Below are 72,089 nucleotides of genomic sequence, written 5' to 3' on the forward strand. Positions count from 1 at the left end.
GCCGGATCCCTCAGGTTTTGAGCGAGTATTTAAATCCCCTTAAAAAGGAAGATCTTAAATATAAAAATGAGTTTTGGGATCCGCTCTAACTTTTAAAAATCATTTTGAAGACTCGAAAACACTTTAAAGAGCGTTTGGAGTAAAGCTGATTTAATGTAGTAAATCAGTCCCCAGAATATTTAGAAAATGTCTGAATATTATTATTTAAATAATATTCCCATAAAGAATAATCTTTATAAAAATAATTGAAGTAGAAGTATTAAAACTTATACTTGAAACGAGTATTAAATAACCAAAGATATACTTATATGAAAGTACTATCTTTATTTGAATAATCGAAAATAAGTTTGATTATTGACACCTTATTCTTTAATAAAATAAAGAATATATTGCAGTAATAAGCGGAGTCATAATACCTCGAATGAATATTATAAATAATATTCATAAAATAAAGGAGTCATACATCCTCAAATGAATATCCAAGTAATATCCAATAATAATATAAAACAGTCATAAGCCCTCGAATAATATTCGAAATAATATTCAATAAATAATATAAAGAGTCATAAGCCCTCGAATGAATATTCAAATAATATTCATTTAATAAAATAAAGAAGTCATAAGCCCTCGAATAAATATTCATAATAATATTCATTAAATAAAATAAAGTTATCGAATAAACCTTATTCGATTAATAGGTTTGAAAACTATAACCATATATATATATATAAATATATATATACATATATACAAAATCTACTCGGGATCCTCGACTCCCGGTTTTAGAAAATATTTTCACCTTTTGGGTCCTTATACTAAGGGTATATGCAAGTTACCGTTATCCTCTAGCATAGGTATTATCAACTGAACCAATCAGATATATATGGCAAGAATACGAAACAGGCATGCATATGTACCATATAACATGCTACAATATATCGCAAGAATTTGCTATAACAAATATGCATTTCACGCAAGATCATGCATATACCCCAATACATCACAACAACAGTTATAACGGGTAGAAAACTTGCCTGAGCGACTTGGGGTGATAAAAGGCTCGGGACGAGTTTGGTAACCTATAAACAACAAGTAAGTTGGAATTAAACCAAAGTCACTTGTAAATCTATACTTTAACTACTTAGACTCTAACGCTTATTTTGCGCTTACTGATTCGCTTAAGTCACTCGGGTACCCTCGGCTCCACCATTTTTAATAATTTAACCTTTACGAGTTTTAAGGCGATTCCTTCGCGAGTGTCTTACCAACTGCCTAACACACTTACCATAAATGTTTCATACTTCAATTAGTCCTTTTTGGTCTTTAACCTATGTTTCAAAGTAAGGCGAGGGGAAAAGTTTCGTTCGCGAAACACCGTTACTTGAAACGGTCGTTTCTCCTAAACCGTGCATCGGAATCGAACGAACTACATATCAAAACAAAGCTCGTAACATGAGCTATCTAGACATGGCAATGGTCATAATCTAGCAGGGGGTTCTCGGGTCCTAATGTTATGCACAAAAACAGTCTAAAGAAAATCGGACGTTACGACGGCTATGTTTACGCGATTTCCCAATTTAAAACCATTCAAAACCAACCCAATTCAACCTCAACTCCAACATACAAGCAACATCCATCCTTATCACATCATAACAACCCCAACCAATTCAATTTTAACCTTCATACTTATGCCTAAGCTTAACTTTAACCATACTTAAGTTCTTTTAATCAAAACAACAACATTTACCATTCCATTTCAATACCATTTCACTCCCAAACTCTAAATCACAAACATCAAGCTACAATATCACCCTACCAATCAAAATCATCTTATAATACATAGGAATCTAGGGTTTGGAGATGATATACTTTCCTTGGAGAGTGGAGAATCAAGAGAATGGCTTGGAATCACCCTTAAAGTCCTTATCCAAGCTTAATCTAAACAAAACTTCAAGAACACAAATTTTAGTTCTTGAAAAACACTATTCACCATCTTCTTTCATAATTTATAGAAAAAGATTGGCTTGGAATTAGAAGCTTAAACTTATAAGAAGTATGTAACTATCCATGGGGAAGCTTAGATAATTACCTTGCTAAATAATAAGTGGTGGAGCTTGGATCTTCAATTTTTAAGAAAAGAAGCCGAGAGCATGAAGAAGAAGAAGAGAGATTTTTGTGTTTTGTTTGGTGAAATGAAATGTTTTGGCTTGGTTGGTTGATTTTTGTGTTATTTTTGGTTAATTACTTAATTAACCTTGATTTTGTGTGGTTATAATTCAACCACACTTCCTTCCCTTCTATATCATGCTTGTCATGTTGTGATGTCATCCTTCCCTCTTTGTCCTCCTCTAATTGGTTGGGTGACATCACTCACTCTAATCCCTTTGATTAACTTCCTAATTGTTTGCCTAATGACCGCTGATCTGTTATACGGTTCGCTTAACTTTCGTTCTCATTTATCGTTTGAGGGATCATACCCGGGATCTTATTACTTAGGTTCCCTTAACCTTTCTCAATACATTATATTCCTTTTTATGATCCTCTATTATAATCCTTTAATTTAAATCCTTTTTATCCTGTTACCTTATACTCAATTCTTTCCGCATCTAGTGGATTTCCGGGAAAAATCCAAGTGTTCGGAAATTGGATTCTGACGATCTTTACATACACTTATATACCACATAGAGTACTAATAATATCCCAGAAGATCAATAACAGAACCCCTACATAGTGTGGCATGAAAAGTTTTCTCATTCAGCAAAAACACTATTCATAAGGGTTTCAAAAATTTTCCAAAAATTGGGGTTATTACATCATAATAGTGAGACCTAAAAGATGATAACTCTAAACTTAAATAGTTACTGGTCGTAGGATTACTAACTGGTAATTAATAATCCGCAGAGATCGGTACATACTATGCTTGCTTCATTATGAAGGATGTCTGTTCTCATAGACATTTATGTGGTGACACTATAGCTAGTATGTAGGTGCTTATTATAGAATAAGTTCACTGAACATGACTCACACAGCTGAACAACTGATGGAGTTCACTCACGTGTCAGCAGTTGTTCACATAGTGATAGTTGTACAAGTATCCTTAGATTTGAGGTCATCATAGTCATTTTGTGTACACTGAACTATGCTTTGGTTTAGTTCTTAGTCTCCAGGGACAATTATTAGGGCTCTACTGGGTATAGAAATTTGTACACGAAGATAGTGTATGATCAATAAAGGATCTACCCCTTCCAGTGAAGGAGGCGAATGTTCAAGGCTGATCCACTTATGCTAGTTCAGGAATCTCTGGCCAGAGTGAATGAAATTAGAAAGGAGTTTCTAATTTGCATAGAACTACACATAGTGAATGGTAAGCAAGTGATTAAATTAGATAGGCTTGACACGAGATCCATGCCTTGTATTTAATCGGGACATTGTAGGGTAGAAGGAGTTTATTATACGGTAACTATTCACTGAATAGGTTCTTGGTATTCTAAGCAGTGAATTCGTATTATCCGGATAGTCGCGATATGCTGAGAAGTATCACTCACGATGTACAATAAATGTGATTAATTAATTAATCATATTTAATAAATTAGAGAATTTATATAAATAATGATAAAATAGTTTTATTATTATTTATTTCTACTACCGACTTTATATTGAACCTACAGGGTCACACCATAAAAAGAGAATGATTTAATGGTGGAGGAATTAATTAATAATGGCTGATAATTATTTATTTATGAAATAAATAATTAATTGGCAAATTTAATAATTAATTAAATGAGATTTAATTGATTATAAATAAATTAAGAAAAGTTCTTAATATTATTAATTAAAGGATTTAATTTTCGAAATTAAATCAAGAGAGAGAATTATTTCTAAAGTGTTTAGAAAAGGATTAATAATTAAAAAGTATTTTAATTATTAATGAGAATAATAAATGGGATAATAATAATAATATTTATGGGAAAATTTCAGCTGAAAATTTTGCCTATAAATATACTATTATAGACCCTATTTTTTATGAAGAACCCAAAAACCCAAAAGTTTTAGAAAAAGAAATTCTCTCCACCTCCTTATCCTCCTTAACGTCGTTTTCTTGGTGGATACCAGTGGAGTGCTTCACGTTTGAGGAGCAGCTGCTAAGGATCTCTGATCGTTGCTCTTGGATCGCATATTAAAGGTTAGTAATCGATCCCTCATTTTTTACCACGATTTATATACTTTTATTTGGATTTTATATGTGTAAAAGTGTTTTACCATGCCCCCGCTGCGATTAAAATCCATCATTGGTATCAGAGCATAGGTTGTATGCATATAGATCTGTGGTAAAAATTTCAGAATTTTATGTGCTTGTATGAATTAATTATGATTTTTACAAGTTATATTATGGATTAATTTTGTCTGATGAGAAATCGTTTCTCAGAATAATTTTGAATGTTGATCTGGGTTCTATAATTGTTGTAGATCGTCTGGGTATTTTTTTCATAATTTTATGATGTATAGATTTTTTATTATGAATTTTTGAAGTTCTTATAATTAAATTCGTAATTAAATAATTATATATATATGAATTGTATGTATGTATATATCTGTATCTGATGTTACTGCTGTGGTGTGATGGTAGCACAGACAAAGAAACAGAGAAGGTACGGCGGCACGGAAATCCGTGCGAGGAAAAAGCCGGCGGCTGCTGCAGGAAAGAAAAAAAAAAGGGTGTCGCGCATTCCGGGAATGCGTATGGCGCATTCACGGAATGCGTTACACCTTTTAATTGGTTAAAAGGGTTGTAACGCATAACCGGAATGCGTTACAGGGCTTGTAACGCGTTCCTGTAATGCGTTACAGCCCGACTGTTCACATTAAATTTGATTTTCTGGGAGTTTCTTAACTCCGTTTTGGGCGTGCAATATATCGTTGGATTCGTTTTTCCGAGACGGATCTAATGGTGTGATCAAATTTTAGTTTATATAAAAGTTTTGAACTTTTTATATTTCCATGAAGTGTTTTAAAGCTGTTTTTGACTGTTTTAATTGCTTTTAAATGCTTCATGTGATACATAGAGATGTATAATGCTTTGACTAATATGATAGATGATGTAACATGCCTACCTTGATGTTTATTCATGTTTATATATTTGATATATGCTTATTTTATCATGCGATGATAGATTTAGGTGAACTTAAATGAACATAAGGCGTTTGTTAGACAACCTAGGATAGTGAAATTGTTTCATAACCTTAATAACAATATTATGAATACAATCATGAGATTCTTGTGTTTATGAAACACGTAATTGAATATGAATTTTTGATATGAGAGAAAGGATGATTCTGTCAACAATAGATTTCTATCTGTAAGAAAGGGTTATTAAGTGACGCCTCTTGATAATGCTCCACCCGATCTGGGAATCATCTGATTATTGATTATTGATTTGAAATATTGAATTTAAAAGGAAGAATCTCTTTATTATATGATTATGATTGTAACGTAATATAATCCCTCTAAAATTAAATAATATCAAGTAGTAATTGGCCAATGATACAACGGGCTTGTGTCGGTCATAGCCTTCCAACATGATAGAAAGTAGTTCATATTTTTGAATCATTGTCGGTTCGTGCTACAGCCGAGGGCTTTGATTTCGAAATAAGAAATACTTGTCTATTACATAGAGATGTGTACATTGAATAAGAATCTAAAGGTCGGTACGTGCCACAGCCGTGGGCCTTTGGGGACTGATTCAACTGTACAGAATGTTGGGTTAGACTTGACTTAGAATATTGAGTTTGTCGTGCCACAGCCGTGACTCAATTATTCAAGAGGCTAAAGTTTGATTAGGGAATAACATAAGATATAATTGACAAGAGTTATCTGCCTATTGAACATTACATGGTGGTTCGTGCTACAGCCGGGGTTGTGTAATGGAATGTAGGATCCCTATTCCCACTAGCATTATGAATGCTTAATTTTTCACGTAGGGGTTGAATAAATTAGATAAACTAGTGGGAGCCACTTATGAATAAAGACCCGATTCATATAGTGTTTTAAAATGAAATCGAATATTTGCTAAGTGTTGTTATGTGTTTATCATTTACAGATTTACAATATACATTATGTCTTCTGCACTATCACTCAGGAGCATACTGGATGTTCACAAATTGACTGGTCCTAATTATGCTGACTGGCTTCGAAACTTGAGAATTGTTCTCAGGATTGAGAAGCTGGAATACGTGATTGACTCACCTAAGCCTACTGAACCTGATAGTGATACACATAATGATGAACATGTTGTGTATCGTAAGTGGATAGATGATGCAAATGTTACTCAATGCATCATGCTAGCTTCCATGAACATTGAGCTACAGAAGCAACATGAGCATATGGATGCTCACACTATCCTAATGCATCTACAAGAGTTGTATGATGTGGCGGGGAGGACAGCTCGATATGAGATATCGAAGGAGTTGTTCGGTTGTAGGATGTCTGAGGGATCATCTGTGAATGACCATGTACTTAAGATGATCAATTTGATTGAACGTCTTGGACAACTTGGTTTTGCCATGGATGGGGAGCTGAGCCAAGACTTGGTCTTGCAATCGCTTCCGAGTTCGTTCTCGCAGTTTGTTGTGAACTTTCACATGAATAAGTTGGATGTCAGCCTGCCTGAACTCCACAACATGTTGAAGACTGCGGAATCGAATTTTCCCCCTAAGAAGAGTTTTGTTCTTCTAATTGGTGAAGGTTCCAATCCTAAGAAAAGGAAGAGGAACTCTTCCAAGAAGAAGAAAGTAGGTGAAGAAAAGCCGGTTCCACCAAAAGCTGAAGACCCCAAGAGCAAAGTTGTTTGCTTTCACTGTAACAAGGTGGGGCACTGGAAGAGGAACTGCAAGGTTTACCTTGCAGAATTGAAGAAGAAGAAGGGTAGTGAGACTACCGCTTCTGATTCAGGTATGTTCATGATAGAAGTGAATATGTCATTAAATTAAATTTCTACTTGGGTATTAGATACCGCCTGTGGTTCTCATATCTGCAATTTGTTGCAGGGACTAAGGAGAAGTAGGACTCTTAAAGAAGAGGAGGTGATTCTACTGATGGGAAATGGAGCAAGAGTTGCTGCTGAAGATGCAGGATTATTTCATTTACATATGCCTACGGGCAAGACTATTGTTTTAAATAATTGTTATTTTGTTCCCTCAATTGTGAGGAATATTATTCCCATGTTAGACTTGGCTGGATTTTCATTTATTATTGAGAATAATGAATGTTCTATTCTTAGAGATAATATTCTTTATGGACGTGGTACTTTAAATAATGGTCTGTATAAGTGTGACATAATTTACTTCAGATTGAACAAACTAATAAAAGAAAAGGGATGATGAAAATCTCACTTTATAGTGGCACTGCAGTCTCCATTTAGTAGACATAGAGAGAGGACTGCAAATTTGCTAGGAATGGTACACACAGATGTATGTGGACCAATGTCTAAACAAGCCATGGGTGGATTTTCATACTTCATTACTTTCATAGATGATAGATCTAGATTCGGATATGTGTTTGATGAAACACAAGTCTGAGGCCTTTAAAAAGTTCAAAGAGTATAAGTATGAAGTGGAGAAACAACCAAACATAGTATTATAACTCTTCGATCAGATCGAGGTGGTGAATACTTTAATGGAGTGTTTCTAGATTATCTCAAAGTAAATGGTATAGTCTCCCAGTGGACTCCTCCAGATTGGTATCTGAAAGGAGAAATCGAACTTTATTAGACATAGTTTGGTCCATGATGAGCTATGAGAATCTTCCAGTATTCCTATGGGGTTATGCATTGGAAACCTCAGCATATTTACAGAATAAGGTGCCTTCCAAATCTGTTCCTCAAACTCTGCATGAGATATGGAAAGAAAGGAAACCGAGTCTTAAACACGTTAAGATTTGGGGATGTCCAGCTTATGTCAAGTAAGTTGACCCAGATAAGCTGGAATATCGATCCGTAAAATGTAGTTTTGTGGGATATCCTAAAGAGACTTTAGGGTATTACTTTTACACCGATCATCGGGTGTTTGTCTCCAGACATGCTACCTTCTTGGAAAAGGAGTTTATCCTTGAAGGAAACAGTGGGAGCAAAATTGAACTTGATGAAGTTCAAGAAGCACAAACTACTAAGGATCAAGTGGAAACACCTGTTCTGACTGAACAACCTTTTGTGGAACAGCCCATTCATAGGTCAGGGAGAGTGTTTCGCCAACCTGAGAGGTAATATGGCCTTGTCATTGAGAATGACAATGAGTTGTCAATCATTGATGATGACGACCCTGTGACCTATAATGAGGCTATGACTAGTGTTGACTCAGAGAAATGGCGTAGTGCCATGAAATCCAGAATGGAATCTATGTATACGGTATACAAAAGATAGATTATAGCAGATGGCCAGGTGGAGACCTATAAGGCCAGGCATGTGGCAAAAGGATTCAAACAAAGGCAATGGATTGACTTTGATGAAACCTTTTACCTGTAGCCCTGTTAAAATCAGTTCGGATTTTGCTTGCGATTGCTGCTTACTACGACTATGAGATCTGGCATATAGCCAGATGGTTTTCTTTCTGAGGGAAATGAAAACCTAGTATGTAAGCTACTGCGAACCATATGTGGTTTAAAGCAAGCTTCTCGTAGATGGAATATCCGTTTTGATGAGACAATCAAAGAGTTTGATTTTATCAAAAACGTAGATGAACCATGCATCTACAAAAGGGTTAGTGGGAGCGCGGTAACATTTCTTGTATTATATTGAAATAGAGTTGACACACATAACAACATAGCAGACCCACTCACAAAGCTACTTTCTGAAAGTGACTTTGATCGTCATAAAGACTAGATGGGTATTAGATACCAGAGTGATTGGCTTTAGTACAAGTGGGAGACTGAAAGGAATATGTCCTAAGTCCAATCATGTATTAGGATTTAGGAATAACTTTTTATGTAATCTATTTTGATTTCATTGATATTAATAAAAGACTTATTTTGTTTTTATTACGGGCTATATCTATTTAAGTGTTTAAATAAGATATACCATAGTTTAGAGTAAAGCTTTTTATGGATTATGATGAGATCATAATAGTGAGACCTAAAAGATGATAACTCTAAACTTAAATAGTTCCTGGTCGTAGGATTACTAACTGGTAATTAATAATCCGCAGAGATCGGTACATACTATGCTTGCTTCATTATGAAGGATGTCTGTTCTCATAGACATTTGTGTGGTGACACTATAGCTAGTATGTAGGTGCTTATTATAGAATAAGTTCACTGAACATGACTCGCACAGCTGAACAACTGATGGAGTTCACTCATGTGTCAGCAGTTGTTCACATAGTGATAGTTGTACAAGTATCCTTAGACTTGAGGTCATCATAGTCATCTTGTGTACACTGAACTATGCTTTGGTTTAGTTCTTAGTCTCCAGGGACAATTATTAGGGCTCTACTGGGTATAGGAATTTGTACACGAAGATAGTGTATGATCAATAAAGGATCTACCCCTTCCAGTGAAGGAAGCGAATGTTCAAGGCTGATCCACTTATGCTAGTTTAGGAATCTCTGGCCAGAGTGAATGAAATTAGAAAGGAGTTTCTAATTTGCATAGAACTACGCATAGTGAATGGTAAGCAAGTGATTAAATTAGATAGGCTTGACACGAGATCCATGCCTTGTATTTAATCGGGACATTGTAGGGTAGAAGGAGTTTATTGTACGGTAACTATTCACTGAATAGGTTCTTGGTATTCTAAGCAGTGAATTCGTATTATCCGGATAGTCGCGATATGCTGAGAAATATCCCTCACGATGTAGAATAAATGTGATTAATTAATTAATCATATTTAATAAATTAGAGAATTTATATAAATAATGATAAAATAGTTTTATTATTATTTATTTCTACTACCGGCTTTATATTGAACCTACAGGGCCACACCATAAAAAGAGAATGATTTAATGGTGGAGGAATTAATTAATAATGGCTGATAATTATTTATTTATGAAATAAATAATTAATTGGCAAATTTAATAATTAATTAAATGAGATTTAATTGATTATAAATAAATTAAGAAAAGTTCTTAATATTATTAATTAAAGGATTTAATTTTGGAAATTAAATCAAGAGAGAGAATTATTTATAAAGTGTTTAGAAAAAGGATTAATAATTAAAAGGTGTTTTAATTATTAATGAGAATAATAAATGGGATAATAATAATAATATTTATGGGAAAATTTCAGCTGAAAATTTTGCCTATAAATATACTATTATAGACCCTATTTTTTATGAAGAACCCAAAAACCCAAAAGTTTTAGAAAAACAAATTCTCTCCACCTCCTCCTCCTCCTTAACGTCATTTTCTTGGTGGATACCGGTGGAGTGCTTCACGTTTGAGAAGCAGCTGCTAAGGATCTCCGATTGTTGCTCTTGGATCGCATATTAAAGGTTAGTAATCGATCCCTCATTTTTTACCACGATTTATATGCTTTTATTTGGATTTTATATGTGTAAAAGTGTTTTACCATACCACCGCTGCGATTAAAATCCATCACTTAGGATATTAAAGTTCGATTTGATTGTATTATACACTGTATTCACCCCCTCTACAGTGTGTGTTACCTCACAAGTGGTATCAGAGCTTATCTGTTAACACACATACAGTTAAAGATCCAAACACAATCATGTCTGACACAGAAACTCCAACTAAGCCTACCAAAACTGAAGAACCTCCAAAGACACAAATTCAAAGTCGGTATGAAACCATCAGAGTTCCCATACTGAGACCATCTGAATATGCCATATGGAAGGTGAGGATGACCATGTCTCTGGAAGCTACATATCCAGAATATCTTGATAGAATCAAGGAAGGGCGTCACAAACCAACCAAGCTCGCTGTTGCAGTTGCAGGTGAAGCAGCAAAAACCGTACCAAAGGAAAAGAGTGATTATACTGCTGAAGATATCGCATCAATGGCTAAGGATGCTAAGGTACGACACTTACTGCATAGTGCCATTGATAATGTAATGTCAAACAGGGTAATTAACTACAAGACTGCTAAAGAGATATGGGATGCTCTGGAAACAAGGTGTCAGGGAACTGATACGATTAAAAAGAACAGGAAGACAATACTCACTCAAGAGTATGAACACTTTGATTCAAAAGATAATGAATCATTGACTATATTATATGATAGATTTGTCAAACTCTTGAATGATCTGTCACTGGTTAATAAGGAGTATGATCTTGAAGATTCAAACCTTAAATTCTTGTTAGCTCTTCCTGAATGTTGGGATTTGAAGGCAACAACAATAAGAGACAATTACAATCTTGATGAAACAACTCTTGATGAAATTTATGGAATGCTCAAGACTCATGAACTTGAGATGGAACAAAGAAGCAAGAGAAAAGGAGGAAAGTCAAGAACAGTTGCTCTTAAGGCTGAAGAAGAATCCCCCAAGGCAGCTACCTCAAGGAAAGATAAGGGTAAAGCTCTTTTCACAAAGTCTGATACTGAGTCATCAAGTTCTGAAAGTGATGATGACTCAGATTCTGAAAGCTTGCCCAAGACTGATGCTGATGAGGAGATGATGAAGCTGTGTGCTCTTATGGTGAAAGGGATCACAAACATTGCATACATGAAGTTCAGGAAGGGAAAGAAGTTTTCCAGGAAAGGCATAAGTTCTGATAAGAAGAATTTCAGAAGATCTGAAGGAAGAGGAGGAAAGTCTGATAGAGGAGATTATACCAATGTCAAATGCTATAACTGTGGTGAGAAAGGCCACATATCTCCTGATTGTAAGAAGGTAAAGGGTGACAAAGGCAAGGCTCTTGTCACAAAGCAGAAAAGCTGAACAGACACCTCAGACTCTGAAAGTGAGGAGAACTATGCATTGATAGCAAATGCTGATAAAGAAAGTGTTGAGAGCAGTTCTGAAACTGCTGAAACAAAGGTACCTCAGACTACTTATGCTTTTCATACTGATGATATTAATGAGTTGAGAAGATATCTTAAAACCATATTTGTTAGTTATAGAGATCAAACTTTAACATGTGAAAGATTAACTTCTGAAAATCTTGCTTTTAAGAAAAGAAATGATTTCTTAGAAAAAGAGTTAGTTATGTTCCATCAAACTCAGAAGGATAGAGATGATGCTCTTTATGTTAGGGATGAAGTGCTAAAAATGAATGAATCTCTAAAAACTGAGTTAGAAAAGGAAAGAGAGATAATCAGGACTTGGACTAACTCTGGCAGAACAACTCAAAATTTGCTAAGTAGTGAAAATTGGAAAGAGGGCTTAGGTTATGGAGAGGATAAGAATGATAAAGGAACTGTAGAAATTAAGCTTGTTGTTAAGCAAAAGCCAAAGTTAAAACCTGTTAAGTTTGTAACTGAAAAGTCTGCTAATGATAAATCAGAAGTTAGAGAAGGATTAACTTCTGACAAACTAAAACAGGAAAAGACAGCTGAAGTAAACATAGGCTTAATGACTAAGAAGCAGCTTAAGCATAAGCTGAAAGATGTTAAGAATGCAAACAAAGTAAAATCACCTAGGAAAAATAGGAATGGAAAGGAAGTTGTGAATAAAAGCAATGATTATAAACCTGTTCCTGATGCTCCTAGGAAAACATGTCATAACTGTGGAAGTTCTAACCATCTGGCTTCTTTTTGCAGGAAGAATAAGAACATTAACTCCTTACCTTCAAAATCAGGAGTTAAGAGTCAGTCTGTTAGATATAAACCACAAAATCCTTGTTTTTATTGTGGTAGTTTATGGCATTCCATTTATACTTGTAAGGAATATCATAGTTTGTACTATGATTATTATCAATTAAAACCTTCTTTGAAGAAAGTTTCCATTATTCCTTCTAGTGTAAATTCTGATTCAAAGTCTGATAGTGTAAGTTCTGATAAGAAAAATATTAACATAAACTCTGATGCTAAATCCGCTGCAAATGTTAACAAACTTAATAAGGCCAAAGGATCCAAGCAAGTCTGGGTCCTTAAAACTAATAATTAGTGGTCTTTGTGATTGCAGGGCAACAGGAAAAATATTCTAGTTCTGGACAGTGGATGTTCAGGACATATGACTGGAAATAAGGCCCTGCTATCAGACTTTGTGGAGAAAGCTGGCCCAAGTGTTTCTTATGGAGATGGCAACATTGGAAAAACATTGGGATATGGCAATATCAATCTTGGGAATGTCATCATTAAAGAAGTAGCTCTGGTCTCAGGACTTAAACACAATCTGCTGAGTATAAGTCAAATCCGTGATAGAGGTTATCATGTTGATTTCTTTGAAGAACACTGTGAAGTTGTGAGTAAATCTAAAGGCAAAGTTGTTCTGAAAGGATACAGGCGTGGTAACATTTATGAAGCTAAGCTTTCAACAAATACTGATGGTTCTGCAATCTGTTTGATGAGTAGAGCATCAATTGAAGAAAGCTGGAATTGGCACAAGAAACTCTCTCATTTAAATTTCAACAATATAAATGAACTGGTCAAGAAAGATCTTGTGAGAGGACTGCCAAAGTCAGTATTTGCTCCTGATGGCCTTTATGATTCTTGTCAGAAGGCCAAATAAAGAAAATCTTCATTCAAGAGCAAGACTGAATCATCAATTCTTGAGCCTTATCATCTACTACATGTTGATCTATTTGGTCCAGTAAATGTCATGTCTATTGCAAAGAAGAAATATGCATTGGTCATAGTGGATGAGTTCACTAGATACACATGGGTGTATTTCTTGCACACAAAAAGTGAAACTGCATCTATCTTGATTGATCATGTCAAACATCTGGATAAATTGGTCAAAGATTCTGTGAAAACCTTAAGGAGTGATAATGGCACTGAGTTCAAGAATTTGATAATGGAAGAGTTCTGCAAAAACCATGGAATAAAGCAGGAATTTTCTGCTCCCGGAACTCCACAGCAAAATGGAGTTGTTGAAAGGAAGAATAGAACTCTCATTGAAGCTGCACGTACAATGCTTGAAGAAGCAAAGCTTCCAACCTATTTCTGGGCTGAAGCTGTGCAGACTGCTTGTTTTACTCAAAATGCAACACTCATTAACAAGCAAGGAAAAACACCATATGAGATGGTGAAGAAAAAGAAGCCAAATCTGAAGTACTTTCATGTATTTGGATGCAAGTGTTTTGTTCTCAAGACTCATCCAGAACAGCTATCAAAGTTTGATCTAAAAGCTGATGAAGGAATCTTTGTTGGATATCCACTTTCCACAAAAGCCTTCAGAGTCTATAATTTGAGAACAAAAGTGGTCATGGAATCTATCAATGTCTCCTTTGATGACAAGAAGATTACTGGTCTTGAAGATTTTATTGACCATGATCAGCTGAGATTTGAAAATGAAGACTCAAATTCTGATACTGAAAATCCTGACAGTCTAAGTCCTGATACTGTAAATTCTGATGGATTAAACTCTGATGTTATTGAAACTGTGGTGACTACGCCAAAGAAAGATGCACCTGTGCAGGGGGAGCATACTCAAGATCTTACCACATCTCAAGAAATATCAGAACATACGTCTGGATCTTCAAGTTCTGATTCGTCAAGTTCTGATAAGCCAAGTTCTGACAGTGCTGAAAATTTAAATTCTGAAGAATCCAACTCAGAGAGCATAGTTTCAGGGGGAGCATCAGAAAATAAAAATGAAGACAGCATGGATCATGAGGGAGCATCCAGTTCTAGAGAAAACCTTCCATCTGCAAGGAAGTGGACAAAATCACATACACCTGATTTGATAATTGGAAATCCTGATGCAGGTGTCAGAACTAGAACAGGTACTTCAAACGAATGTTTTTACAATTCTTTTCTCTCTCAGACTGAGCCAAAGAAAGTGGAAGAAGCTCTTCAAGATGCTGATTGGGTGCAAGCAATGCAGGAAGAGTTACATGAATTTGAAAGAAACAAAGTCTGGACCCTAGTGCCAAGACCAAAGAATAGATCTGTTGTTGGTACAAAGTGGGTATTCAGAAACAAAACTGACAGTGATGGCATAATTACAAGGAATAAGGCAAGGCTGGTTACAAAAAGGATATTCTCAACAGGAGGGAATTGATTATGATGAAACATTTGCACCAGTTGCTAGGTTAGAAGCCATAAGGATATTTTTGGCTTATGCTGCTCACAAAAAGTTTACTTTCTTTCAAATGGATGTGAAAAGTGCTTTTCTCAATGGAGAATTGGAGGAGGAAGTATATGTTGAACAACCTCCAGGCTTTGTAGACTCCAAACATCCAGATTATGTCTACAGGCTTGATAAAGCACTTTATGGACTTAAGCAAGCTCCTAGAGCATGGTATGAGACTTTAGCTCAGTTTCTTCTGGAAAGTGGATTCAACAGAGGAACAATAGACAAAACACTGTTCTATCTCAACCATGGAAAGGACTTACTTCTGGTCCAGATTTATGTTGATGATATCATTTTTGGGTCTACAAATGACAGACTTTGCAAGAAGTTTGTCAAACTGATGCAGTCAAGGTATCAGATGAGTATGATGGGGGAATTTAGCTATTTTCCGGGCCTTCAAGTCAAGCAGAATGAAGAAGGCACTTTTATTTGTCAAACTAAGTACACCAGAAACTTGCTGAAGAAATTTGGAATGCAAGATTGTTCAAGTGCATCCACTCCCATGGCCACAGCAACAAAACTGGATAAGGATACTGGTAAATCAGTAAATATTACTGATTACAGAGGTATGATTGGCTCTCTACTCTATCTAACTGCTAGTAGACCTGATATCATGTATGCTACCTGTCTTTGCGCAAGATTTCAAGCAGATCCAAGAGAACCTCACTTAACAGCTGTGAAAAGAATTTTTAAGCATCTTAAAGGAACAGCTGATCTGGGATTGTGGTATCCTAGAGAATCATATTTTAAACTAATAGGTTACTCAGATGCAGATTTTGCAGGTTGCAAAATTGACAGGAAAAGCACAAGTGGAAGCTGCCAATTTCTTGGAGGCAGATTGCTTTCTTGGTTCAGCAAGAAACAAAAGTCAATTTCCACATCAACTGCAGAAGCAGAGTATATTGCTGCAGTAAGCTGTTGTGCACAGATTCTTTGGATGAAGAATCAGTTACTGGATTATGGGTTAATATATTTCAAAATCCCTATTTACTGTGATAATCAAAGTGCTATTGCTATGACAGGTAATCCAGTTCAACACTCTATGACAAAGCACATCAGCATCAGGTACCACTTCATAAGGGAACATGTGGATGAAGGTACAGTGGAATTGCACTTTGTTCCAACAGATCAACAACTAGCAGATATCTTCACAAAACCATTGTGTGAAGCCACTTTTACAAGATTGGTAAATGAACTTGGAATGGTTTCAGGTTCTTTCTTTAAATCTGCTTAGTCTTGTTCTGTTATATCAGACTTTATGATCAGTATTTACAGAATTTAATCTCTTTGTGTATTTTGTGCTTAATTGACAAATGTGTTTAAGTACTGACTGTTGTCTGATATATGTTTCTAAACTCTGATAAGTGATATGTCTGTTTAAGTAACTATTAAATCCTATGAGGATACCTGTGCTAGATGCTGACCTAGTAGTCTTCAATAAACAAATGATCCTATGTAAGAAGTAATTATTTATGTGGAAATCTATTGACACAAGCAAATTCTGATAATTGAGCTTAGTTGAGTTTACTTTGTTTATCTTATTACTAAGTCACAAATTAGAATAATGCTACTCATCTGTTAAGTTCTGATACTAGTAAATCTGCTGAATGCACTAAGTGCTGATAAACCTCACTTTTCAAAAAGCAAAAGGATCAAAGAATAAAATCAGGTACTCATTTGAGATCTAGAGTAAAAATGTGGAAGGGACGACCCAAGTGCATTGCTGGTATTAAGTAAATATGCATTAGAAAAGCAAAATATTTTCTTGGTGACTTTTCACACTCTATGATTACTGGAGAAATACTCTGATAATAGCATAAATTCTGATAAGCAGTCGTGACTCACTTACACTGAGAAGCCACTGTGAAATGGAATTTAAAATGATGCATAAAATTAGCACAAAATAGTTGAGGTGGACTCAAGCATGAACTTATTCAACAGTAGGTTTCAGAATAATGACAGCTCTTTAGCAAAGTTTTCGTTATGCCTTATTTCTAAGATGTACTGAAGTGACTTAGACTTTACTCTTTGTCTGACATTTAGCTTAATGCACACACTAATCACTCCATATGAATGATGTAAATTATTGTGGTGGTCTATGTTATTTTAGATAAACAGTCATTGTGTCACTTTGCATAAATTCTGAGGACAAGTTCTGATTGCATGTTCTGATGATTAAGTTCTGAAGAATATAACTCAGAACTTGTATGAGGACTTACTAAGATAGGCATTCCTTTTTCGAGTTAAGAAATTATGTTCTGATGACTGTTAAGTTCTGATATAAGTCTAAGTTCTAATATTACAGTCTAATTCTTTACTTGACTTATCTGTGGATAAAATTTGATAACAGTCTCGGTTCAAACTAGAATATGTTGAAGTGGAAGATTAATAGTCACTATGGTTAGGATTAATGGTATTCGTACTTGAACAGTCAACTTTTACTTGCTTCTTGTGCGCATTAAACCATGTTTTCTCTTTCCAATGAATGTTTTTCTTTTTCCAAGTCTGGGGAGACGAGGTAGAATTAATTCTACCTGTCAGCATTAAATTCCTTTGCGTCTCCTGGCATTCTCTTGCCTATATAAGCAACCACTTCACATCAGCCTTCCCATCAAATTTTTTTTTACAAACTCACCTTACCTTCATACTTTTTCTTTCAAAAACACCATGGTCAGATACAACATGTTTTTGAACTACGAAACCTTCAATATGGAGCTAAGCTGTGCCGATTGGCAGCATGAATGGCACGTCACTGCCATTCCTGATGAGATATGGGACTCTGTCCCACAGGAGTACTCACCCACCTCCTATTCTTCTATATGGACTACCATCGCCATCTGGAGCGATTGGAGGAGGAAAGGCTGGAAGCTCTCCGCCAGCAAGAGCGAATCATTCGACTCGCCATTCGGTTTGTCGAGAGTAGGAAGAAGAAATGATTTATTTTCTTCTTCCTGTTTTTCTTCATCATCAGCCTTGCCCTACTTCTTGAGCTAGGACTAAGGCTGTTGATGTTAGGTTTAGCAGCTTAGGGAAATCTTGTACTAGTACTGATGTAATTTCCATTTCATGAATGTATTCACTTGATATATTAATGAAATTTGTTTTTGTTTCAAGATTTTGTCTCTAAGTTATTTTGTAATGCATTGATAAATCCTGATAAATATTCATATTCTGATGACCATATAAATTTTGTTTTAATTTAAGTTCTGTTTTTACTTTATCAGTACTTACTCATCTGATTTATCTTGGTCATTTTCACTTGATTTATTTTCAGAATATTAATGTTGCAGTGAAAAATAGTTAAATAAGTGGGAACGGTTTCAATTTTGAATTAAAACTGTTTCACCTTGATTAATGGAATATCTCAGTAAGTGGAACGGTTTTTTCTTGAAAAACGGCAAGTGGGTAAGCAATGATTACTGTTTTCTCGAGCCCAGTAACTATCCGTTATTACTGCATGCCTGACAGGTGTCCAACGGTAACATTTTTTTCAGAATATAAGTAAGAAAGAGAGAGGATTTTTTTTTAATCTTTTATTTCCCTTCATATTTTTTCTCTCTACTTGTTTTTACTCTCCTTCTTCTTCTAACGTTGGTTTTTCATACAGACATTTTATCAAACACCTAACAGGCACTTTTAAATCTAAATTTTTCACATGGCACCTAAGGATTTAATCATTGATGGAGCTAAATTTGTTCCAAACAACTATGCTGCAATTCTTGATCATGCTGAAGCTCCATCTGAATTGCATTTTGTGCAAGATCTTCTTGCACACAGTGAGATTGGGTATGCATTGACCCAACCTTCAGTCTTTTCGAGCCAACAAGTTCTGACGTTTTGGCGGACTGGGCACTTTGATAATGGTGGTACACATGGCACTCCTAGTATTGTTTTCGAAGTGGGTGATTCTTCATATGCAGTTACTCCTGGTACAATACGCAGGGCTCTACATCTCCCAGAAGGATGTACCTTTTCAATTCCAGAGGAATCAGCTCTTCAGGAGTTAATGGCCACTTTGGGTTATGAACAGAGTTTGGCAAAACTTGGGCAGTTGAAACGGGCTCATATCAGAAGAGAATGGAGCTTCTTCTTCGACTGCATCACTAAAGCTTTTGGAAACAAGTGTTCGAATTTTGATGTTATCCCAATTATGAGTCAGCAAATCGGGTATGCTGTTATAAACCAAACTCATTTTGATTTTGCAACTGCTATAATTGGTTTTATTGGGGATAGGATTACAGAGGATAGGAATGTTGTTTACTTTGCTAGATTCTGTCAACTTATATATACTTTTTGTACTGATGAACCTCAATTAGTCAGTTCCTCAACTCCACCTTTTAAGGTTGCAAAACGCTACATTAATGACCTGATAAATGCTGACACTAAGAAATCAGTGGTTAGACCTTTACAGATTCCTCAGTCTGTAAAACAGATCTTAGTAAATGCTGATCCTGATACTTATAGATCTGTTTATTCTGATGTCCAACCAACAACACACACCCAAACACCACAACAACTATCAGCACCTACCACTCATTCTACTCAACCAACCCTCAGGCAATATATCAAATCCTATCTCTCCACTTCACAGACTGTTCAACCCTCATCCTCAGCACCTACTATGAAGCCTTCCTCTTCCAAACCTAAGAGGACAAAGACTGTTCCTCAAACACCTCGAAAGAGAAGGAGGATTGCTTTGAGAGATGAATCTGATACTGAGGAACAGGTTCCTTCTTCAGAACCTGTTGTTAATGCAGCTGAGAAAGAGACTTCTCAGAAGGATTTTGGAATTGGGGGATCTAGGCTTCTCAAGAGGCTTAGAAGAATGACAGTTCCTGCAACTCCCAAGGAATCCAAATCTACAAAGAGATACAAGAAACAGAGGGCAAATAGGCCAGTTTCAGATGATGAAGAGGAAGCAGCTAAGGAAGGGGATCAGGAATCTCTGATCTCACAAGAAAAGGAATTTGCTAAAGTTACTTCTTCTCCATCAACTCCATCCAAGGAAGCTGTTTCTGAAAAGGTCAACACACCATCTGTATCTCCTGTTGATCCAGGCACAAGTGCTGATATTGATGTTCAAAACTTGGTTGTGCCTGAAGTAATTCTCTTAGAAGCTCCAACAACAACTAATCCTTCAACAACACCTGTTACTGATGTTGTTCAAACTCCAGAGTTATCTACAACACCTTCTCTGCATCTAGATGCTGATGATCAGACTTTAGGTGAGCATCAGGATATGGCTGTTGATCAGAACTTAGAACCGGATCAGCAATTAGAGGATGCTGAAGCCTCCATTGCTACTCACACTGTTGTTTTATCAGAGGATACTGATTCTGTAAGTTCTGATGCTGCAAATGCTGGAGATACTGGTGATGCTGCTCCAACTACAAATGCTGATGAAGTAGGTCCTTCAGGACATGCTCCTCAACAAACTATTCTTAAGTCTGAACTTGTTAAGAAGTTTGTTACCGGAGAAGCACCAGTGCCTTGGAGTGAAACTCCTGCAGGACAGGAGTGGACTAAGGAATGGAATTCAGTTTCCTGTGTTCCAACTGAAAAACATCTTGCTGAGCACTTGACTAAAGCTGATGAAATGTTAAATTCTGATAATTTCAAAACCCAGCTTAGAGTCACTACATTGAGTACTAAACATCTACAAGGTTTTCATTCAACTACTCACGCAGAGCTACACAAGATTCGGGAAGAATTTATCAAACAAGATCAAGTTCATAAGATTGATAAGAAACAATTCTTCAAGCCTACCTTTGACAGGATTGCTTTTATTGAGAAGACTCAAGAGAAACAACAAGCTCGGATTGATGATATTCTGAAAAATCAAACTTCTCAGCAATCTCAACTTACTGAAATCCAAGCCTCAGTGGAATTGCTTGTCTCTCTTCTACTACCTGCTGATGTCAAAAAGGGGGAGAAAGTAATTAAGTCCAAATGCAAGACTGACAAGACACTGAAAGGGAAGGATGATGAAAAGGATGATCAAGGAAACTCTGGAATGGGTAGAGGTCATAGTCAAGGTAGAGGTTTCACATCAAGAAAAGCTGAAATCACAAGTCACAGGACAAGTTCTGATACTGGGAAAAGAATAAGTTCTGCAACTGGTAAAAGGATAAGTTCTGATGAACTTTTAGATCTTGATGAGGAAATGTCAAGACAGTTATTTCTTCAGGAAAATCCAGGAATGGACTTGGAGAGTTTAATGGAAGAAGAAGCCAGACTTAAATCAGAGAAAGTCACATCTAAATCTGAAGCTTCTGGTAAAAAACCACTTCCAAAACTCAAAGGCATTGTGATCAAAGAAAGGACACATACTGAAGCAACATTGGCTAAATCACAACCGCAGATAGATCCAAGATCCAAGGGTAAAGAAAAGGTTGGTGAACCTATCAAGGTTTATGTGCCTCCTGAGGATGAAGAAATTACTAATGAAAAGGATGATCTTGCTCTGACTTCAAGAAAAGTTCTTAAAACAACCTCTGACATGGCTCAAGTTGTTCAGAGTCAAGAAACTGTAAGTTCTGATATTCAGAAGAAGCAAGTAACCTCTGACATAGCTCAAGTTAACTTGATATCAGAAGATAGACCAAAGACACTCCTACCAGGATTCACTAAAGCAAAACAGACTCAACCTTTGAAGACTACTACAAGTGGTTTTGAAGCTAGAGTAGTTACTGGAAAGGAAGCAAGAGATAAAACTGGATTGGGAAGTGCTGATGAAAGGAGAATACAGAACACTACCAATGATCCAACTTCCTCGAGTGAACCAGGTATTGGAGCAACTCCTGAGAGATTGAATCAACTGGAATCTGTACAAATGGTTTATCATACCTACTTGAGAGAATACATCTTGTTGTATTTCATGACAGATGGTAGGGTTTATCATATAAGGCAAAATTCCATTCCATTGAAGTATTTTGAAGAATTGGAGCATGTACTATTCTTACTTCAAGTGGATGACTTTTAGGGCGAAAACACGCGCTAATATTCACGCAAGTATACGCGTTCGCAAGTAGTATAAGATATAAATCAGATTCGTTCCCACAGAGACTGGTTTAGGTTAAGTTCAATTTATGCACCTATGCAACAATGTATGGTTATCGCTCAATGCTAAGACAAATAACAAATTGGGTTTTTATTAAACTAAGAGATTATACTAAATAACATTAACTAAGAGAATTGAAGTTAAATTACTATATATGACAAATATGGGATCCTAACTTCATTAAATACTTCGTTCAATAGCCTTCTCGTTCTTAACCTTAACATGTGATGGTGAGGACACTAATCAGATAACACGAAACTGATAAACGCCAACTTTCGTTGCACGAGTACCATTCTACCAGACATCGACAAAAGAGATAGAAGCTGAATAGGCACCAATTATATTGAGACCCTATATGTCTATAGAATTTGATAACATAACGGTTTAAACACAAGTTATCTATCTTGATTACATAGGGCAAGTAAAACGGTTAGAGTTACCTACGAATCATGCATACACATACATGAACCTATGCTAGCATGGCAAGTTCTAAACCTCTATATTCATTGTCGCTTCAATAGAGATTAACACGCTATCTTATATGTTAGCTACGCACATAAGACGAATAAGCACAACCAATACTAGGATATCAATCAATCACCACACACCAAGATATCGAAACAATTAACTATTGAAATCCATAAGTAAATCCGCTAGAACCCCATGACAACGATTAGCCCATAATCGAACTCATCGTCACCATGGGTTCCAATGAAAGCATGGTATAAACAAGGTCTTAATAAACTAAATAATAATCAAAGTACGAATAAACGAGATCTAGGTTCAATAAGAACGAAAACGATCATCCAAAGTTACAACTAATTCAAAAAATCACAAGTTGAAAACAAGATCTTCTTTTTTGGAGTTGTTCTGTGCTTCTAGGTCTTCTCCTTGGTATCCCAATCTTCCCGGATGATGAAAACCCTTTTTTTTAAGTATATATACGCCCCTAGTGGACCTGGACCCCTAAAATCGTCAAATTCTACTCAAAAAAGACTTTTTCAGCGAAATCAGCGACCAGCCGGGCCCTAAGCGGCCGCTCAGCTCTCCTGAGCGGGCGCTCAGCTCTCTGAGCGGGCGTTCAGCTACTGACTGGAAAAATATTCTGATGAATCTTGTTTTGGCCATAACTTGAGTTCTACTCGTCAGAATTAGGTGATTCAACTGCCCACGCGAAGCTATTGAGATTCTCTACAACTTGACAATGGCCTTGGCTTCCAATTCTGATCACATTTTATCATATTTCCTTTAAAAGCTCTTTTCTTCATTTAACTGATACCTGAAATGCATTAACACAAAAACACATCAAAATACCAACAACTTGAGTCCAAAACACCAATTTAAACTTGTAATAAAGCATTCCAAGTGGATATAAAATCCACTTATCATACCCCCAAACTTGAATCGATGCTTGTCCTCAAGCATAAACAGACTCAAAACTACAAAACAAACCTAATGCATGAATGCAACTATGTGAATGCAACTAAATGATAATGCAATCGATCCCCTCAGAATAACCATAACCAAATGAATAAACCAATGCCTCTAAGAATGCAATAACTTGAAATAGAGTTCAAATAAATCCCACAAACCAACTCACAAACCAGAAACGTGCGTGTGTGGATGCTTAACAGATATACTCTCGATACTAGATCAATAACCATAACTTATCTATCATCGAAACAATCAAAAGTTTATAAACAGAATAGACAATAAATGCATTATGACTCACAACACCTCCTTTCTACTAGAGTTATACAAGGATTCACACTATTATTGAACACATAACAAAGATGCTTATTTGATCGTGCAATGAATGAGGTCCCAAAAGACTTATACAATAATACCCATGTAGCGAGTGTTAGGTTAGCGGATCCCAGACTATAAAAGCCTTAGGTCACTAGGCACAAAGTCCCCTAGAACTTAATAACTCGAGTATTAAAGAGCTCACTCTTGATCAATTGTGCATAAACACATACTTTTTTTCTTTCTTTTTTTTCTTTTTTTTCTCTTTTTTTCTTTTTTTTCAACAATTTCTGAAGGAGTGCGTTTCGCTCCATCTCATTCAACCCTAGACTACTCATAAAAATATGAGCCGGCTACTAGCCATTTGACACCTAGCCTTACAACAACTAGCAATGAAATCCAAGTTTTTCTCCAGATAAAAAAAAATCAGTGTTTTTACGTCATTACGAGAATATCACAAATTCTAAATATAACCAAGTGATTAAATCTCAACAACAAACAAGTATGATCATGATCTAGATCAAAAGCAACCCTATAAGACTTTGTGAAAATATTTATTTCTGGCATGCAAATCAATTCATTAAGACTTAAACATCCCTCTATTCCTTATCACCACACTCAAATCAACATCAACTTATTCAATATCATAGTTCATCTTAAGGGATCATGCTAAATATGCATGCAAATGCAACTATATGAAATTACATAAAAACAAACAAATATGTCCTAAATGAACAATCATGCAAAAATATGAATGAACTACAACTAAACATGCAACATAAATCTATATGAATCTATATGGATACACACTACTAATCCTTACATTATCACCCCCAAACTTAAAATTTTCAATGTCCTCATTGAAGGTAATAATAAGGATTTCAGGCATACCTAGTCGTCGGAAAGATCACCCTCTTCGGGTGGAGGATCAAGTGGCCAATCAACCTCGCCACTAGTGTCTCAGAAAATGATACCGAAAGCGTGTGTCAAATCTTCAGCAAAATGACGGTGAATGTCGTGCATGGCCTCCATACGCCTAATTACTCGCCTGTACTGCTCGTCACCAACACCAGTCCTATCAACTACCTGCTGCACATGAGAAGAACCCTCTATAGGCACTGGAGGATCCGTTCGGCTACCCTCTACATCATCAAAGATATATCACAACCCCTTGTCAGGGGGTGCACCTAAGAATGAATAACTCAAGTGATTTGGTAGTGGGTTGAGCTCAAGTGTAGGAGCATCTTCAATAGACGACTCGAGACGATCCTGAGAAATGTTCAGCTCTGCTAACCCAAGAGAATTGAATGGCACATCCAACTTCCTCTTCCACAGAGGTGCATTCAAAACCTGAATTTGCTCTACTTTAAAGCACTCCTCTTTAGCTGTGGGTAATTTTATTTCCTTGAACACATTGAAAGTGACCTTCTGATCATGAACCTTCATCGTAAGCTCTCCTTTTTGCACATCGATCATAGTTCGGCCTGTAGCCAAGAATGGTCTTCCCAAGATAATGGGAATCTTCTTATCTTCCTCGAAATCAAGAATTACAAAGTCAGCAGGGAAGAAGAGTTTATCCACCTTGACCAAAACATCCTCCACTATACCTCGTGGATAAGCGATGGAACGGTCAGCTAGTTGCAATGACATGTATGTTGGTTTCGGCTCAGGCAGACCAAGCTTCTTGAAGATAGATAAGGGCATCAGATTGATGCTAGCTCCTAAATCACATAAACACTTGTCGAACGATAAGTTTCCGATAGTGCAAGGAATAGTGAAGCTTCCAGGATCTTTAAGCTTCGGAGGCAACTTCTGTTACAGCACAACACTGCATTCCTCCGTTAGAGCAACGGTCTCTAAGTCATCAAGCTTCACTTTCCGAGAGAGAATACCTTTCATAAACCTCGCATAGCTAGGCATCTGTTCAAGAGCTTCAGCGAAAGGTATGTTGATATGAAGTTTCTTGAACACCTCCAGAAACTTCTCAAACTGCTTATCCAGCTTTTTCTTCTGCAGCCTTTTAGGAAAAGGAGGTGGAGGATAAATCTGTTTATCCCCTGTATTACCCTCAGGAGGAGTGTGTTCCACAGTAGTCTTCCTTGGTTCCACCTCTACTTCCTTCTGCACATCTTCTTCAGCCACAACTGCATTTTCTGAATCTTGAGATTTTTCTGGCTCTTCGTCTTGCTAAACTTGGGGGCTTGCGACCATTCCAGACCTTAAGGTGATGGCGTTCACCTGTTCTTCAACTTCCCTCTTGCCTGGATTTGTTTCTATATCACTAGGAAGCGTTCCTGGTGGTCGACTCAATAAGGCATTAGCAATTTGCCCTATTTGGTTCTCCAGATTCTGGATAGAAACAGCCTGGCTTTGGCATATAAGAGCCTGGTTTTTGTACATAAGCCTCAACTCCTCCAATTCATATTTTTCATTCGAAGGTAGACCTGCATCATTAGTTTGTTGTTGAATTTGGAGTTGTTGTCTTGGTGTAAATTGTTGCTGAAAACCAGGAGGGTTAAATAGCTTATTTGCAAACTGCTGGAATGGCTGTTGCATCGCATTCTGATTGTTGCTCCAGCTGAAGTTAGGATGATTCCAGTTGTCAGGATGATAAGTGTCTGGAACTGGTTGCTGCGATCTCTGAAAGTTGCTCACAAACTGAGCTGAGTCGCTAGATATAGCGCATTGTTTAGTCACATGCGGACCTGCACACAGCTCACAAACACTAATTATCTGCTTAACACCATAGTTAGCCAGAGAATCGATCTTCATAGACAACGCCTATTTGAGCAGTGATAGCTGTAGCTGTATCCACTTCAAGAACTCCTGCTACCTTGCCCTGTGGATATCTCTGGGTTGGATACTGATATTCATTAGCAGCCATCAGTTCAATTAGATCATAAGCTCTTTGCCCATAATGCTCCGCCTGATGCTGCATCGAGCATGGGTCTGGACTGTGCTCCCAACCCATTGTAAAAACAAGTGATGATCATCCAATCAGGAATTCCATGATGAGGACACTTCCTAAGCATCTCCTTGTAGCGCTCCCAAGCTTCATTTAGCGATTCTCCCGTTTGCTGCGCAAATTGAGTAATAGCATTCCTGAGTGCAGCTGTCTTCGCCATAGGGAAGAATTTAGTAAGAAACTTCTGAGCAAGATCTTCCCAAGTAGTAATCGAACCAGCTGGTAGAGAGTGTAACCAGCTCTTAGCCTTGTCCTTCAGAGAGAATGGGAACAGTCTCAGCTTCACAGCATCTTCAGAAACACCGTTGAACTTGAAGGTGTCGCATATTTCAATGAAATCCCTAATGTGTGTATTGGGATCTTCCGTTGCAGAACCCCCAAACTGGACTGAAGTCTGTACCCATTGAATTATGCCAGGCTTGATCTCAAAGGTATTAGCTGTGATAGCTGGCCGGACAATGCTAGATTGAATGTCATTGATCTTGGGTTGAGAAAAATCCATCAAGGCTTTCATTCGTGCTGCTGGATCTCCCATTGTAATGAGTACCTGAAACACAAACAAATAAACCGTGAAAGTAAAAGAATCCGAGTCAGTGAACTTTAACGACCACTGATGACAAGCACATAAACTAAAAATTAACAACGAGTCCCCGGCAGCGGCGCCAAAAACTTGTTAGGGCGAAAACACGCGCTAATATTCACGTAAGTATACGCGTTCGCAAGTAGTATAAGATATAAATCAGATTCGTTCCCACAGAGACTGGTTTAGGTTAAGTTCAATTTATGCACCTATGCAACAATGTATGGTTATCGCTCAATGCTAAGACAAATAACAAATTGGGTTTTTATTAAACTAAGAGATTATACTAAATAACATTAACTAAGAGAATTGAAGTTGAATTACTATATATGACAAACATGGGATCCTAACTTCATTAAATACTTCGTTCAATAGCCTTCTCATTCTTAACCTTAACATGTGATGGTGAGGACACTAATCAGATAACACGAAACTGATAAACGCCAACTTTCGTTGCACGAGTACCATTCTACCAGACATCCACAAAAGAGATAGAAGCTGAATAGGCACCAATTATATTGAGACCCTATATGTCTATAGAATTTGACAATATAACGGTTTAAACACAAGTTATCTATCTTGATTACATAGGGCAAGTAAAACGGTTAGAGTTACCTACGAATCATGCATACACATACATGAACCTATGCTAGCATGGCAAGTTCTAAACCTCTATATTCACTGTCGATTCAATAGAGATTAACACGCTATCTTATATGTTAGCTACGCACATAAGACGAATAAGCACAACCCATACTAGGATATCAATCAATCACCACACACCAAGATATCGAAACAATTAACTATTGAAATCCATAAGTAAATCCGCTAGAACCCCATGACAACGATTAGCCCATAATCGAACTCATCGTCACCATGGGTTCCAATGAAAGCATGGTATAAACAAGGTCTTAATAAACTAAATAATAATCAAAGTACGAATAAACGAGATCTAGGTTCAATAAGAACGAAAACGAGCATCCAAAGTTATAACTAATTCAAAGAATCACAAGTTGAAAACAAGATCTTCTTTTTTCGGAGTTGTTCTGTGCTTCTAGGTCTTCTCCTTGGTATCCCAATCTTCCCGGATGATGAAAACCCTTTTTTTTAAGTATATATACGCCCCTAGTGGACCTGGACCCTTAAAATCGTCAAATTCTACTCAAAAAAGGCTTTTTCAGCGAAATCAGCGACCAGCCGCGCCCTGAGCGGCCGCTCAGCTCTCCTGAGCGGGCGCTCAGCTCTCTGAGCGGGCGCTCAGCTCTCTGAGCGGGCGCTCAGCTCTCTGAGCGGGCGCTCAGCTACTGACTGGAAAAATATTCTGATGAATCTTGTTTTGGCCATAACTTGAGTTCTACTCGTCAGAATTAGGCGATTCAACTGCCCACGCGAAGCTATTGAGATTCTCTACAACTTGACAATGGCCTTGGCTTCCAATTCTGATCACTTTTCATCATATTTCCTTTAAAAGCTCTTTTCTTCATTTAACTGATACCTGAAGTGCATTAACACAAAAACACATCAAAATACCAACAACTTGAGTCCAAAACACCAATTTAAGCTTGTAATAAAGCATTCCAAGTGGATATAAAATCCACTTATCAATGACAGATTGACAGGAACTGCTGCAAACTATTTGAAGGATCAGATTCAGAGACAGAAAAGACTTTATTCTGGTAAGTTTGACAGCACATATGTTCCAAAGTACAGAGATCACAAGGGTGATATAGTTGAAATGAAGCCCAATTCTGCTCAAATTATAACTACCTTTCTAGGGTACATGGCTGTGGAATTCAATCTTGAGTCTGATAAAGCTTATTTGATCAGACTGGATCAGGATATAAGAAAAGAAAAGATTAATGATCTCAGGGCTGCAATCTTTCAAATTGGTGAAGATACTGCAGAGCTTAAAGATGCCAAAAGGAGAATGATTGATGAACTTAGATATGCTGAGAGATGTTTGTTGAAGAACTATCTCAGAACAACTCCTGACATCAGAGAGATCAGAAGATGAAGCCAAGTCAAAGATCTACAACTGCTTAAATTCTGATATTTGTACAGACTGAAGTTGTTATCAGAAGTTAAATATTGGTAAAGCTTTAAGGACTGTAAGTTATAGTTATCTGATCTAATTCTCATGCATTTGTACTTAATGTTTTTGACATCATCAAATATCTGTTAAACTTGTATATTATGCTAATTTACAAGTTGGGGGAGATTGTTAGATATATTTGATAATGTCATGGCTAATATGATTTATGTTTAGTTTTCAGATCTTACTTAATAGGACAAATCAGTACTTAACTGGGAATCAATACTTATACTGGAAGTCAGGACTTAAGGATATCAGTACTTATATTATCAGGAGATAATCATCAGAAGTTGGATATCAGAACTTAAGTGCTGAAGGACGATTAGATAAGGAAAGTAGCTGATTAAAGGAAAGAAGATCAAGATAAACATGAGAAGAGATATGTATGAAGAAGGAGTTCCGTGAAGAATGGAATACTTGGAAGAAAAGATATCTGATTGATATATTTTAGGAAGCAGAATTATATTCCATATCAATTAGTGATTATCTTGTAACTGTGTAGTATATAAACACAGACGTAGGGTTTACACTATAAGTGTTATCATATTTGAGAAGATTATTCATTATAACCCTAGCAGCTCTCGTGATATTTGTTCATCACTGAGAGGTAACAGTTCCATACTGTAACAGAGTTTATTGTTTCAATAAAGTTTGTTTTCTGTTACTTAAGATATTAAAGTTTGATTTGATTGTATTATACACTGTATCCACCCCCTCTACAGTGTGTGTGACCTAACATACCCCTTCACACAATACCCAAAGTTCACTCCAAGCTGAACAAGGAAAAAACAACCTCCAAGACCTTGGCTGATTTAGACAAGAGGATGAGAATCATGGAATTGAGAATGACAGATATTGACAATCGGATGGGTATTCAGACATAACTTCTTCAACAACTTCTTCATTCTACAACTGCCACTCCAACCCTTGATGATAAAAAATGGGGAGAAGTTAGTAGCTCAAAAAGTTGAAATTGTTTATTCACCACCAGTAAATGTCATAAGCCTTGCTTCTTCAGAGAAACTGCAAATCCAAGCTCTTATCAGCAAAGAAGATCAACTCAAGGCTTATGATAGCATATCTGGAAGATTGGAGCATCTATCTACTGCCTTCAAGAAAAAGCCAGCAAGCATCCCAACCTCAACCAATATCATGAAGATCATCACTCCTGATGTTACAATAAGCAGTATAAAGCAAAAGGGATCTCCTTCATCTAAGAATGAATTCATATCAGAACTCAAGTCTTTTGAAGTTATATAACCTGTCAGGAGTAATGATCTCAAAGGAAAGAAGCCATCAGGTTCCGTGCATTTTGAAGTCCCAGACCTGATAAGGATGAATGGAAGATTTTGAATGAGCAAATCAAAGAAATGCAAAACTGCCTCGAACCCAGTGTTAAAATAAATGAGAGCATGCATATATAGAGGGGGAGAAGCCATTTATGTCTTTCCTGGTCATGAAGGCTATGAAGATGCTAAAGCTGAGGAACTAGAAAGAACTACACTTGGGCAAGTGTTGAGTGGCATTTATGACATTTTATTACGCTCCGTAAAGCTTTGAATTGGTGCATTTGTACTCAAGTTATTGGTGTTTTAATGTGTTTTCTAGTATTTTTGCATTTTCAGGCATGCTCCAGGTGATCAGGTGAATTAGCATTATTTTGGTGCTAATTTGGTGTTAGGAAGGTGTTGGAATAAAAGCTCTTGGAAAACCGGTTCAAATCAACAAAGAAATTGAAGAAGTCAGATTTTTATACAGGAGGTCAGCGCGCCCGCGCTGTGATAGCGTGCGGCCACGCTCGAAGTCCAGAAACTCGGCGTGCCCGCGCTGGTCAAGCACGCGTCCGTGCCAGGTCGAGAACAGAAATCCTGATTCTATTGGGCTTTTGATCCAGAAGACTTCTACTCTGCATGGGGCTGCTATATATACATAAATAAGCTCATTTTTATGGAGAGATATACGAGAGCACAAGGAGAAGGAGAAAAGAAGACCGTTTTAGCATAATTCAACCAAGGCGAAGAAGACCTAGTTTTAACTTGTGATTCTTTGTTTGCGTTGTAACGTTGGATGCTAGTTTTCTTATTCTTGAACCTATACTCTTATTTTGTACTTTATTTATTATTCGTTTATAAAGACTACGTTTATTGTACTATGCTTTTATTGGAACCCACGTTGATGATGAGTCCGATTATGGGCTAATCATTATCGTGGGGTTCTAACGGAGTTATTTATGGATTTCTTTAGTTGATTTATTTTAATGCATTAGTGTGTGGTGATTGTATGATAGCCTAGTATTGGTTGTGCGTATTCATCTTATGAGCGTCACGAACTTATAAGATAGTGTGTTAATTCTTAATGAAGCGAAAGTGAATTTAAGAAGTTAGAACTTGCCATGCTAGCATAGGTTCATGTGTTATTGTTATGCATGATTCGTAGGTAATTTTAACCATCTTACTTGCCCTATGTAATCATAATAGATAACTTGTGCATTAAACTGTTACGTTGTCAAATTCTATAGACATATAGGGTCTCAATATAATTGGTGTCTATTCAGCTTCTATCTCTTTTGTGGATGTCTGGTAGTATGATATTCGTGCAACGAAAGTTGGCGTTTATCAGTTTCGTGTTATCTGATTAGTGTCATCGCCATTACATGCTAAGGTTAAGAACGAAAAGGCTATTGAACGAAGTATCTGATGAAGTTAGAATCCCATGTTTGTCATATATATTAATTTAACCATTCTTATTCTCTTAGTTATAATTGTTACCTTAATTTTAGTTAAAAACAATCTCAATTTGTGGATCGTCTTAGCATTAGATAATAACCATATCATTGTTGCATATGTGCATATTCTTAAATTAACCAAGAGTCTCTGTGGGAACGAATCTAATTTATATTGTATACTACTTGCGAACGCGTATACTTGCTTGTAATCTAGCGCGTGTTTAGCGACTAACAGCAAGCAGAGGGAGGGAAGCAAAGTGAAACAGATGATGCCCCATAGAACATCAGAAGAAGCTAACTAGTGAGTTGGAGAAAGAACTAGATGAAGAAATAGAGGCTGAAGGAGAAGGAGCCAAGAAGCCTAAAAAGATGATAACAAAGCAAGGTGCAAGAAAAAAGTCTAGATCCGAAAGGCAGATGTCACCAGATGAACCAGTTGTCACCACTCAACAACTTATGATCTTTATTCCTAAACATCTGGTAGTGACACCTAGAACCAATTTTCATGGTGAACCACTTGTGCCCAAAGAAGAGATGACTGAGCTTGACAATATCCAGTTGCCCACATTTCTTGTGGAAAAGGAAGTTCAAAAAAAGAAAGAACCGAAGAAATAATTTCCAAAATCACAGCTCCCAAACAAGTGAAGAAACCTGAAGACAAAATCTCACACATGTACACTGCAGATATTGAGGAAAAAGGAAATCTCAATCTCTATCTGGATGAAATTTATGAAGTCGGGGGATTGGATGCTACTCCTAAGATGTCTGAAAGACTGGTGTTTGACTATAAAAGAAGAAACAATAAATGGTGGCCTTTTTAACACATTCTAAAGGAAGGCTACAAGACTTTATCTAAGGTATACACTCACATGAAGAGGACGGGTGGATTTACTCCAACTGCCAAGAAAGATGTGCTCAATAAATCAATGAAATAAGAAATAACTGGAATGCTAAGGATGCATTACCCAGAAAGCTGGTTATTCCTTACAATGGTAGAAGAATTCATCATCAACCAGATCATATAATGGAGGTCGAGAATAAGGATGGCTGTAGAATAATTTTCAAACTCAAAGACCAACTGAAAATAGCTAGCAGTGCTTATCTGGAATATCTCATGGGAATGCTGAATCCTAAGCTTGAAAAAGGAGTATTTAATGGCATTATTCAAAGGCAAATTAATTACAACAAGGAAATACAGAGATAAACAGAATAATTAGCTCATTCTAGAAGAGTAATAGTTTAAAGTAGTTTCTTTTTAATTCTGTTTGCATAATCTATTTGTTTTGAAACTCAATAGCTTAATGATCAATTGTTTATGTTATCTTTAAAATATTTTTCCTATCATACGTTTTGTTATCATCAAGATTCTAATTTATGGTTGTTATTCCATCACTCGTAAATTGGGGGAGATTGTTAGGAATCACATATATTTTTTATGATAAACAAAATATAGAGCGTAATTTCATTAAGTAGATAGAGCTGTCAACGGCTCACTATCATTGGTTGATAGCTATTGACAGAATAGCTTATCAACTGATAAGCTTAGCAACATTTTCTTGTAGATCTCAATATTAGTCATTGATGTAATTATTCAAAGGGTAGTCATTATTGACTCAATGAATAAATAAAATATGATGATTTATTTGTAAATATGAGATGTCATGTAATTCTGTATAAGTGAAGTCAGTCATCAAAGGTTAATGAGAATATACCATCAACGACTATAAGTCATCAACTGCTAGAGTCTTTCAACTGTTAGAGTTCATCAACGGCTAAAGGAATCAACTCATCAACTGCTAGAGGAATACATTATCAATCTAGAGTAGCAAATAATAATTGATGGTGACTTAACAAAGCACGAATATCCAATCTGACAATGCACATGGATTGATGGAGATCTCAGTTTGAAAATGGAAGTCAAAGATAAAAGTACTGTCTTGGAATCTAAAGAAAAAAGAAACATTCCATTTTCATTCATGACAAATTGAAAAGACATTCAAGGTCCAAGAATCAAGATCAAGATAACCAGTTCACTCAAGGGTCACGAGATTGAATGCAAAAGAAATCTAGTTGGACATAGAGTCATGTAATATTTTATTGTCTAGTAGATTTGTAACTTGGTGATATATAAATCAAGTGGAAGCAGTATTTTAAGAAAAAATAACTTTATAAAATTTTTCATAGAGGTTAGCTGAGAGCATTATTTCTAAAAAAAATACTGTAAAAAAAAGCGGTGAAACTACTTTATAATTTACAAAAATTATTTCTTCAATATATATAGCTCAAGTGGTAAGTTTCTTAACAATCCACCTAGAATTTTTTATATCTTGTGTTTTTTTATTCTGTTTAATAGTTGTTTAAGTTTGAGTTTATGAAAATTTTAATTCGTATTCAACCCCCCTTTTACAAATTATACTCTTATTGATATATAGTAAATAACACGAGGTGTATGAATAATAAAATCTTTTAACATTTGATAGGTGCGTGTAGAACAGAATGGTTGTAATTGTACAAAATAATGGACGACTATTTAGAAGAATTTGGGGGTTAAGACGGTATGAACTATGAATTCTAATTACTGTAGAATGTTACCGAGTGAGTATTATATGGTCTTTTAAAATAATAGATGAGCATGATTAGATAGACGAAGGGGTTTTTAGACTTATACTATATCGTCTTAGATTATGGGTTTGACTCTACGTCGTCTCAGATTATCGATTTGACCCTACGTCACTTCAGATATTTTTTAAAAGATACTAAATTGTACGTTTATAATACATAATAGTCAAAAAAAGAGTAGTAACTAAAAAATAACTTAGCCCTCACTTATTATAGATTTTAAGCAAAAAAAAGTAATCTAAATTCAAATCTATAAGTAAATTTTAATTTGCAACTTGGAACCAATAATCTGAAATCTAAGATTTAATTGCCCTTTGATGATATCAAGTATAATTATTTTGCACAAAAATAATTATTGTATTATTGTTGTCAATTTAAGAACTAAACTATTATTTTTAGGTAATTGATTAATAAACTTCAATAATTACTATTTAAACTCCAATTATATTGTAAATGACTTAACTAACATAACAAAGACAAATTCAATTAATTTTATTATTAAAAATCATGAACAAATGTGTAATAAATATGTTTAAAATTTAAAAGTGGAGGTTAAACAGTAAAATGCGGAACTTATTTAACAATTCCTTATTTATTAATGAAATTATCCCTTGTATGTATGAAACCTAGGGTGGGGGTATCATTTTCAATTAGAAAATCGAATTAGGCGGATACAGAAATGAAGGCGATGGCAGTAGATTACTTTCAAGAACTAGAGGAGCAAGGCTCAACTATGGCTATGGACGTCGACGACGAAGCTCTTGAGATGTTCGGCGAGGCTCCCATCACTTTCGATCATCACCGGCTCGCCGACGCCGACTTTTTCAACTCCTTTGACGACGATTTCGATGATTCTGACATCAATTAATCCCCCCACCCACCCACCTAGTACTGTCTAGGGTTTGTTTTTCCTTTTCATTTCAACATTATATGCTGCTGTTGTAATGTTGTGATTCTGTGTACTCTGTTTCTTTTCCAGATTATTGATTTCCTAATTGTTTCGTGTTTTTATTTTCGGTGTCGTTGAATTATATGAATTAGGAGGGACTTTGGTTTTTAATTTAGTGTGAATGTGTATGCATGTACATGTTTAAATACTAACTAGTTTTAAATTGTCGTGAGAGCTGATTCTAGGAAACTTACAGTTGTGTGTAGCTGGGTTTTATAGAGCTAAACTCATTTTGTTACAAATCATCCTATAGTTTTTTTTATGTGATTAATTATAGATTTAGTTGGATAGATGGAGTTTTACGGAACATGGCTTGGAGACGTGTTTTGTGATAGATTTGTTTTTTTATAATGAATGTGACGGATTGAAATGTGGTGAATTAAAGGTGGTGATGTGGTGTATTATTAAGATTTTTTTTAATACTTGGGAAGAATATTTATGGGGTTTTGGTCAGGGTGAATGTACCGGAATTGAACGAGTGAAACATAAGGAGACAATCGGAGGTAGGAGGAAGACCTTGAAAAAAAATGAGCTGGTAAAATAAGATTTTGGTAGAAAACTGAGTATATGGAGATGGGATCATCTCAAATTGAGAGGTTTGAGATCTAGTTGCGGTTGTTAGGAATGGAAGAAGGAATGATAATTTTCAGCGATTAACCATATCATAGTTTAAAGTTTTTCCATTATGTCATATTCATCCCAACAAAACACCGCATTAGTTGGGGCCCGGGGGGGTTGTTAGAGCTAAATGATGCTCGGTTTTAGTCTGAGTCACAGTACTGCAGTTAGGTTCTAATCTAAACAACTATCCCTCATAAGAATATATATGATTTTTCCATACCAGGAGTATAGTTATTACCAACTTTTTCAATATGTGATGGTTTAAATAAATTAGAGTTGATATTTGAGCGGGATTTAGCTTTAAGTAAAAACTATAGATCAGGGTAAGATCATTGGTCAACAATGCTTTGTGCCTTGGTGTTCCTTGCTACTAATAGAACTAGTGTCATAGGGTTGCACAGCCACAGATGTTAACCTGTTCGATGCTTTGAATATATAATGTAGTTGGATTATGCGAACCGATTATCCAGAGCTGTATCGTAAATGCTTCTCATTATTGTTTTATCCAAACTTTTCTGCGAAAGTCGGGTTGTATATGCTCCATGTGTGAATTCTCAATTTCGACAGTATCAATTTTTTCCGTATGGACCAGAGATTGGACATTGCAAGCAAGTGTCACATAGAATTGATATAGTCTGTGTTTTAGAAATAGTGCCTACTTCTATTGTACTTGTACATGAGTATTTCTAATGCTAAATCAAAGGATAATTAAGATAACTTATCCAAATGTCTTTCCCACAGAAAATAAGCTGACCGGAGGTTCGAGTAGTCTTGGATGTAGTGGACTGTGAAGTATCCAATTATAGTAAATTAAACCCCCCCCCTTCCCCCGACCCGGTAACAAAGGGAGTCTGTTTTTTTCCAATTTGTCTAGTTTTGTACTTCGATAGTCAGTTTTCAGTTGTCAGTTTCATAAATATATTGCTAGAGGTAACACTGCTTTATGAATATGTGTAATAATAATAAGCATTAGGAAAAAGTGGGGATGGAAGTGTACATGTAGTAACTATATTGTCATTAGTAAGACGAGGATCTAGAGTAAGGGAGTATGGGACAATAATATGCGTGATAGATTGTGTGAAGCATTTGTAAACATTCGTGTCATAAGATTGGATTTTTGGAATTGTTGGGAGGCAATAAAATCTGATGCATATTACTGTTGATGTATTTGCCAAATTAGGCACCACCATATAGTGGTGAAGTACCGGTCATCTTGAAGCTGTAGGCATAGAATGATGAAGTAAATATACTAATAGGATTGTTGCTACCTTAATGGGTAAGGGATAGTGGTTTTTAAACTTGCAGATAGGGCAAGTAAATATACTAATTGGGATTGTTGCTAGTTGCTACCATATCATAGTTGAAATTTTATTCCATTCTTTCCATGTTCATTCATTAATCCCAACCAAACACAACATTAGTGTTTGGGTTGAGGGGAGATTGCTTTAACAGTATGATGTTTGGTTTTAGTCCTGGCCACATTAATGGAGGTATGTTTTAATGTAAACAACTATCCAACTGCTGAATACATCTGATTTTTCCATACCAGGAGTATAGTTATTGCCAACTATTTCAAGATTTGATGGTTGAAATGAATTACAGTTGATATTTGGGCGGGATTTTGTTTAAGGTAAAAACTGAGTCTCCTAACATCCTATAAATGGTTTGTGCCTCTGTTTCTGAAGCACTATTGATTAGTGATAGTGTAAGAAAACTGGTGTATAATTCTCTGTGTTCCTTGGTGTTTCTTGCTACTAGTAAAACCAGTGTCATAGGGTTACAAAGGTGTTAAACATGTTAGCTGCTTTGAAGACACAAAGCAGTTGGATTATGCAAACTGATTATGCAGAGTCGAATTGTAAATGCTTCTCATTTGTGTTTTACCCAAACTTCTGTGGAAGTCGGAGATGGACATGCTCCATGTGTTCCAATTCTCAATTTCGACAATGTTAAATCTTTCAATATGGAGCCAAGATTGGACAATGCAAGCGTGTCACGTAGAAAGATATAGGCTGTATTTTAGAAACAGTGTCCACTTCGGTCACACTTGATTGTACATGAGTATTTATAATGCTAAATCAAAGGATAACTAAGAAAACTCCTCCAAATCCCCTCCCCCCTGAAAGAACATTAGCTGGTCAGAGGTCCGAGTAGTCTGGGACGTAATGGACTGTGAAGTATCCAGTTTTAGCATCAAAAATTGATATTAAACACCCCCCCCCCCCCTAATCTGTTTTTAGTACGGTTTTTTCCAATTGTCTGGTTTTGTACTAGGAACATAGTCAGTTTCACAAATTTATTGCTAGTGCCAAAGATATCGCTGCTTTGTGAAAATGTGTGATTTTTAAACATTAGGAAAAAGAGGGGATGTAATTGTACATGTAGTGACTATATTGTCATTAGTAAGACGAGGACTACAGTATGTGAGTTGTGTGACAATAATTTGCTTGATAAATTGCGTGAAGCATTTGTAAACAGTCGTGTCATAAAATTGGAGTTGTTTTATGAGACAATAAAATCTGTCATAAGATTAGGTACCGCCGTGTAGTGGGGGAAGTACGGGTCATCTTGAAGCTGTAGGCATAAGAATGAAGTAAATATTCGAATAAGGATTTTTGCTACCTTACTGGGCAAAAGTATAGGGGTTTATAAACATGCAGGCTGTACTTGGTTCCTAGTATATGACAACTGCGTATCGTTGCTCCTATATTTATTCCCTAGTCTAGAGTCAAATTACCCCATCTCTTATTTGGTGTTAGTTCTCAACTATTTATAGAGTCCCTGATGGGCCTAATTTCTTTTATTGTGCATGGGCCTTCTTACGGGGCTTTGTCCCAACAATAATCCTTTAAAAGTGCTAAATCTTTAGATTTTGAATTTTGTTTTTAAATTGATCTACTTTTTGCTGCTTTCTTGTACTCGTTTTTTTGTTTCTCTTTTATAGCAAAAAATATTTTTGAATTTGTAATCATTCCAGTATTTATCACAAAACCGCCTTGAATCTTGGTGTTTTGTCGGGTTACTGTTCTTTTCCTGATGGGTATCTTGTGTATCCTCCGGGATCTGATGACCGAATGTGGGACCTTCCCCGTACCGGTTTACAGGCCGTTCCGGATTTGTGGTTCGTGTATGGTTTTAGGCTACCGATGCATCCTTTCTTTCTACATATACTGAGGACGTTGAATTGTGGGGTGGGGCAGATATCCCCGAACTTGGTGTTGCAGATAAATGGGGTTATAGCACGTTGTAGCGAGTTGAATATGGAGCCAAGTCTTGATTTGTTCTTTTCTCTCTATAGGCTGAAGTCTACTAGGGCACAGATTTATTTTGATGCGAAGCCGGGATGTCCTAAGTTTGTGAGTACTCCTACATCAAACTCGGGTTGGCACTCGAGGTGGGCCTGGTATGCGGGTCACGAGCTTGCCGAAGTGGCCCCATGGCACCGGTTTTCATCTGAGCTTTTAAAGACTTTGAGTGAAACGGGGTCTTTGACTGTTGTGGAGTTGTCAAACATCTGTGGGAATGCTTCCCAATATAAAGCTTTTAGTTTCTATGACGTTCGGTTTTTGTGTAACCATAGTCCTAAAATCTTTCAGATAAAACTTTTGCGTTTTATAAGAATCTTCTCTTTATATATTTTGGTTTTTTATAAGTTTGTTGTTTGTTGGACTGTTGATGATGCGAGTTTGTTATTTTTGTAGTTTTTGGGCCGAAGTTTTGTTTTTATTAAACTCTCAATCGAGAATGCCTTCTGAAAGTATTAAGAGATTGCTTGCCAAGAAAAGGGCTGGTGGCGAGGCTTCTGCACCTGTGAGCACTGTTGGAGCCGGTGAAAAGGATCCAGTTGATATTTCCGCTGGTGGGGATGCTATTGGAGCTGTCGCTGTTTCGAGCGAGTTGGGTAAGGAGATGAAGGACGAGCTAAACGTTAAGGAGAGGAAGAGACATCGTAAGCATGGTTCCTCCCGTACGCATCACCATAAGAAGCACAGGGGCTCTGGTAAATGTGTTATTATTGATGACAGTGACAAGGTATCGGTAGAATTGAGTTTGAATAAGTCAAGTTGCGCTGGTGGAGGTTTTGAGGCTCCAGAGCGTGTGAATATAGACAAAGGGAAGTCGCCTATGGAGGAGATTGGAGAAGAGAGAGTTATTGCGGCCTCCGAGGTTTCGCGGTATGGGGCCCTCGATGTTTGTAGAGCCTATGCCAAAAAGGTTTTTCCCCCCCTTTTTTATATTTTTGTCATTATTTTTTATTGTTTCTTTTTCTTTTTCTGGCGCATTTATCCTCTTTGCTGATTGTACTAGCATTGTGTGTCCTCTGATTTTATTATTATTTGTTTTATTGGTCTTTGTTGCAGCTCTTAGTTGAACTTAACAAGGTGAAAGATTCAGAGTTTTTTGCTGAAATGTCCGAGGTGGAGAGGCTTCGAGGCGAGGTTAATGCTTTAAAGAATGCTAAAAAGTCGTTGGGTATACAGTTGTCAGAAATTACCCGTGTTCAGGAGACTGCATCTTCGAAGATTTCGAGCTTGCTGACGGAGAATGCTAGTCTTAGTGGAGAATGTAGCGCTTTGTCGCTCATGGTGAAGAATAAAGTTTTGAGCATTTCTGAGGCCAGAGGTTAGGTAGCCACTCTGAAAGTTGAACATGGTGAAGAATTGCAGAAGGTTGTATATGATCGTGATGAGATGAAGAAAGAGCTTGAAGATTGTAAGGCGTCGCTGACGATGCTTGAAGAGGAATCGTTGCAGCTTTTTGAAGAAGGCTACAATGAGTGCTGGAAGCGTTTGGAGGCTCGCGGGGTTGATGCTGCTGCGGACCGCTGGGAGGACTACCTAAAGGAGGAGCAGGATCGAATCCGTGTTGAGGCCTCGGCAAGCATTTCAGAGGTTACTCATAAGGAGTAATCATTAATCTATTTTTCCCGAGTTTCGTATTTAACTGGGTATGCCCAGAGGAAGTTGTTATTTTAAGACTTTAAGGTTTCTTGTCTTTGATACTTGGTTTTTATGTGGCTGAGGCTGGATGTTTTGTTGTTGCTTTGTTAAGACGTTGGTTCATCTTGGACAATTTTAATTCAGGTCTTTATTTTACGATTTGTGGTGTTGCCTGTTTTAAATTTTTCGTTTCTATGAATTTTTGCTTGTTTTATTTTTGCATTAAAGCTCCTTGTAGTGTAGCCATGCTTTTGTTTAGGCAACTCGGGAGTTTCGCTTGTCTTGTTTTTGTTTTTCTTGTTAAAGCTCCCTGTCTTTGTCTTGTTTCTTTTTTGTAAGTTGAAATTTTTCTTGTGGTCGATGTGATTTTGTCGAATTTATATTGATTTTGTTTTCGTCTTTTTCCCTCTGTCGAATTGATTGTAGATTGATTTTGGTCCTCTTGTAGAGAGGCGTAGTGTAAGGCGAATTGTGGTAACGAAAGGTGTCTTAGTTTGAAGTCGTGAAGTTGTAATCTGTGAAGGCTACGAGGCCTGGGTGTTTTCTTGGCCGCGAGGCCTTCGGAGTGATGGTGGAAAAATTTTGTGGCTTACCCATTAGGTCCGAAGTGTTTGTTATTTGCAATTCAAAGTTGTAGTTATAGTATTTCAGCGTGTTCTTATGAGCTTCGGTTAGATTATAGCCATGTAATTTCGCATTGTACTATTTATTTTGACCTTGCTTGGAGGAATAAATTAGTTGTTCGGTTCGTGGCTCTTATCGTGTTTTATTTCTCTCTTCTTTTTTATATTGTGGCAAGATTGCCAGGATTTTTGAGCTATTAGGGTCTTCTCTTGATGTTGCATTCATTTTTGTTTTTTTTGTAGAAAGTTGTAGTCTTGTTTTTTTTTGTTTAAATGAGAGGTAGTTTTTTAATTGATTGTCATTATCTTGCATTGTTAGGTTTATAGAGTGTTTGTCGTTGACAACTGATCTTGTGTTTGTTCCTTCATAGCACGTGTAGTTAAAATGGACTATAGTAGCAAAAGATCTTTAATGTAAGAAAATGGCATAACATAGCCTTCTGAAGACATGAGTTCTCGGATGCTCACATAGCGACGAGCTCTCGAGAAAGGAGTAGATATTTAAAATAACTTAATGTTGAGCTAGAGATTTTTGGAGACAAGGCTTTTTGTGGACTGTTGAGCTTCACAGGTAGTATTTCTTCAGATGAGTTGCATTCCAAGTATTTGGGATTGGGGTGCCGTTGAGGTTAGCGAAGAGATAAGTGTCTGGCCTGATTACCCTAATGATTTTGTAGGGCCCCTCCCAAGGTGAGGATAGTTTGGAGACCCTTGCTGGCATGGACACTGCATCTTCTCATAGGACGAGGTTATTCACCTCGAGGACTTTGGGTTTGACTTTGGAGTCGTACTTAGCCATTTTTTCCTGGTACTTGGCGATCTTGAGGTGAACGGAGTCTCGGAGCTCTCCTACGAGATCGGTGTTGAATCGTAGTCTGATTGCTGAGCATTCTAGGTTGAAGTTTTGTAGTCTTGGAGAATTTAGGCTCACCTCAATTGGGAGTACTGCTTCTGAACCATACCCTATTCTGAATGGAGTTTGACCACTAGATGCTCGTGGGGTTGTCCTGTAACTCCACCGGACGTTTGGTAGCTCGTTAACCCAAACCCTGTCAGCCTCTGCTAGCCTTTTCTTTAATCCTTAGAGAATGACTTTATTTGCGATTTCCACCTGACTATTGCACTATGGGTATGCCACCAAGGATTTGACGTGTTGGATCGTGAGTTGGCTGAAAGTAGCTTTGATATCTTTTCCAACAAACTGGGTGCCATTGTCTGTTACCATGACACGCGGGACTCTGAATCTGAAGACAATATTTTCCATGAAGAAATTTATCACATCGACTTCTCTGATACGAGTTAATGGTTTGTCCTCGACCCATTTTGTGTGGTAATTGATAGCAACGATGATAAATTTTTTCTGGCATGTGCTTTCGGGAAGTGGACCCACGAGGTCAATTCCCCACATGAAAAAGGGGCATGGCGAGGTTATCGAGGAGATAACAGTTGGAGGTCTATGACTCACGGAGCTGTATAACTGGCATGGTTTGCATTTTTTGGTAAAGTCTTCACAATCTTTCCTCGTGGTTGGCCAATAGAAACCATACCTCATGATTTCAGAGCGAGGTTTTTTCCTGCCAAGTGCTTTCCACAGATGCATGTGTGGATTTTTTTCATAGCTATCTCTGCTTCATCCTTTGTGACACACGTGAGTAGAGGTTGTGTTAGCGACCTTCGATATAGTTGATCATTTTTTAGGCAGTAATTTCTTGCTTTGTAAGCTATCTTTTGCTTGTCATTTTCATTCATTTCTGGTAGCTCACCTCGAATGTATTGGATTATTGGAGTTTGCCAGTCTTGCGAAGATGAGACGCAATTGACGTGTTGAGGTATTCTGATATCGAAGACACTGTGAGGCTTCGTGTGTAGATGGGCTCCGGAGACGAATTTGATTCTGGTGTTACGAGCTTTGACAGGGCGTCTGCCCATTGGTTTTCTGATCTGTCGATATAGTTTAAGGTCCATGAGGAGAAATATTTTAGCAATTTTTTGGCGATCTTTGCATATGCAATCATTCGGTCGTTGATTGTTTTGTACTATTAAGAGTTGTTTGAAAATAAGCTGAGAGTCGCTGAAGATTTGAATGACTTGAACCTTGAGGTGTCGGGCCATCTATAGGCCGGCTATGAGGCCTTCATACTCTGCTTCGTTGTTTGTGACGTTGAAGCAGAACTTGATTGCCTGTTGGATCTTAAATTGCTCGGGGCTAATGAGAATGACACTTGCTTCCCCTGTGTTGGACAATGATGAGCCATCTGTGAACAGGCACCATGGATTTTTTCCAAGCTCCAAGTGGACTTCACCTTGTTCTAGCTCTGCGAAGTTGCATTCAACGACAAAGTCTGACAGGGCTTGTGACATCATCATAGTTCTCGGGGTAAACTCGAGGTTAAATTTGCTCAACTCAATTGTCCATGCTGCGAGGCGTCCTAACATTTCTGGTCTATGCAATATCTTTCGAAGGGGCTGGTTAGTCATAACACTAATCAGTCTTTCTTAAAAATAATGCCGAAGCTTTCTACTTGAGATGACAAGAGCAAAGATTAGTTTCTCTATCTTAGAATAACGAGTTTCAACATCTTTCAACATGTGACTGATGTAATACACCGGTCGTTGTTTCGAGGCTCTTTCTTGTACTAAGACTGGGGCTACCGTGGAGTCCGAGGCTGACAGGTAAATCTTGAGAGGTTCACACGGTAAGGCCTTTGTCAAGATGGGAGGCGAGGCTAGGAAGTCTTTGATACTCTGGAGGCTATTTTCGCATTCTGCATCCCAGGTGAATTTTTTGGGCTTCGAGGCTTTTTTGATAACTTCGAACATTGGTAAGCAACGCTTAGAAGAATGTGGGATGAAGCGATGCAATGCAGCAATGGAGCCCGTGAGGCTTTGGAGATCTTTTAATGATCTGGGTGATGGTATTTCCTAGATTTCCTTAATCTGGGTTGGGTCGGCTTCGATTCCACGTCTTGTTAGGAGATATTCGAGAAATTTGCCTCCTTGAAGGCCAAAGGAGCATTTGGACGGATTTAGCCGCATTCGGTGTTCTCTGACCCTATTGAATGTCTCGACGAGGTCGCTGATATGGTCTGTGGTCTTGGTAGACTTCACAATCATATTATTAACGTATATCTGTATATTGCGGCCAATTTGAGGTGCAAAAATTGTGTCCATTATTCTATGGAATGTAGCACCTGCATTGAGGAGACCAAAGGGTAGGACCTTATAACCAAAGACATCTCTGTGGGTGATGAAGGCTGTGTTATCTTGGTCTTCTGTAGCCAACTTGATTTGGTTATATCATGTAAATGCATCCATAAAAGAAAGCATTTCATGCTCTGCAGTCGAGTCAATTAGCTGATCAATATTTGGAAAGGGGTAAAAATCTTTTGGACATGCCCTATTAATATCTGAATAATCTATGCACATTCTCCATTTCCCGTTGCTTTTCATGACGAGCACTACGTTAGATATCCACTTGGGGAATTGAACCTCTTTGATGAAGTTTGCTGCGAGAAGTCTATCAATTTATGCATCGATTACCTCTTGCTTTTCTGACGAAAAGACCTTTTTTCTGATTTACGGGACGAGCCTATGGAGATATATTCATCCTGTGTAAACCCATTTCCTCGGGGATCCCGGGCATGTCCTTGGTATCCCAGGCGAAGATATCTGCGAAGCTTCGTAGTGTCGCTATTATGTTTGCTTTGATATCTTCGGGGAGTCCTGCTCCAATTTGGACTGTTTTTCCCTTTGAGTGCTCATAGAGTTCGACGGCTTCGAACTCTTCGTTGGGCTCACAATTATTTGACTTGGAGGTCTCGATGAAGTCCCGTGGGTCAACTTTGATCACCTGGTTGACTTCAGCATGTTGAACGTTGCGCTTCTTAGGAATGGAGTTGCTAATGTAGCATTGTCTCGAAGCTCATTGATCACCACAGACTTCTCCGACTCCAAACTCGGTTGGAAATTTCATTTTTAGATGAGCTATAGTGGTGATGGCTCTGAAGGGACAGATCGTGGTTCGACCAATAATGGCATTGAAGCTTGAGAGCGCGTTAACAACATGGAACTTTACCATATGCCATACTTGATATGAAGGGGACCCAAAGAGGACTGGAAAGTCTATCACTCCTACAAGTTTGACTTCATTCCCCATGAAGCCATATAGGGGGGTTCCTTTGGCTGTGTCAAGCTTCCTATCACCCAAATCCATCCTGGAGTAAGCACTGTAATACAATATATCCACCGAGCTGCCATTATCCACCAAAATTTTCTTTACTGTGTTTTTCCCTATTTTTGTCGTTATGACGAGAGTATCATGATGGTCCTAGATGATGTCATCTGTATAGTCACTATTAGAGAATGATATAACCGAAGTCGGATTTTTTCTTGGCCTTTTTATCTCGACCTTACAGATGTCTCGAGCATATTACTTTTTTGCGTTATTCGAAAATCCCCCAGCTGAGTAACCCCTTGAGATAACATCGATGACCCTATCTGAATCTCGGTGGTGGGACATATGATCACGCGGATTGTCTACATAATGGGCTAAATGTCCATCACGGATTTTTTCTTCGATGAGATTTGCCAGTTAAAAACAACGCTCTGTCTGATGACCCGTGTCTTCATGATAGTCACAATACTTACTGCTAGGAGGCCTGTTCGGGTTCATTGGCCTCAGAGGCTTATATGAAGGGTCAGTTTTAAGAACTGCTAGGATCGTTGCCTTGTCTGTATTCAGCTTGGTGGGTTCACGAGCATCTTTGGGCCCGAAGGTCCATGACTTATTATCTTTATACTGAGAATTTTCGGACCCGAAATCTCGATCTCTTTGATACGTTCAAGGAGTTGAAGATGATTGAGATGGTCTCGAGTCTCGAGACCTTTCAATTTGACTGCGATTCCTATAGTCTTTCTAATCATAATCCCGCGGTTGTCGAGGACTTCGACTGTATTAGGCTTTCGGGGATCGAGAGTGTTGAATGCTACCCACAGCCTCTTGGAGGGTTAATCTATGCTCGATGATCTTTATTGATGACTGCAGTGTCTTAGGTTCTTTCTCAAAAAGCTCTTCAAGAAGTTGACGATGTCGAGACCTGTCAATGCCAGCTATGAGGTAGTTTACCGCTAGAGAGTCGGCGAGGTCTGCTATTTCAGCGATGTGGGCTCGGAATCGCGTTAGATATGCTCTTAGAGTCTCATTGAAGCATTGATACACTGAGATGAGAGACACTGTAATTATTCATCCGCGTTTGTTACTGGAGAAACGAGTTCAGAACTTACTTTTCAGAACTGCCCATGAGTCAATTGATCGAGGCTGAAGATTGTTGAACCAATTAAGAGTTGTCCCTTTGAGGCAGGTGGAGAAAAATCTACAACATGCTACTTCTGAATGGACGAAGAAATCCATTCATCTATCGAACAGATTGATGAAATCCGATGGGTCTAAAGATCCATCGAAAGATTTTATTGGAGGTACTTTTAAGTCCCTGTTGATTTTAGCATTCTCAATCTTTGATGACAAAGGGCTTTCAGATGTAACCTCAACTCCACCACTTTGAGTTCAGATATAATTTTTGATAAGAGTTAAATTATTCTCCAACTTTGAAAGCTTGAGGTTTGTTGGCGCTTCGAACTTATATCTTGGCTCTCATCCTCATCGGAGGTGTTATTGTCTTTTTGCCTTCGTTGTCTCCCTTTTTGACTGAAAGGATGTTGCTGACGCCTCAAACTCAGAGAATGTGGATTGCTTTGAAGGAAGCCATGTGGGATTATACTCCTCCGTCTGGTATTCGAATGACTCGCAATCCTCAGACACCGCAGTAAACTCCTTATGTAGACGTAAAATCTCTTTTTTGTGTCTGATTTTTTCCGATATCAACCTATGCTCCCTTTCAAGCGTCAAGAGCTCTTCATCACCTTGTTCGAGAGGCATATCAATTTTTTCGTCAATAATGACGCTTTTTTCTCGCTGCTTTTTCTCTAGATATAGCCTCATGTCGCTGGAGAGAACCTTTTGGCCTTTAGAATCCTCTATAAGCATTTTCGCACGGCCCTTAGGTCATTTTTTCCGGTTTACCGGATCTTATTGGGTCGGTCTCTCAGCCGAGATAGTGTCTGTTTGATCAAACAACAAGGCTTGAGGTTGAATGACCATCTTCTGCTTCAAATCTGGTTTTTTCGGCACGTTCTTAACATCCTTGGTGGTTGGAGTTGTACCTTCGATCACCTTGGCTGCTTCTTCTTTCTCAAAATCATTGGGAGGACTTTGTGTTTTCATTTTGTTTTATGAGACTCGACCCCTCCTTCTAGCGCCACTGTTGCTACTGTATCTATTCCCTAGTCTAGAGTCTAATTAGTCCACCCCTTATTTGGTGTTAGTCATCTTCTAATTATAGAGTCCCTGATGGGCCTAATTCCTCTTATGGGCCTGAGTCTCTTTATAGGCCTTTGTCCCAACACATATAATGAAGTATAATATCAAAATTAACATTCAAGTCTACTTTCATTAACTTTAAGATCGATTGAAACATTTTTTTTATTTACAGTAGAATAAAACGTTGAATATGGTTGACCTGTAGAAAATTTAGTCATTTTGGGACCGTTTGGTTCATGAGATTTTAATCATGTTAATAGAAATTGGATTCTAATATATTTGTATTTAAATCTCATTTTTATTCCCTTTAATTGGGTTGAAATTCCATGATTCAAATAACACCTGGATTCTTCACATTTTTTCATTTTCATTTTCATTTTAACTTACTTGAAGTCTAATTAATCAAATTTTGACAGACAAATATATAGATGTTCTATAGTTTTAAAGGTTTGGTTATATGGGATCTTCATCAGGAACAATTATTCTGCCCGAGAGGGCACGAGCATCTTACTCGAAGGAGGTTCTTTAAAATATGTTAAAATATTAGAATAAATATAAAGTGATTGTCAAAGCGTATCGAGGAAGTCTCTCAAATCTTACTGAGGTAGACTTGCACAGCTTCTTAAGAAAGAAACTTAATCAGGAAGACTTGTAAAACTTATCGAGGAAGATTTACAAAACTTACCAACGAAGTTTTGTAATACTTAATGAAGAAGATTTGAATAGCTTACTTAGTAAGACTTATAAACTAACTACTATAAATAGCTCATTTAGCTAATGAAATGATATACAACTTTCTCTCTATATCTTCTATTCTCCTATACTTCCTCTATATTAAACATAACTAATATTTTCAGTCAAGGTTTATAACATGTTATCAACACGAGTCTCTGCCAACTGAAGCTTGATTCTCGAAAGAGGTACGACTTATTCTAACCCACGATTCTCTATCAACCAAAACTATTTCATAAAAGAGAGATGGAAGATATATGCATTGTTGACTGCGCAACCACACACACTATTTTACAGAGTCAGAAATACTTCTCACAGTTGACTAAAACCAACTCACCTGTCTGGATGATATCGGGTACATCAAATATAATAGAAGGTTTTGGTAAAGCTAGTTTTCTTCTACCAAATAAGACACACATACACATACAAGAGGCTCTATACTCTAACAAGTCAACTAGAAACCTACTGAGTTTTAAAGATATCTGTCTTAATGGATTTCACATTGAAACTACTAATAAGGATGAAAAATAATACCTTCTCATCAAACACCAGGGTCTTAGAAAAATTTCACTCGGTTTCTTCAGGATTATATGTTACGAGTATACGAGTTCTTGAATCTCATAGTGTCAACATCCCTAAAGTCATAGACCCAAAATTACTTTCCCTTTGGCACGAAAGACTCGGTCATCCAAGAGTATCTATGATGTTTCGTATCGTTGAAAATTCTGTGGGATATCCTCTTAAAACTCAAAAGATAATATCCCAAGATGAACTTCATTGTTCAGCATTTTCCTTAGGAAAACTGATTATCCGACCATCCCCAGTTAAACTTCAAACTGAGTCCCCGAAATTCTTAAAAAGAATTCAAGGTGACATTTGTGGTCCTATTCATCCATCTTCTGGCCCATTTAGGTACTTTATGGTTTTAATTGATGCATCAACTCGATGGTCTCATGTATGTCTACTTACAACCCGAAATACAGCCTTTGCCAAATTACTTGCCCAAATAATTAAACTCCGAGCTCAATTTCCTGACTATCCCATTAAATCAATCCGACTAGATATTGCTGCTGAATTTACATCTGCAACTTTTAATGATTATTGTATGTCAGTAGGAATCTCAGTCGAACACCTGGTAGCTCACATACATACACAAAATGGTTTAGCAGAATCCTTAATTAAAAGACTTCAACTTATTGCATGTCCCTTACTCCTAAGAGCAAAGTTACTTATATCTGTTTGGGGTCATGCAATACTTCATGCTGCAAATATAATTATAAGAAGGCCTTTTGCTTACCACAAACAATCCCCTCAAGAATTGGTTCTTGGTCAAGTACCTAATATATCTCATTTAAAAGTATTTGGTTGTGCTGTGTATGTTCCTATATCACCACCACAAAGAACTAAAATGGGACCTCAAAGAAGAATTGGTATATATGTTGGTTTTGATTCTCCATCTATTATAAAATATCTGGAATCATTAACTGGTGATGTTTTTACTGATCGGTATGATGATTGTCGTTTTGATGAATCTATGTTCCCTACGTTAGGGGGAGATAAAATTTTGCATAAATTAAATTCAGAAATATCATGGAATGCCTCAGGATTAAATGTTATTGATCCGCGTACTAAACAGTGTAAATATGTGGTTCAAAGAATTATATATATGCAAAATATTGCTAATCAAATGCCAGATGCATTTAACGATTCTAGAAATATTGTGAAATCATATATACCTGATGTTAATGCTCCAACCAGGATTGAAATCCCTGGCAATAAATCAATTTCAGTAGAATTGATTGGTGATTCAAAACAACGCCAAAAGCGTGGTAGACATATTGGTGCAAAAGATATTGTACCACGAAAATGGAAATTGATTGGAATTGCCCTAGAAGTGGCAAAAGTTTCAGAAAATACCCCAGAAGTGGTATTGCCTCCTGAAGAGGTTCAAGCCCCTGAAGTGGTTGTAACAAAACCTTCTGAAGAGGAAATTGCCCCAAAAGTGGCAAATGCTTCCATAGAAGCAAAGGTACCTGCAAATTATGAGATCTCAATGAATTATGTCCATAACGCGAAATTATTGGATCGTGGAAGTATTGAGGTTGATGATGTATATGCTTTTTTCGTGGCATCTGATATTATTATGAACTCCGATCCTGAACCATAAAGTGTGGAAGAGTGGCGACACCAAGATGATTGGCCAAAATGGAAAATTATGATTCAAGAAGAATTACAATCCTTACACAAGAGAAATGTATTTGGACTTGCAGTCCAAACACCAACTGGTGTAGTCCCCGTCGGGAATAAATGGGTGTTTGTACGAAAATGAAATGAGAGAAATGAAATTGTGAGATATAAGGCCCGGCTAGTAGCCCAGGGATTCTCTCAAAGGCCTGGATTTGATTACCAGGAAACTTACTCTCCTGTAATGGATGGAGTCACTTTTCATTTTCTAATGGGTATGGATTGTATGGAAAGATTAAAAACATGTCTCATGGATATTGTGACAGCCTACCTTTATGGATCACTTGATAGTGATATTTATATGAAAATCACTGAAGGATTAAAGTTAGATGAAACTAAGCTCCGTCATTTATATTCAGTTAAATTGCAATGATCATTATATGGTTTAAAATAATATGGTCGTATGTGGTACAACAGGCTTAGTGAATATTTATTGAATGGTGGATATGTAAATTGTGGCGCCCTCCAAACCCGGGTCAGAAGTTTGGGGTCCACAACACAAACACAATATATCAACCTGTATAAGAAATATTATTTATAATGACCCTGCTTCACAAAACCACGGATCGCAACAGGTTAAAGTATGAAAACAAGCCACAATCTTAATTATTACATCGTACCAAATCCCAACTAATTTAACTTACAATTGATAATAAAATCATTCTTACAACCTTGCTATCTCACTACTGCCATAAGCTCCTGCTAGCTCGATCAATCATAATCTGGAATCCTAGCTCGAACATTGAACTGGGAAACCTTGCTATCAACCGTATCCTTCTTAACTGTAGAATATATAAAAAGATTCGCAAGAGTGAGCTAACTAGCTCAGCAAGTCATATTATCAATAACTGAGGTTAGACAATAATAAATGAGATGATTCAAAGGAATCAAGTTTCTTGTTAAACAACCAATAAAATTGGATATTCATTTTAAGTTTTTAAAACCAAGGTTAGGCTGCTGATCAGTCACGCACTAACCCCGAGCAAAGCACACAACACTGCTCTAACTACTGGATCCAAGGCACACATTGGCCTAACTTGACCATTGATATGGTCTGACCATGAATCTGGTCCATACAAAGAAAACTATCCAATTCTAAAGCATTTCAATATGATAAACAATAGAGTTCAATAAAACCAGATCATAATCAATAACCATAAAACATTTGTAAAAGAGCATGGTAAAAGTTCATAGTTACCAAAAAGGGTATGTCAAAATACATAAAAGAAGTGGCCTCCAGCCGGTAGGATAATCGGGTATTAGATGAATAGTGTTTTTCCAGAGTTTTAGTGCTTTGATATCACAAGGTATGGTTAAGTATAAAAGTTTTTGTATATATAAACAATTTTGTTCCAGTGTTTGGTATATGATGGATATATATTTGTGGAGTAGTATCGTATTTGTGTGGTTTAATATTTGGTAAATCCACAAGAAATGGTTCACAAAGAATAAGGCTTACGGCTCAAAGATCAAATGATGTGGCTCAGGTTCAAGGCTGGAGGATTCAAAGTATTTCCAATATAAAAGAGAGCTATTTTGAATATTAACAATAGGTCACAAGAGAATTTAGAAATATTTGCAATAAATCTCGAGAAAGGTTTAGAAGTACTTGCCTTATCATAATTGATTCCAACCTCACTTGTACTTGTCTACGACTCTATTCAACCACCATTCATCTGTTTCTCCTATGCCTCGCTTCTAATCTCTGCTCACTTGCTGTATTTTCTACATGTCAATTCTATTTTCTGATCACCTGCTTCTCTTTCTTACGCCTTGCTTACTCTGCTAGGCATCATAAGTATCTATCAATATTCCACTCATACGATTCTGTTCAACACATACTTCTATCTACCCTTCGTTTCACCCAAATCCGATTAACGGATTGAAAGTTACGCCATAAACAGTAATCATCGAATATATAAACCGACAGTCAATCAACAAGTCACACATAATACATCACGTAATCAATGACATATCATTTATAAAGATATTTCGGGTCATAAATAGGCTTTCTGGTATTTAAAATGATTTTTAAAACATTTTTCGGAATTAAAACGGGTCGTTGGATCAATTTCGGAATAATAAACAGGGTTCGGTTGGCCAATTCTGGCTCCGAAACAATTTTAGAATAATTATCGAGCCTTAAAAATAATTTAGAATAATATTTTAAAGCTCGAAACTATTTTTCGAAATTTTTAAATAATTTTTAAATAATTAAATCTAATTAAATAATTAATTAAAAATCAATTAATAATTAATTAAATCAATTAATCAATTAATTTTTGAATTAATTGACTAATTAATCAATTAAAAATTAACTGAAATTAATTAACTAATTAATTCAGATTTATTTGTGAATTAAAAATAATTTTCGGAATTAAAATAATAATTTTTAGAATTTTCAGAAATTAAAAACGGATTTTTATAATAAAAATAAATAGGAAATATGATTTTTAAACATTTTTAAAACATGAATCCAATTTTTGCAAAGTCTGGAAACTTCAGGGACTAAACTTCATCATCTACAAAACTACAGGGACTAAACTGCAATTTTGCAGTCCAGTCGCCGGAAAACACAGGGGTGGCCGGAGAACACGATTCCGGCCTCCTCACCTTGCCACAGGCTCCAGATCACATCTACGGATTACCAGGAACATAACCATGCAATCAAATCGATCTAACAATCCCTGAGTTGGCCGGAATTTGGCCGGTCTTGGTCTCAGCGCCTGGTTACACGTACTACGAGGTGATAATTGGGATAGTTAATAAAAAACTCCCGTTTATCGAAAATACGGGTTTTATTGATTTACCGAAACCAATATTGTATCGAAAATGTTGCGCCGGGACCCGCGCAGGACAAACCGTACGCCGGATCGAAAAAGTCGAAACACGGAAAATGCTCGGAATATTGCAATTAGGTTAGGAAGGAGTTCTCGGAAGAGTTTCGGGTTCTAAAAACGTAAAAACGGTTAACGGTGGTTGGTTCCCGTTTTCATAAAATAGGTTTTAAATACCCGGAACAAGAGTTTAAAAAAATCCATATGATTCCTATAAATTCATAAATTAACATAAAAATAATTAGGAAGATGTGACAATTATCTATATTTTATTTTGGGACATAAAAAAAAATTGAAATACTCAATTAATAATATTTTTAATTATCCAAACATATTTAACACTTAACAAATAATTCACAAAATAGATACTGAACATACATACTAATTATTTATTAGCAAAAATAATTACACGATATATCCCGGATATTACATCCTTCCCCCCTTAAAAGAATTCTGTCCTCGGAATCTCCTAAGAAAACAAATAAGGGTATTTTTCTCTCATATCACTTTCTAACTCCCAGGTTGACTCTTCAACCTTTGGGTTTCTCTACAATACTCTTACTAACTTTACCACTTTATTTCTCAATACTTTCTCTCTTTCCTCTAGAATTTCTATCGGACTCTCTACATATGATAAATCTGCTTGAAGCTCTATTGGCTCATATTCTATTACATGCCTGGAGTCTGGATTATATTTCTTGAGCATCGATACGTGAAAAACATTGTGAATGTGCTCCATGTGCGGGGGTAACGCCAACTCGTCAGCTACTTTACCAATGCGCTTTAGGATTTCAAAAGGTCTGACATATCCTGGGCTTAGCTTCCCTTTCTTCCCAAACCTCGTTAGTCCTTTCCACGGTGATACTTTCAATAATACCAAGCTTCCTTCTTCAAATTCCATGTCTTTTCTTGACTGGTCTGCATATTTCCTCTGACGATCTTGTGTGGCTATTAATCTCTTCTGGATAATTTCAACAACTTCCTTTGTCTGCTGCACCAATTCAGGTCCGAGTATTTTGCGTTCTCCTACTTCTTCCCAATATACTGGAGATCTACATTTGCGTCCATAAAGGGCTTCATAAGGTGGCATCCCAATGCTGGCGTGATAACTGTTGTTATAAGCAAACTCTACCAGGGATAAATGCTCGTCCCAACTTCCTTTGAAATCAATAACACAAACACGTAGCATGTCCTCGATTGTTTGGATCGTTCCTTCACTCTAGCTGTCCGTCTGCGGGTGGTAAGTCGTACTCATATTCAATCTTGTTCCTAAACATTCTTGAAAACTCTTCCAAAATCTCGAATTACATCTTGGATCTCGATCAGATAAGATAGACACAAGAATTTCATGACGAACTACAATTTCCTTCAGGCACCTATGGATCAACTTATCGAGCGAAAATCTTTCGTTTATAGGCAGAAAATGAGCTGACTTGGTAAATCTATCCACTATAAGCCAAATGGCATTATGATTAGTTTTTTGTGCTTGGTAACCCCAACTATGAAATCCATGGTGATATGCTCCCACTTCCAAACTTCCAATGACTGTAGCAATCCACTTGATCTCTGATACTCTACTTTAACTCTGTTGACATATATAACATCTGCTAATTCATTCCACAATTCCCCACTTCATATCTAACCACCTATAATTTCCTTTAAATCTCTATACATCTTGGTACTCCCTGAATGGATTGAATACCTCAAATTATGAGCTGCCTGTAAAATTTCATTCTTCAGTTCCATCACTGGTGGAATCCAAATTTTAGAAGAAATCCTAAGAATACCTTGATCGTCCTTTTTGCGTGCACTATTCTTCCCATACTAAATGATTTATATCCTGATCTACTACCTCTTCCTGACACTTCTTTATCTTTTCTAACAATCCCGACTGAAAAGTTATACTTATATATTCTCACTCCTTTTTGGATCATGCACTCTGACTTCCAATTCCAACTTCTAGAATTCCATAGATAATTCTTCTGGTACAGTCTCTATGTTCATTCTCTCTCCTTCTTGCTCATCTCTTGCCACTACATTTGCTTTTCCTAGAGAGTTCATACTTCAACTCTTGTGGTCCGTATATATCTCACATCTTTCTCTATACTTATAATATTTCCCAATCTTTCAAAATGAATATTATTGTTACTTTTAATTCCCAGTTATGAGTAGGGTACTTCTGCTCATAAGGTTTCGGTTGTCTGGATGCATATGCAATAACTTTATTGTTTTGCGTCAACACACATCCTATTCCCTTACGAGAAGTATCACTATAAACTACCAAATCCCCCTGATGCTTTTAAAGTGATAAAATAGGTGTTGTAACCATTCTTTCATTTAACTCCGCAAAGCTTTCTTCACCCTTCTCCATTTCATATAACCTTCTTGCTTTTCCTGGTTAACTTCATCTCTAATATTACAACTTTCAAGAAATCTTGCACAAATTTCCAATAATAACTGGCCCATGATAAAACTTCTTACTTTTGTTGGTGCTTCTGGTCTTTCTTCATTCATACTATCTTTAATTTTTTTTTTCTGCTCAATCCCATTTTGTCTCCTCCTTACTGACTGTCTATACTAAGAATTATACCTCCTGCCATTAAAGTTTTCATCTGGTAAACTCTTTTTATACCGCTTCTTTCTTCTTTGACTCCTCAGCTATCATTGTATAGTTGCATGGTTCTTCTTAATTAACGCAAGTATATCTTATCCAAATTCTTCCTTCAAAATTCTACTCATCAAATTTAAATATCACTGGTATATCAGTTCATCCCACTAACATTTCTAGAATTTTATAACAACAGTACTGAGTTCTGAAAATCATCTTTGATATGTCCATAAGTTCAATCTTCACTTGGTAATATACCCAGTCTTAAATCAATCTTATAAAAATACCTTGCTTCGTTCATTTAGTTAAACAAATCATTGGTTTCGAGGTAACAGATATCTTCTCTTGAGAGTAAACTTGTTGAGCTTTCGCTAACACATAATCTCACCCTTCCATCTTTCTTATTAACACATCGTGCCGGTGCACTTTAAGGGGTACGCTAGGTCCAGTTGCTTTTTCTTTTAATCATCTCATGCGTTTGCTCTGGTAACTTCTTCATTTTATCTGGTGCCTTTCTGCGCGGGGCTTTGAACACTGGCTTCATTTCACGTACTAAATCAATCATAAACACATTTTCTTTATCTAAAGGAAATATTGGTAACTCATCTGGAAATATGTCTTGATACTGTAAAATCTTCAAGTTCGGTCTGCTCCTAACTCTTATTTATAATCGCCATAGCACTTATATTTTGGTCACTGTAATCTTAAATTATTTTTAACAAATTCTGTACTTTCCTTTGTCCTTTAAACTTCTTCATGTTCTCCTTTGGCGTCTCCAGAACTATCTTCCGTCACGACGGTTTACCTGGGCATCACACTTGAATAGTTAATCCACTCCTTATAATAATATCAAATCTTCTTATCTCAAATGATATCAATTCTTCACATCTTAATGCCAGAAATATCGATTCCGTCATTGGTACTTACATATTTAATGACTGCACGTTCTTAATTTGCTAGTCCTTTAGTCCTAAACTTATTGATTCGACAGGATAATTCATCTTATCAATAAAACCTTGAGAAATATATGATCAAGTTGCTCCCATATCTTTTAATACTTTAACGCATAAGGTATCCGCAATAATCTTCCACGTCATCACATCCATATTCTAAATAACATACCGCAAATTCTCGTTCTCGGAGACGTATCCCTTATTGAAGTAGATTCCCTTAACTGTTAATGCATCCCGGGCTAGGGACAGTGATTTGTAATTTTCACCATATGCCCTTATTTCCTTCCCATGCATGCGAGGTAGATGAGACTTTGCCCGCTGAGTGTATAATACGTTAACTTTTGTTTGAAAAACTCTCGCAAGGAACAACGGTACAACGAAACAAATAGAAGGATTCACAATTTTAATAAACTTAGAGTTGAAGAGAAAGAAGAAGTAATGATTTGAATATGAATGAGACAACCACATTAGTACTGAAGATGGCCAGTCTTTCATACCGTGTGGCATACAGCACATGATTAGGTGGCATCCCACCCGACTCTTTTTCATTCCGACAAAGTGTTTCATCATAACACTGTTTGTCCCAATCAGAAAGCAAAACCCGAGGGGAACAATTAAATTTGAAAGGAATGCAAAATTCTCCGTTTTGATATTATCAGAAAGAATTTATTAAGAAAAGGAGTTCATACATTTTTAGGAATTAAAAAGGAATATATGCTGTAATGTTGAGAACAAGAATGATACCATTGATCACCATCCACATTTCACTTGTATTCATCTTTCGAGTTTGATTGATCATATCCCAATTGAATCATATAATAACTTTAGAAGTATGCTAAAATGCCTTCGTAACTAAGCATTATGGTAGATTCTTACTTGTTAAGTTTCGTATTTGTAACGTCATACCTACACGTATAATACTTTAACAATTTGATCATAATGGCGTTCTTATCAGATAACCTTGAGTTTCCTCTTTCTAATTTGGAATAACCGTAAATCATTCAACATAACGATCATTTTATTAATAATATTCTTCCTTTAGAAGAGTCTGGAAATTTTCCCAATCTTCTTCGGTCATGCTCAGGCTTCCGTTTAATCAATGAATTCTTCGAACTCTGATAATCCTAGTAATTGGATGAATAGTTATTCCATACGCTAGTTTTGTTGTTAATCTTATCAAACAATATTTGTACCTTCTTGTTAGGAATAACCAACTTCCTCATAATCGCAGATTACTTCGTCCTCTGAATTAACAATACTAAATCTAAAATAATATCCTTCCAGCTAATCCGAGCCTTTTGACAAACAAGAAACTCAAGTAGTAACTTGACAACCGATGTTTAAAACTTATTTTATTCGAAAAGGCTTTTAGAAATGTTGTGAGGAAAAATCTTTTTCGAAAACTTGTTAAAAATTTTGAAAATTTTGAAAATCACACCTCTGGTTGTCCTCACTATATGAGTTGGTTGTTGTCCTTCTTATGACCAAATACCAAGTTAAAGAACGATCGCTCAAAGGTCCATTCACTTCCATTTATCTCCTCTCCTTCATTGGGGTCTATTACTTTCCGTAATCAATTAAAACTTCCACTGTCGTTGCACGTTATCTTATTTGTAGCTTCACATTAAGGCTCCCATACTGGTAGTACCCCCGTTAAGCACTTTGCAATCATTAAGTGGAACAGACTATCCCATAGTCAACAAGTCAGCTAATATCACATCATTACAACATCATTAATTTCAAGAAATCTTCAGATCCCTAATCTCCTCTAACCCTCTTTCTTCAACACTTATCTACTCCATTCCACAAGCTAGTCATGAGTGGCCTAATTACTAATAGCTTCTTTTAACCGGATACAGCCATCCTCCAGAACACTTGAATCTTCTTTCTAAACTCCTTCTCACCTTAATTTATATTTCAATACTCACCGTTTACTGCCGCCATCGCGTCCCTTCTCGCAAACGCTGTTGTTTCGGTAGAAAGGTTTTTAAACTAAGGATGTAGAATATGGTGTATAATAGACAGAAAAGATACATTCATAGTTGAATGTTCAAAAGAACAAGAATAAGCAAATGAAGGTTCTTGAATAGGTAGTCTCATATCGAGACATGAAAGAATAGCGTTGAATAACTTGGAGAGGCGCAACTGTCATAACAGAAAGTAATACCATTAATACTGATGGAGAACAAGGCGCAAATCGAATCTGGGAGAAGATGACAATCCTTAAACGGAAGGCTCCAAATGATCAGTTGATGCAGGGAAATAAGGATCTGCCATTACCGTTGCCTGGATATCACGTCGCGAGTTAAGAATCCCGAATCACAACACGAACCGTGCTGGAGACCTACTATACAGTCGCACTCGACCTCACGATGGCTTATCTTTCTATTTCCTATTCCTAATCCTAACCCTCTACCCGATCCCGACAATCTAGGCTTGTTTCAGTGACTTATAACCTGTAGCTCTGATACCAACCTGTGGCGCCCTCCAAACCCGGGTCAGAAGTTTGGGGTCCACAACACAAACACAATATATCAACCTGTATAAGAAATATTATTTATAATGACCCTGCTTCACAAAACCACGGATCGCAACAGGTTAAAGTATGAAAACAAGCCACAATCTTAATTATTACATCGTACCAAATCCCAGCTAATTTAACTTACAATTGATAATAAAATCATTCTTACAACCTTGCTATCTCACTACTGCCATAAGCTCCTGCTAGCTCGATCAATCATAATCTGGAATCCTAGCTCGAACATTGAACTGGGAAACCTTGCTATCAACTGTATCCTTGTTAACTGTAGAATATATAAAAAAATTCGCAAGAGTGAGCTAACTAGCTCAGCAAGTCATATTATCAATAACTGAGGTTAGACAATAATAAATGAGATGATTCAAAGGAATCAAGTTTCTTGTTAAACAACCAATAGAATTGGATATTCATTTTAAGTTTTTAAAACCAAGGTTAGGCTGCTGATCAGTCACGCACTAACCCCGAGCAAAGCACACAACACTGCTCTAACTACTGGATCCAAGGCACACATTGGCCTAACTTGACCATCGATATGGTCTGACCACGAATCTGGTCCATACAAAGAAAACTATCCAATTCTAAAGCATTTCAATATGATAAACAATAGAGTTCAATAAAACCAGATCATAATCAATAACCATAAAACATTTGTAAAAGAGCATGGTAAAAGTTCATAGTTACCAAAAAGGGTATGTCAAAATACATAAAAGAAGTGGCCTCCAGCCGGTAGGATAATCGGGTATTAGATGAATAGTGTTTTTTCCAGAGTTTTAGTGCTTTGATATCACAAGGTATGGTTAAGTATAAAAGTTTTTGTATATATAAACAATTTTGTTCCAGTGTTTGGTATATGATGGATATATATTTGTGGAGTAGTATCGTATTTGTGTGGTTTAATATTTGGTAAATCCACAAGAAATGGTTCACAAAGAATAAGGCTTACGGCTCAAAGATCAAATGATGTGGCTCAGGTTCAAGGCTGGAGGATTCAAAGTATTTCCAATATAAAAGAGAGCTATTTTGAATATTAACAATAGGTCACAAGAGAATTTAGAAATATTTGCAATAAATCTCGAAAAAGGTTTAGAAGTACTTGCCTTATCATAATTGATTCCAACCTCACTTGTACTTGTCTACGACTCTATTCAACCACCATTCATCTGTTTCTCCTATGCCTCGCTTCTAATCTCTGCTCACTTGCTGTATTTTCTACATGTCAATTCTATTTTCTGATCACCTGCTTCTCTTTCTTACGCCTTGCTTACTCTGCTAGGCATCATAAGTATCTATCAATATTCCACTCATACGATTCTATTCAACACATACTTCTATCTACCCTTCGTTTCACCCAAATCCGATTAACGGATTGAAAGTTACGCCATAAACAGTAATCATCGATTATATAAACCGACAGTCAATCAACAAGTCACACATAATACATCACGTAATCAATGACATATCATTTATAAAGACATTTCGGGTCATAAATAGGCTTTCTGGTATTTAAAATGATTTTTAAAACATTTTTCGGAATTAAAACGGGTCGTTGGATCAATTTCGGAATAATAAACAGGGTTCGGTTGGCCAATTCTGGCTCCGAAACAATTTTAGAATAATTATCGAGCCTTGAAAATAATTTAGAATAATATTTTAAAGCTCGAAACTATTTTTTGAAATTTTTAAATCATTTTTAAATAATTAAATCTAATTAAATAATTAATTAAAAATCAATTAATAATTAATTAAATCAATTAATCAATTAATTTTCGAATTAATTGACTAATTAATCAATTAAAAATTAACTGAAATTAATTAACTAATTAATTCAGATTTATTTGTGAATTAAAAATAATTTTCGGAATTAAAATAATAATTTTTAGAATTTTCAGAAATTAAAAACGGATTTTTATAATAAAAATAAATAGGAAATATGATTTTTAAACATTTTTAAAACAGGAATCCAATTTTTGCAAAGTCTGGAAACTTCAGGGACTAAACTTCATCATCTACAAAACTACAGGGACTAAACTACAATTTTGCAGTCCAGTCGCCGGAAAACACAGGGGTGGCCGGAGAACACGATTCCGGCCTCCTCACCTTGCCACAGGCTCCAGATCACATCTACGGATTACCAGGAACATAACCAGACAAATGATTTTGATATGAAATAAAATACGGTAAAAGGCTATTTATAATTACGGAGAATTAGTATCCCGTTGGATCATTCCGGATATAAAACGGTACGTTTATTTATAAAAACTGATCCAAACGGTATCGGTTTTCGGGATAATTATCCAAATCAGTACAATTTGTATAGCGGTCTTGGTCTCAGCGCCTGGTTACACGTACTACGAGGTGATAATTGGGATAGTTTAATAAAAAGCTCCCGTTTATCGAAAATACGGGTTTTATTGATTTACCGAAACGAATATTGTATCGAAAATGTTACGCCGGGACCCGCGCAGGACAAACCGTACGCTGGATCGATAAAGTCGAAACACGGAAAATGCTCGGAATATTGCAATTAGGTTAGGAAGGAGTTCTCGGAAGAGTTTCGGGTTCTAAAAACGTAAAAAAGGTTAACGGTGGTTGGTTCCCGTTTTCATAAAATAGGTTTTAAATACCCGGAACAAGAGTTTAAAAAATCCATATGATTCCTATAAATTCATAAATTAACATAAAAATAATTAGGAAGATATGACAATTATCTATATTTTATTTTGGGACATAAAAAAAATTGAAATACTCAATTAATAATAATTTTAAACATCCAAACATATTTAACACTTAACAAATAATTCACAAAATAGATACTGAACATACATACTAATTATTTATTAGCAAAAATAATTACACGATATATCCCGGATATTACATAAATAATCAAGTATGTCCATGTGTGTTTATCAAAAATTCACAAAATGAATTTATTATTATTGCTGTATATATGGATGATTTAAATATTGTAGGTACTTCTGAAGATATTACTAACGCTGCTACTTATTTGAAAAATGAGTTTGAAATGAAAGATCTTGGGAGGACAAGATTTTGTTTAGGTATACAGGTGGAGCACTTATCTTCAGGAATATTTGTTCATCAATAAAACTACACTGAAAAGATTCTTGATCGGTTCTACATGAACAAAGCTCATCCACTAACCACACCAATGGTTGTTCGATCACTCGAGGTTGAAATGGATCCTTTCGTCCTAGAAAAAAAGATGAAGAGGCTCTTGGACCTGAAGTCCCATATCTCAGTGCAATTGGCACTCTCATGTATCTTACGAACAACACACGACCTGTTATTGCATTTGCAGTGAACATGTCGGCAAGATTTAGTTCTGATCCAACTAAAAGGCATTGGGATGGGATCAAGCATATATTCAGATATCTCCGAGGAACAATTGATCTTGGATTATTCTTTCCTAACAGTTCAAAATCGTAGCTAGTTGGATTTGCAGATGTTGGATATCTGTCGGATACTCATTTTGGACGTTCACAAACATGTTATCTATTTACATATTGTAATACTGCTATCTCTTGGAAATATACAAAACAGACTATGGCGGCAACTTCATCAAACCACGCAGAATTATTAGCAATTCATGAAGCAAGCAGAAAATGTATTTGGTTAAGGTCTGTCATTCAACATATTCGAAAGTCGTGTGGGTTATCAAGTATTTCAAACAGACCTACAATTTTGTTCGAGGATAATTCAGCCTGTATCAGAAAATTAAAAGAAGGATATATCAAAGGAGATCGAACAAAATATATCTTTCCGAAATTCTTCTACACGCATGAACTCCATGAGAAGGGTGACATTGACGTGCAACAAATTCGATCATGTGATAATGTGGCAGATCTACTTACAAAGTCATTACCTATATCAACTATATCAACTTTTAAAAAGTTGCGAAATAATATTGGAATGCGGAGACTGAAATCATTAATACAACAAGATGTCAAATTGTGAGATGTTTTATTCAGGGGGAGGTTGTACTCTTTTTCCTTCGTCAAGGTTTTTATCGTACTGGGTTTTTCCTTGCAAGGTTTTTACGAGCAGTCAATCTTTGCAATAACTTGCATTTGACAATTATGGGGGAATGTTAAAATATTTGAATAAATGTAAAGTGATTGTCAAAGCATATCGAGACAGTCTCTCATATCTTGCTGAGGAAAACTTGCACAGCTTCTTAAGAAAGAAACTTAATCAGGAAGATTTGTAAAGTTTATCGAGGAAGATTTACAAAACTTACCAACGAAGTTTTGTACAGTAATACTTAAATGAAGAAGATTTGAATATCTTATTTAGTAAGACTTGTAAACCAACTACTATAAATAGCTCATTTAGCTAATGAAATGATATACAACTTTCTCTCTATATCTTCTATTCTCCTATACTTCCTCTACATTAAACATAACTAATATTTTCAGTCAAGGTTTATAACAAAATACTCATTTTTCTGTTCTTTACAATGACACTCATTGTTCTTTATAACACTCATTATGCTTAAATATTAAATAAAATTTGTTTAAAATTAGTTATTCACTTCCACTTTTAACATGAGTTTATATTTTAAAATTAACTCGATATCATATTAATAACTTTTATTAATAAGCAAAATTTTTATGATTCATGTTATAACTGTATTATTTTTATTCTTTTTATTCCTATATGATTTATGATTTTTAAGTGATACCTTGATTTCACTTATTTTTTGATTCCACGACCTTTTATGATTCATGTTATAACTGTATTATTTTTATTTTTTTTATTCATATATGCCTTATGATTCTATATTTATTATTTTTATTCGTGTTTTAAATTTTATAAGCCTTGTTTTTTTTATTATTTTTATAAGTTTGAATTCTATTTCAATTATATTTTAAAATAAATAGGTTCATAAATTAGCCCAACTAAATAGGCTCCGAAAAAATGTGTTTAAATTGAAATATTTTAATTTTAATTTTTTTTAATTTGTTGGTGGAATTCCATTTTAATAAAATGATATGTATGTTATAAACACTATATTTTAGTTTCACCCCTAGAAAATAATAAAACTGTTCAAACCTTATTATAATTATAATTCAATTTTCGTAGAACTATAAATTATTTCTTGATAGGGTACTTGATTTCTTCCTAGTACGGTTAAGCAATAATTTCACCCCTAGATTTTTATTCTATGTAAAGTTCTATGTTGTTTTTTAACGAAATACAGATTATTTGGAATCATATTATAATTATGATATTTTTATTATTCGTAGATTTTTTTTACTTTTTGTTAAAATAATAAAATGGAATCATTTATACATTAGTAACCTTTATTAATAAGCGAAACTTCTTTTTAAGTGTTACTTTGTTTACTTATTTTTTGGTTTTACCACCTTTTGTTTCACTTTTCATGATTCATGTTATAATTTTAAGTGTATTACTTTTATCATTTTTGATTCCTATATGACTTATAACTGTATATTTATTATTTTTACCCGTTTTTTGAATTTTATAAGCCATACTTTTTTTTATTATTGTTATAGGTTTGAATCCTATTTTTAATTATGTTTTAAAAGCGAAACCTCTTTTTAAGTGATACTTTATTTCACTTATTTTTTGTTTCCACTACCTTTTGAATTCACCTTTTATGTTTCATGTTGTAACTGTATTATTTTTCTTCTTTTTGATTCCTATATGACTTATATTTCTATATGTATTATTTTTACCATTTTTTTGAATTTTATAAGCCTTACATTTTTAATTATTTTTATACGTTTTAATCCAATTTTTAATTATGTTTTAAAATAAATAGGTTCATAAATTGGCTAACTAAATAGTTTTCTAAAAATATAAACCACAACCAATTAAAAATGTCACGTGTTCTTGGTTCACGTGGTTTGTAGAGCCGTGGAGTTTACCCGGTGCACACCTGAAGTTTAGTTTCTGCGGGTTCACTACCATAAAAAAATAATAAGTCAGGTGTTTAGAATAGAATATTTTAATTTTAATTTTTTTTAATTTGTTGGTGGAATTTCATTTTAATAAATGATATGGATATTATAAATACTGTATTTTGATTTGACCCCTAGAAAATAATAAAATTGTTCAAACCTTAATATCATTACAATTCTATTTTTGTAGAACTCATCACTTGGTTTCACCTTAGTGCCGTTAAACCTTATTTTGTTTACCCTGGATTTCTATTTTATATTCAAATTGATGTTGGATTTTAACAAAATGTAGATTATTTATAATTACAATATTTCTTTTTTCTGGAAAATTCTTTTTTATTTTTTATTAAAATAATAAAATGGAATTATTTATACATTATTATTAATAAGGAAACTATCTTTAGGGTACTTTAGTTTCACCCCTTTTCGATTCCAGAACTTTTAGCTTCACCCCTTTTTAAATATTACTACAGCTCTAAATATATCATTATTGTTCTTTTTTTATTCCTATGACTTATAATTTTATATAATATTTTACCCATTTTTTGATTCTTATATATATATTACATATTTATATTGTTTATATAAATAAATCGTATATACATTGTAATTTTTAGACTCATACCTATAAAATTCTATTAATAGCACCAAATACAAATTTATATATACATAAAAATATTTTATTAAAAAAAATTATGCGATCACAAACCATATAAAAATACAAATCCCGCTAACAATAAGAAATATAATATGTAATTACTTAGTAATGTTGATTTAGTAATGTTGATTTAATGTCTTGTTAAATTATCCGCCAATCGCATTGTCATTGCATGACTAAAATTTCGATGCAAAATATTATATCTTTTCGGAAAACAAAAACTTAATAAATTTGAATTTGTTGTTCTAATAAAATTTGAGTTACTAAAAACTTTATATAAATTCAAAAGAAAAATTATAATAGTATTACAATTTTATTTACTATATATTTTAATTATAATTTAAAATTAATTTATAAAATTATTATTTAATATTAATATTTTGATCTAAACCCTTATTTCGCAGAGTTATCAACTAATATCACTAATTTATATTTTTAAAATTAACTTTATTTCACGTATCACTAATTTATATTTCCAACATCAATCATATCCCACATATATTCAATTAATATAATTAATACAACCTTTTTCCATCTACGTTCACTTTTCTAATAGACATTGTTCTTTAATAAATATTATTTTTTTTGTATATACCAACAAATAACAAATCTGTTTAGTACTTTTGAGTCGGCTATGTTTGCTTTCAATTACAAGTTGTGCTACAACTATTTCCAAGCTGATTTTTTATTAATAAATCATAAATGTGTACCATGCTATAATAAGGTGTACTTTTTTTCTATTTTCTAAAAATATGAGGTGACTATATTGTACTGCCGTACTGAAACAATTACCATGTACCCTTTAGGTAAATAATATTTGTGGCCTTGCGTGCTCATCTCTATATGTTGTGTTCCAACATTTACGAGATGAAAACAAGATAGTAACAGTCAACATTTACGCTATATGATATCGAGAACAGATATAGATAATTAAGTACACTGCATACACAGAACTTACATACAGACATACAACTGAACCAGTCATGTGACCCGAACTGATTGTGTACATAATAGAAAAGTTACTGCCAAAGTGAAACAACACATTACACGAAGACACCAAGTACGAGATGGAAAATAAATTCAAACTGGAAATTTATTCAAGTAGCTAGCTATGGACCACAAGTTACGATAAGCTAGCCCACTTCACTTGGTCCATTTAATCCAGTAGCTAGACTTGGTTCTTAAACCCTAGCAGTAGTAGGGACAGCCGAACCACCTTTGAGAGCAGGGTCATGAGCGCCTCCAACACCATAGTCCGTGTCTCTATATCCCGGCCCATAGTTCCTGCTGAATAGACCAGCATGCACAAGCAGCAGATACAACAACTGAGTAAAAGCCAATATTATTACGAACGCCTCTAGTATCCTTAGCCTCCATCCCCTATGCCCTCCAACTGCTATCTGCTTGCATGCCAATCTACACAATCAAAATTTAAACACTTAATCAACTTTAAGGAAATTGGTGTAATTAGACCAAGCAACAAATTTTCTGAATAATTATGAAGACATTTAATTAGTTACCCAAATGCAAGTACGGTCACAGCCCATGCCACAAGTGCGGTTGAGCCTGCAGCTGCTAAACTATCTCCCCTCCAAGCTCGAAGATGATTTCCACCTGCAAACTTGGAGACTATGCCCAAAACAGCAGCTAATATGGAGAAAGTAAGGAAAAACATGGTTGCCCCATTCCCTCCAAAGCCTGCAAGTATTAAATATAGATATTTTCAGATCCAATAGAAAAGTTCCGAGAGTGTTTAAAAAACATCAAGACACAAAATATACTTACTTGGGTGATTAGTAGTTCCATTGATAAACCTGTTGAGACACCAACTAGCAAAACCCAAGACCAAAAAATACAAAACCAAGTTCAAAAACAACAGTGGAGCTGTTACATTTCTCCCGGCCATTTTTCCAATACTAAAAGTTTTGATTGTACAACTTACTTCTAAATCAACTTTAACTCTCCTCCTTGGAACTTCAATAAAACTACAATAACTATTTATGTTATATGTAAAAGCTGAAATGATGCCTTATATTTATATACATATATATCCAGGTTACCCCGCATCAATTAAGGATACGTGTCCCGAAGTTCTACACGTGGAAGGACACTTGTCAATTGCATGCGTATTGTTTCCTGTGCAACATCTTTAGCACTAAACATTCATGTATATCCAATTTTTTAATCGATATACTTCATTTTTTTTTTGCTAAATCTGATATCATCAATTTATATACTTGTACTGTTACTCAAGTTTTCAGGAACAATCTAGTTTAGTCATGATCTAGTTTAGGCATGAGACATCATAACATAATAACCTGATAAACAAATTTCAAAGGAAAAAAATATATTTTATAATATTATAAATCGATAACTTCTAGTATGTGAATGATATTTTCCTTTAATGGTACATTTTATTTAAAATGTTTTTCCAACATTTAGCATGGAGATATCTTAAATATTAGTGTGTACAAAATAAAATTTTGATCTTTAAATAACCTGACAAAATAAAATAATATATAGCAGGACATGTTAATTTATATCATATTTCTCACATAGGTCAGTTGAATCACATAGCAAAGTTGTGTGTGACATTGTTAATTTCTTTTTTTATTCATGTTTATCCAATTCTTTTCTAATGGTGATGATCTTATATTTTATCAATTTTCTTTTATTTCTAAAATTATTTTCTAAAATATAGAATTTAATAATTATATTCAAAAACACCCAGGCAAATAGGACCATAAGATTTATAAAGACTTTTTCCATATAGTGACATTAATATTATTCTATTTCATTGTGCATTAAATATGATTTTATGTACAAATATTATGTGGTATGAATATAATGTAATGTATTGTTATGATTTGTCCAAAACTTTTATTGTTATAACTTAAAATCATAGGCATAGATTAATATTATTATACTTTTGTACTTGTATGGATTACAATATCAATATAATAATTATTAAATTAATAATTAATACTAATTATAGATGTGTCAAACATTATAATACTATAAATTAAAATAATATTTGTTAATTACTATAAACAATAAAAGATTATCATGAGCATTCATAATTCATAATGTATATTTTATCTGGAAAATTTAGATTGACGAGAAATGAACTAAAATGACATTATTAGAAAAATATCCAAAATGACACAATATAAATGACTCAAAATAGTACTTTTTAATTGTGGTTAATTTCTATCTTTTATTATTTGTTTAGGGGCCGGAAACCCATTACATTTTCGATATTACTCTTTTATTTAATATTTTTTTATTTAATATTGCACTCCTAATCTAACAAATTTTAATATTTTAGGTTTAAACAATCTGTTTTGAATTTTAGAAATATTAAAATTTGAATAAAAGGACATGTAACTAGTAACTGACTCCAAAACCCTAATTCTCTCTCGATGAGAGTCGGCCGCCCTATCTTCCTTTAACCCTCATTATCACACCTCCTTTTTCACCCTTTCTACCCATCTTCATCTCTATCTTCATCCTCTCTCTTCATCCATACAACATTTTTATCATTTGTTTTTAACTTTCTTTCAATAAATATCGGATTTTGTTCAAAAATTCGGTTCTTTTTCGTTTCGTTTAATTGAGTTGTTATTTATGTGTTTGATTGTCTCGCTTTGTGCGATGTGTCTCGCTTTATGCGATGTGTTGAAAATGGATTTTACGTTATATTGGGAGATCTGGATATCTCGCATCAACAACACTTTCGGCAGGTTTATAACTGGTGTCCAGCAGGTAGATAGCTGGGGTGCTTTTGGAACGGTAGTGAAAATCGCATGTACTCACCTCTCACAAAATATTTTTGTTCATAACACGAGGGCCCTCTCAGATTTTGCAACTGAGTCCTCTGAACATTGTACTATCCATGGAATTAATGTAACGGTCAATTGTGAAACTATTGTGTTCGGTGGAGATGCAGACTGGATCGTTCGAGAAACCATTATCTTCATTTTTAATTTTCAGAATATTTTTATTCAGTCAGTTAAGCAATCCTGAATCAAAGAGGCTAATTATTTAGTTCTTCTATTTGTTTTTTAACCTGGTTGCATGATCAATTGGGGGTTTGTCCCGATTGAGTTTTTTTCATGTTATTAATGAAATCTGCTATAAATTTGACAAAAAAAAATTGAATAACAGGTTCAAGCTAAACCATATTTTAATGGGTCTCGTAATCAAAATATAAACACTAAATTAAATAATTTTAAAATTTAAGGTTGTAACCTAATTTAATAATTTTTAATAGGGTTGATCAATTTTTTATATATTTTTTATATTTAAAAATAAATGAAATATTTTTCATATTGTAGAGTTCAATAAATTTTAATTTGGATTAAAAGTATTTAAAAAAATAATATATGTAAAACTCTTGATGAAATTGTATTTTGTGGCAACGTCTTCGACATAAGAATATAAAAAGAAAGAAAAGAAAAATTAGAGGAGAAGGTGCATTTATCTTGAGTTTTGATGTTACAAAATAATAAGAGTAATGCTAGAGGCACAAAAGAAAGTTACAAAAAATTGTCACAAAATAACATGACATGGGTGATGTGACACAATGAGAAAATTTAATTGGTCCTATTAATGTACCTCGAGGGGGTCCATTTATATTTAGCAACTGGCATTTGTAACTATTTTATTAACTCATTTTGTACCTCTAGCATTTTCCAAACAATAATAATAAAAGATAGATTAAGACTTGTTTGATTGTTATTAAAAATTGCTGTGTTTGTGAGAAAAATGTTGTTGAAAAAATCAAATAACTGTTTGGAAATATTTTTAATTTATATATGTTTTGATGTATGGAAATATTTTTAATTTGTATAAGTTTTGATATAAAAAATTATAAAAAATAATATTTTTGGCGAAATTTTAAGTCGAAATCAGCATCTTTTTACCGTAAAAACGAAAAGCGGCTTTTGTTCGAAAAGCACGGGTCTTACTTTTTCTAATAGCAGCTTTTACGCCACAAACAACTCTTCGAAAATCAGTTTTTATAATTTTACCACACAATTTTTTAACTGTTTTTGACACTCCAACAGTCTGAGTCTATTAGTGATTCCTTAGAGTATC

General features: G+C 35.6%; 3 protein-coding genes and 1 non-coding gene across 4 annotated transcripts; 3 read left to right on the forward strand and 1 right to left on the reverse strand.

The window, feature by feature from the left end:
* The first annotated feature begins 26,989 nt into the window (after positions 1–26,989).
* Positions 26,990–27,096, forward strand: LOC141682040 (small nucleolar RNA R71). Its single transcript, XR_012559444.1, has one exon. It is a non-coding gene; the product is annotated as a small nucleolar RNA R71 (small nucleolar RNA).
* An 8,474-nt stretch (positions 27,097–35,570) lies between these two features.
* Positions 35,571–35,978, forward strand: LOC141676540 (small acidic protein 1). The gene has a single exon (XM_074482211.1). The coding sequence runs from the start codon at positions 35,647–35,649 to the stop codon at positions 35,833–35,835; it is 189 nt and encodes a 62-aa protein (XP_074338312.1). The 5' UTR covers positions 35,571–35,646; the 3' UTR covers positions 35,836–35,978.
* Positions 35,979–36,101: 123 nt separating this feature from the next.
* On the forward strand, positions 36,102–41,554 carry LOC141676539 (uncharacterized). The gene is made up of 2 exons (XM_074482210.1): positions 36,102–40,752; positions 40,899–41,554. Exons 1-2 carry the CDS (start codon positions 40,213–40,215, stop codon positions 41,163–41,165), a joined length of 807 nt encoding a protein of 268 aa, XP_074338311.1. The 5' UTR covers positions 36,102–40,212; the 3' UTR covers positions 41,166–41,554.
* Positions 41,555–67,912: 26,358 nt separating this feature from the next.
* On the reverse strand, positions 67,913–69,000 carry LOC141676853 (membrane protein PM19L). The gene is made up of 3 exons (XM_074482568.1): positions 68,775–69,000; positions 68,510–68,687; positions 67,913–68,405 (listed from the first exon to the last, which is right to left on the reverse strand). Exons 1-3 carry the CDS (start codon positions 68,893–68,895, stop codon positions 68,171–68,173), a joined length of 534 nt encoding a protein of 177 aa, XP_074338669.1. The 5' UTR covers positions 68,896–69,000; the 3' UTR covers positions 67,913–68,170.
* Positions 69,001–72,089: the final 3,089 nt, after the last annotated feature.

Source organism: Apium graveolens, chromosome 8, assembly GCF_009905375.1.
Source record: "Apium graveolens cultivar Ventura chromosome 8, ASM990537v1, whole genome shotgun sequence".
NCBI lineage: Eukaryota > Viridiplantae > Streptophyta > Magnoliopsida > Apiales > Apiaceae > Apium > Apium graveolens.

Coding starts and splice junctions, on each gene's coding strand:
- LOC141676853 (XM_074482568.1), bottom strand. CDS start 68,895: ATGGCCGGGAGAAATGTAACAGCTCCACTGTTGTTTTTGAACTTGGTT. Junction 68,688..68,774: donor TGGAACTACTAATCACCCAA/GTAAGTATATTT, acceptor TAATACTTGCAG/GCTTTGGAGGGAATGGGGCA. Junction 68,406..68,509: donor GTGACCGTACTTGCATTTGG/GTAACTAATTAA, acceptor TTGATTGTGTAG/ATTGGCATGCAAGCAGATAG.
- LOC141676540 (XM_074482211.1), top strand. CDS start 35,647: ATGAAGGCGATGGCAGTAGATTACTTTCAAGAACTAGAGGAGCAAGGC.
- LOC141676539 (XM_074482210.1), top strand. CDS start 40,213: ATGATGCGAGTTTGTTATTTTTGTAGTTTTTGGGCCGAAGTTTTGTTT. Junction 40,753..40,898: donor GTAGAGCCTATGCCAAAAAG/GTTTTTCCCCCC, acceptor TCTTTGTTGCAG/CTCTTAGTTGAACTTAACAA.